This window comes from Alosa pseudoharengus, unplaced genomic scaffold (assembly GCF_046254945.1).
Source record: "Alosa pseudoharengus isolate Yale_2024_CS ecotype anadromous, Long Island Sound unplaced genomic scaffold, YU_APseudo_1.1 YU_APseudo_1.1_scf_7, whole genome shotgun sequence".
Classification (NCBI taxonomy): domain Eukaryota; kingdom Metazoa; phylum Chordata; class Actinopteri; order Clupeiformes; family Clupeidae; genus Alosa; species Alosa pseudoharengus.
In genome coordinates this window covers 11,647,818-11,719,906 of record NW_027468859.1, presented here as the reverse complement: position 1 = coordinate 11,719,906, position 72,089 = coordinate 11,647,818, and the positions used below count along the sequence as shown (strand labels likewise).

At 40.5% G+C, this 72,089-nt stretch overlaps 3 protein-coding genes and 1 pseudogene across 3 annotated transcripts; 3 read left to right on the top strand and 1 right to left on the bottom strand.

Moving 5' to 3' along the window:
- Positions 1–10,417: 10,417 nt before the first annotated feature.
- On the top strand, positions 10,418–11,377 carry LOC143110341 (trace amine-associated receptor 7c-like). Its single transcript, XM_076273212.1, has one exon. It carries the CDS (start codon positions 10,418–10,420, stop codon positions 11,375–11,377), a length of 960 nt encoding a protein of 319 aa, XP_076129327.1.
- Positions 11,378–46,405: 35,028 nt separating this feature from the next.
- LOC143110008 (trace amine-associated receptor 13c-like) lies at positions 46,406–47,402 on the top strand (annotated as a pseudogene).
- Positions 47,403–52,054: 4,652 nt separating this feature from the next.
- LOC143109961 (trace amine-associated receptor 13c-like) lies at positions 52,055–53,059 on the top strand. The gene has a single exon (XM_076272762.1). It carries the CDS (start codon positions 52,055–52,057, stop codon positions 53,057–53,059), a length of 1,005 nt encoding a protein of 334 aa, XP_076128877.1.
- An 11,229-nt stretch (positions 53,060–64,288) lies between these two features.
- LOC143110338 (uncharacterized) lies at positions 64,289–65,629 on the bottom strand. The gene is made up of 5 exons (XM_076273209.1): positions 65,608–65,629; positions 65,402–65,550; positions 64,940–65,114; positions 64,660–64,841; positions 64,289–64,404 (listed from the first exon to the last, which is right to left on the bottom strand). The coding sequence occupies exons 1-5, from the start codon at positions 65,627–65,629 to the stop codon at positions 64,300–64,302; spliced, it is 633 nt and encodes a 210-aa protein (XP_076129324.1). The 3' UTR covers positions 64,289–64,299.
- Between the last annotated feature and the right edge of the window lie 6,460 nt (positions 65,630–72,089).

Sequence of the window (72,089 nt, the reverse complement as noted above, 5' to 3'; positions counted from 1 at the left end):
TGGCATATTATTTACAAATACACATTTAGATTTGTAAAAATCAATATAGAAGTTACAAATGGGATTTTTTTATTTGTGGATATAAAAACACGCATGCAACTCAAGAAATACTTGTGGATCACCCTTGAAACAAATTTAACCCCATAGTTAGCTAACTAGCTAACACTAGCTTAAAAAGCTATACAAGTGGTTGGCAGTAGCTAGGGCAATACATCTATGCAATAACTAGTGGCTAGCAGTTAAGGGACTTCAGTTAACTTAATATACTGTTGCAAGTTCACTTGAGTTTAAACATCCACTTAAACTAATGTCAGTAATGATATTCAGCTAGTTGTAATTTCAAAAGAAATACACTTCTCCATTTAAAATGTTACCTTAGCCAGCAGGCTAGATAACTTACTAGCAACTAAGCAGTAAGTGGTAGCCGCAATTTTCTGGGGGCGACACTGACAAGATACAATGTCCGCCCCCGCAGACTTTTGTGCTAGTGTCCCTGCTAGCATCACTGTAAGATCTAAAATTAGCAACACCAAGGGAGATATATGCAGCAAGAAATTGCCTTCCCTCTTAGTGAGGGAGAGATTGCTTTTCCATTACCTCCAATAATCCACAATCAGATCTCTCACAATAGCAATAGTTCAAAATGGACATGTAAATGTTATTCTGTCTAAGATTTATTTTTATTATTATTATTTTATGAAATGCATTTAATTCAGCAAAATGAATTTGATTGTTGTGAGTAAACTGAACATGACATTATACCCCAACAACACAAACAAAGATTTTCAGGTGTCACCTTCTACTCTCCTTTTCTATACCTGTGGAGCTACACTTGTCGTCATGACCGTCTGTGGAAACCTGCTTGTGATCATCTCTATCTCACACTTCAAGCAGCTCCACACACCAACAAACTTCTTAATTATTTCTCTCTCAACAGCTGATCTGATTGTTGGCACAGCTGATGTGCCATTTCAGTTGGTGTTCAAGAATCCAGGCTTGCACATTGATACAACCCTTTATTACGTAGCCTTCATGTGTTCTTCATATGTTACATTTCTGTCTATTTACAATGTGGCCTTGATTTCCCTGGATCGGTTTTATGCTTTGAGCAACCCATTTCAGTACACAAAGAAAGTCACAGTCAAAGTCATTTCTATTGTAATTTGCTCAATATGGTTTATTTCATTTATGTATAACCTGACTTTTGTTTATTTCACTGCAATAAGCACAGAGGACCAAGGTTTAGAAAGTCTTGGGATCTGGGCAAACATAGACTTTATAGTCTCTTTCCTCTTACCATGTTGTGCCATCATTATTTTGTACATCAAGATATTTGTTATTGCTAGAAAACATGCCATAAGCATTAGGTGCACCAGAGAACAACACATTTCAGGTACTACAAAGTATAGAGAGACTTTTCCAAGAGAACATTCAGAGAGGAAAGCTGCCATGAAACTTGGGATTCTTGTCATTGTGTTTGTCATGTGTTTATTGCCATATTTTATAATTAGTCAGTTAAGTACCATTGTTCCAGCTACAATGGTTGTTCACGTTAGAGATGCAACTGTGACTATATTACAACTGAACTCTGCAATTAATCCAATAATTTATGCTCTCCTCTACCCCTGGTTCAGAAGATGTGCAAAGCTCATCCTCACATTAAGGATTTTCCGTCGTGACTCCTCTCACAGCAATGTACTTGGGTCAGTGACAGATAAGGGTTGGTAAGATGAGAAAATTAAAAATATGTTTAAACCTTTAAAACAAAACATGCCTGTGGTTTGCTAAAGTGTATACTTTGTATTTCTGTTGTATTCATATTATTTAATATGACGTGTATGCTATTTTTTTAACAAAAGATAGAACTAACAGCCTGTTAAATTGTCAAATGGTGTAACCACAAAAATGACAAATATCTAATATTTCACACCTCTTAGAGTTCATGCAATTGCTCTCATGAAATTATTAGTTTATTTTGTAATATCCTATGAGAATATGTTTTATTATATTTATTTCTAAATTTAAATTATATGGGTTTTTCATTGTACTGAGCAAGGCCATATGCTGTAAACATCGTGTTTTTTGTCTATTCTTTGACCATTTGAGTAAAAAAATGTTTAAACAACCATTATTACAGTAAAGTAGAGTATTAAATCATTATTCATATTCATTTTTTTGTACATTATTAGTATTTTAGACAAAATACTGGTTACAGCAATTGACATAAATCGGCTACACCAATTGACCATGAAACATTTATAGCAATAGGACAAGAAATTGACACAGAAAATAGGCATCAAGGTAAACTGAATTGGATATTTTGATATGTATTCATGTCATTCATCATATTCCATATCAAATATCATTTCATAACATCAATGAAGAAACTTGTGTTCTATTTGATTTCAATTCAGTTCTCATACAATTGAGATAAAGGGCCCTATTTTCGCGATGCAAAACCTGGCGCAAAGCGTATTATTATTCTGACGCAGTTTTTTCCTATCTTACACTTCACTTTTATTAAATAATGCGCCAAGGGGTGTGGCAATTACCGATAAAAGGTGTGGTCTGGCACATGATCTAAAAATCGCTATCTTATACTGTCTAAAAAGCATTACGCCACTGACCAAGAAAAGCGCGGTCTATAGCGAAAGGCGCATATGAAGACAGCTGAAGACGCACTGTCACAAGATGTAAGCAGCAATTCCTCTGCAGAATAAATGTCCTTATTCAGTCATTCGAACATTATAGGGGGAAGTTTTGCATTTTTCAGGCTATGTTTTTGCTGGTAACCCATTGTCAGTCAATATTGAAAGTTATTAACTGTGTATAACTGTTTTGTCATTGACTATGACACCACAGTGAAGTTAGTTTCACTTTGCCTATATGTTCAATTAATAGACAAGTGCAGATGTGTGTAGCCTATACTCTACTCGGTTTTAGTAAAGAATGGCTTAGTGGAATACCTGTTCCATACGGTCTTGCGTACAAGCAGATTCCTTCAAATACACCGCTGACTATCAAAATACTGATGCGCTGTTTGAAGTTGCCCTGCTTGCTGTTAAAGGGAATGACATATGTTCTCCTCATTGGTTTAAAGGATGTTAAGCCCAAAACACACCCATGACTGATTAAGAAACATAAGAGCCACCTTTTTGTGCAGGCACCTGATGTTTGATAACAAAACCACCCCGAATGTGGACTGGACAAATTCCTAAATGTATTTACTCTATTTGCTAGTGACCATGCATTTTATATTGCTAAATTAGGGCCCAAAGTGTGTGTGAGAGAGAATAAGAGTGAGTGAAAGAGTGGGTATGATAATTTCTTAACAACCAACCAACAGCAGGATCTGCGTTCACATGCACTCTGTGGCGAGACAAATTTTTCTTGCTTGTAAGTGGCATCCATTGGGGGACAAGAGGTACATTTTATATATAATAAATGTATTTATATTATTTATTTATAATTTGAACATACTGTTTACATACATCATAATAAAATATAAAAAAATAATTATGGAAGTTTAAATTTAAAACGAAAAGCTTTGACATTTCAAAAATCGCTTAAATTGCAATCTAATTAAACCTTTTTAAAGCTATTGTTCATGCTAAACAGTTAGTCACTATTTAAATTACAAAAATAACATAATTGGACCTAAAATTACATACTCTTGGCCCTGAATCTGATCAAACTGGTCTCAAACAGAAAAGAGTCAAATGGTGTAACCGGTTACACCATTTGACATTTCTATTTAAAAGCAAAATTTGCAGGCATTATTATGGACAACTATGTACACACTTCACCTTTATGTGAATATTCAAATACAGTTTTTACATTAAATTGAATATTTTATGATTATTATGATTTATCAACATTTTTAATAGGTCGTACCATTTGACATGTAACCTAAGCTTGCCTGGCCATGGCCTAAAAACACTATTATGTTACTTTAAGAGAGTTGCTAACCTTGACTCATAGCAGTTGGGGTCTTGAAGGGTCCTTCTCTATGACATAATTTCCTGTCACATGATTCTCTGACATAATACGTACAAAATTGCTCCTTAAATGGTGATTACACCACTTGACATTTTAAGTGGTTGATGTGACAGACACGATTCCCCATATTAATTCAAACATTCAGAACAATGGGGTTTCATTACTTGTATTAAATACTGAAAAGTTCTTGTGCAAGATCATGCCAGATTATTTTAGAAGGGATTTTGGAGAGAATTTTACATTTATTTCAGCAAGTGTAATTATTTGGTTCATGTTTTTGTGGTTACACCGTGTTGACAATTTTACCCAAATTCAGTTAATACTCTTTCAAAATTAAATAAATCCAAAACTTTAAGATTAGGGTTTGATGAAAATGATATTTGGAAATAAATTTTAAATGTATGTAACCCATATGTACACAAAAAAATGAGCGTCACGTCATTGACCCACTTACAAAAACTGGGCCACAGTGAAATATCTGAAATATTCAGCTCCTCTCAATGTATGTCGTTTTGATTATATGTAATAATGCACATGAGTAACATTTCAGTAGGCCTAAGGCTGAAGGATATTTATTATCTTTTAATGCATAACAATAGTCAGAGAAAGAGAACATTAGTGAAAGTGACCGCCCCAACCTCAACTGTCAAAAACTCCCAAAGACTTCCATTATTTTTTATTATTCATAGAAACTCTCATGCATTGACTATGAAGCACAGCATGTTCTGGCCAACTCTGATTGTATGCCTCCTTGTAATCTATAAATAACTATGAATGTTATCTACTTATGTTAAATCTCGAATTGATCCGTACAGTAATGGGCAGCCGCCTGATTATAGTACATTCATGTCAATTTAAAGTATCTGCACAGCAGTGTTTTTGACTGAGGCCCACTTTAATGAAATGCGATTCGGTGAAATTGACAGCCTCAGCCTAACCAGCTTGCGAGTTGTTCATATGCTATTTTAAGAGCGCATGTCACCAGTCATATTGGCAGGTGCACGCACCATCCTTCTATCATTCATGAACGCACACCAGCGCACGTCTATGCAAAGCATTACAAATTGCACGATTACAATGGGAAACATAATTAGAACAAAGATATTACGAAATACTGTACATCTCATAATGAGTAGTTATTCAGCATCATTTGCAAATTGGTAATGACGGTTAAAAGTGATTAGGGGAGAGGCGAGAGACATAGAGCACAGCTGAAGACGTACTGTCACGAGATATAAGCAACTCCTCTGCAGGATAAATGTTGTTTTATTCAGTCATTTGAGCAATATAAGGGTAAGTGCTGCTTTTTCCAGCCTATGTTTTCGGTGGTAACCCATTGTCAGTCAGTAAAAGTAACTGCATATAACTGTCTTGTCGTTGACTGACTCCTTGGTGAAGTTGCCAATGAGTTCAAATAGATGAGTGCAAATGCGTGAAGGCTATGCTAGGTTTTAGTAAAGCATGGTTTAAGAATGACTATTCTATATGGTCTCGCAAGCAGCCTCCTTCAAATGCGCCTTTGAATGCCAAAATACCGATGCATTTATTTGACATATTGCGTGTTGCGCTGTTAAAGATGGTGAGGGTGGCGCAAAACAAGGTCAGGGAGGCCTTCATGCATTGTAGAATGTTTTGTGGTCGGAAAAAGTTTGAGAACTCATGCACAAGGCTATTGATTTGAAGGCCCGTTGAAACTACAATAAATAGGTCTAAAAATTAGGTTTACTCAGTACTGTTCATATTGACATTTTAAAAGCAGATTTAAAAGTAACTCAAAAGTTACTTTCTCTAGTAACTAATTACTTTTGATATACAGTAATTGGTAAGGTAATTCAATTACTTTTGAAAGAAGTAACTAGTAACTGTAACTAATTACTAATTTTCAGTAACTTGCCCAACACTGGCTATAGGTCACTGAAATAACACTGACTTGGCATGAAGCTTGTTCACTTTATTGGTTTATGTTAATTTTTTGTAAATTACAAAGTAGGTTCTGGTGTAATAAACTACTTTTGCAAAAAAAAAAGTAACTTGCTACATTTCGTCTTGAGGAAGCATTGTGTAGTTAAGCTTCATGAAGCGCACAAACTGCAAATGTATTAAGCTAGCTATGGGGTTAAATTTGTATGTTGATTTTAACAAATATAGATGTGTATTTGTAAATAATATGGGAGAGACATTTGAAAATTAGAAGAAAACAAGAAGAGATATCCGCACACTGTGTCTAAAGCTCCCAGTTTAATGGTGGATGGTGATACACAACGTTTCGACCACTCAGGTCTTCGTCAGGTGTTAAAAATTGCCTTTGAAAATTGCCTTTGGATTTTTTTTATTTGTGGATATCAAAACATGCATACAAATCAATAAATATTTGTGGACCATCGCTTCTAGGCCTTCTGGATTACAAAATCTTTGTACAGGTGAATTACGTGGCATTTGACACAAAGAATGTCTCAAAAATATGTAACTGTGGAAAGCAAGGAATGCGTGTGCTGGTACCCACAAATGTGGAATCAAATTTCACAAAGGCATTTTTCAGTTTTAAAAAGTGCATATTATTTACAAATACACATTTATATTAGTAAAAATCAATATCGAAGTTACACATGGGATTTTTTTGTTTGTGGATATCAAAAAACGCATGCAAATCAAGTAATACTTGTGGATCACCCTTGAAACAAATTTAACCCCATAGATAGCTAACTAGCTAACAATAGCTTAAAAAGCTATAGAAATGGTTGGCAGTAGCTAGGGCAATACATCTATGCAACTAGATGTACCGCAGAGCAGTACAAAATATGACCGCCGCCCAGTGCAGCACATTTTTTCCACAAAAATAAGGCCCTGTCCACACGTACGAAACCGATCTTTTTTTCCTCCGTCTTCACTGAAACCGCATCAAGAATATTTGCGTCCAAACAGATCCATCTCAACACGACTCAACACGTTACTTCATACCCCAGGCCTATAGGTGGCATTGTTTCTTTACAGAAATTGACCAAAATTTGCGCTTTACAAACAGACAGAATAGGCTACGACCAAATGGCTAGTGCAAGGTAACCAGAATTGTTTGTGTGGACTGATGGTGAACTGTCAACTGTAGTCAACTGTAAAACTAATAAACTTTATTTTACGGTTTGTGAAGGGTGCATTCCCGTCCTTTATTTGGCTAATGCAGGTAGGCCTACTAATCACCTTTACTTTCTTTGGTTGTAGGATAGTCCGTGATTCACATTAGTTTTGGCCATCACCGCAATTAGGCTACTAAACGCAAGGGTTACCCAAGTTCTAGGCTATTCTGTCGCCACATTTATACTATTGCTATAAAACCTTCGTTAGTAACAGTCAATACTTTTGCCTGCATCAAATCGCGCATTCGCATTCAGTGTGCTACCATCGGCTTAACGTGAGTTCTAAGCGTCTTTGTATGCTTATATCTGATTTCACTCGACTGTGAATGCATGTATATATGTTGTAAGACATGTAAAATAAATGAATGACACTGGCACTACGCACAAATTAATGTAGCCTAAACTTACACCGCACTTTCCTAATAACTTAAGTTCTCTCGCATCACTGACAGTAGCTAGAATGCATAAAAAAACACCGGGGAAAACAGTGTTCAGTCCACCAAGTCATAAGCTATCGGCGCTGCGCAGCACCAGTTGTGATATTTATCTTACGGAGTGTAATCGTAGGTAATGTCATGTATGAAAACTAGTATTGTTAGGCAATACTACAAGTGCAAGTCCAGGGCAGCTGAGGTGGGCAATGACATCATCGCAAGCAGGATGTGCGGTTTCGCTGTCTAAACGAATTCAAACGGGCTACGGTTTCAGATTTCTCCACTCTGGGACCAGGTTTCAGAAAGGTGCGGTTTCGGGCAGTGCGTTTACAGGATTCGTTTGGACGCTCGGCCAAGACGAAGCAAAACCTCTGCGTTTAACCTAAAAAGCGTCTCCGTGTGGACGGGCCCTAAGTCTACACTGAAAGGTATAAATGATTCTAACTGTTTCACTGAATTGCATTATGCACACTCAATTCTCACTGGTATCTGCTAGACCAGTGGTTCTCAACCTTTTTTGAGCAAACGCCCCCCCCCCCCCACACACACACACACAATTGAAAAAAATAAAAGAAAACTACACCCCTGGGTAGGCTATAGGCCACTCACACTCATGCTATATTGCTTAAATAAAAAAACGAGCCCATTTCTGTGCTGTTTTGGTTTCTTCTGGAATTATAAGAAAATGGCCCTATGAGCCTATTTTATTATTAAGCAGATTTAGCCCACTGTTAGAAGCAATAGGAGACTGGTTGGGTAAAAAAAAAAAACATGTAAAAATTGATGTAATTTGCATTGTACTGTCGGCACTTTTTCTTGCTATCCGCCATGTTCGTTTGTGTTGTTTTATTAAAGATGAAGACGTCACAGTGAATTGTGTACATTTTTATTGGTTATTGAACTGTTAAGCCGCAAACTTGGGTTATGTTTATCAACGTTACTATAGAGATGACGATAGCTGGGGCTGGGGGACATGAGTCCGGGCGTGTGCAGGCCCGAACTGCACTGTATGACCACTGAGCATAGATAAACAGTAAAATGTAGACGGTAGAGGGGTTAGAAACCCATGAATGAAAATAGCCTATTTATTTCAGGTAGCCTATTTTTGCACCAAAAATATGTGAAAACCATGAAAGTTTAAAATGAAAAATTATTTTAAAAAAAACTCACGTTCCCAGCGCCTCCCTAGGTTGTACGAACGCCCCCCAGGGGGCGGTACCGCCCCCGTTGAGAAACCCTATGCTAGACAAAGTACCAAAACATGATTAGTTCATAGATTTCACATGTAAAATAAATTTTATACAACCCCACCCCCATCTTGCATCTTGCCTGTTCATAATTCTAAGAAATTCCTGAATTGTGTGCATGTACATGTTTATGTTTATGTGTGAGTGGATGTGTGTGTGCCTATATATGTGCCTGTGTGTGTGCATGTGCATGCATGCGTACATATGTCTTCTGTGTGAGTATGTGTCATACGTATGATTACTGTGAATGTATGTGTGTGCGTGTGTATCTGTTTATGCACATGTGTGCATATGGAATGGGTTTACATGACCCCTGGAGGCAAACATACACAAAAAATTGGTCATCCTAGGCCCTACGGTTCTCAAGATATTCACAGAAAACTGTTGGTGTACGGTCACTAAATGTACACATAAATTAATTTATTGTATGGCCCCTCCATGAACGAAAGTCCACGAAACTTGGCGTGCATTCGGAGGGTGTCATAATAATCCTACACTTTCAATTTCGTGCAGTTTTGACCATGTCAGGCAGAGATATTGTGATTAAAACACCTATTTTTTTGCTTTTTAATTTTTAACTACATGTAGGTGGTGCTATACATGAAATAAGTGGTAATGGGATGGGTTGACATGGCCCCTTAAGACCAACATACAAAAAAAAGGTGGTCCTCCTAGGCCCTACGGTTCTCGAGATATACACAGAAACTGTGTCCAGCCACCTACAGGCCAGTTGGTGTACAGTAACATAAATTAATTTATTGTATGGCCCCCATGAACAGAATTCCACAAAACTTGGCGTGCATTCAGAGGGTGTCCTAATGATCCTGTACTTCCAATTTCATGCAGATTTGACCATGTTAGGTCACAGATACCTGCGATTACAACACCTCATTTTTACTTTTTTGTTTTTAACTAGGTGCCGCTATATGAATGGTTATGGAATGGGTTGACATGGCCCCTTAAGATCAACATACAAAAAAAGGTGGTCCTCCTAAACCCTACGGAAAAAAAAAATGCGAAAAAAAAAAAATCTGACTAAGACATCCGCTTCGCTGAGGTCATAATAACTAGTGGCTAGCAGTTAAGGGACATCAGTTAACTTAATATACTGCTGCGAGTTTAAACATCCACTTAAACTAATGTCAGTAATGATATTCAGCTAGTTGTAATAAAAAAAAAAATACACTTCTCCATTTAAAATGTTACCTTAGCCAGCAGGCTAGTTAACTTACTAGCAATTAAGCAGTAAGTGGTAGCCGCAATTTTCATGGGGCGACACTGACAAGATACAATGTCCGCCCCCACAGACTTTTGTCCTAGTGTCCCTGCTAGCATCACTGTAAGATCTAAAATTAGCAACACCATAGGAGATATATGCAGCAAGAAATTACCTTCCCTCTTAGTGAGTGAGAGCTTGCTTTTCCATTACCTCCAACACTCCACAATCAGATCTCTCACAATAGCAATAGTTCAAAATGGACATGTAAATGTTAATCTGTCAAAGATTTATTATTATTATTATTATTATTATTATTATTATTATTATTATTTCATGAAATGCATTTAATTCAGCAACATTTATTTGATTGTTGTGAGTAAACTGAACATGACATTATATCCCAACAACACAAACAAAGATTTTCAGGTGTCACCTTCTACTCTCCTTTTCTATACCTGTGGAGCTACACTTGTCGTCTTGAACGTCTGTGGAAACCTGCTTGTGATCATCTCTATCTCACACTTCAAGCAACTCCACACACCAACAAACTTCTTAATTATTTCTCTCTCAACAGCTGATCTGATTGTCGGCACAACTGATGTGCCATTTCTGTTGGTGCTCAAGAATCCAGACTTGCACATTGATACAACCCTTTATTACGTAGCCTTCATGTGTTCTGGATATGTTACATTTCTGTCTATTTACAATGTGGCCTTAATTTCCCTGGATCGGTTTTATGCTTTGAGCAACCCATTTCAGTACTCAAAGAAAGTCACAGTCAAAGTCATTTCTATTATAATTTTCTCAATGTGGTTTATTTCATTTATGTATAACCTGGCTTTTGTTTATTTCTCTGTAATAAGCACAGATGAGCTTGGGATCTGGGCAAACATAGACTTTATAGTCTCTTTCCTCTTACCATGTTGTGCCATCATTATTTTGTACACCAAGATATTTGTTATTGCTAGAAAACATGCCATAAGCATTAGGTGCACCAGAGAACAACACATTTCAGGTACTACAAAGTATAGAGAGACTTCTTTTCCTAGAGAACATTTAGAGAGGAAAGCTGCCATGAAACTTGGGATTCTTGTCATTGTGTTTGTCATGTGTTTATTGCCATATTTTATAATTAGTCAGTTAAGTACCATTGTTCCAGCTACAATGTTTGTTCACGTTAGAGATGCAACTGTGACTATATTACAACTGAACTCTGCAATTAATCCAATAATTTATGCTCTCCTCTACCCCTGGTTCAGAAGATGTGCAAAGCTCATCCTCACATTAAGGATTTTCCGTCGTGACTCCTCTCTCAGCAATGTACTTACAAAAACTGGGCCACAGTGAAATATCTGAAATATTCAGCTCCTCTCAATGTATGTCGTTTTGATTATATGTAATAATGCACATGAGTAACATTTCAGCAGGCCTAAGGCTGAAGGATATTTATTATCTTTTAATGCATAACAATGGTCAGAGAACATTAGTGAAAGTGACCGCCCCAACCTCAACTGTCAAAAACGTACACTCCCAAAGACTTCCATTATTTTTTTTTATCATTCATAGAAACTTTCATGCATTGACTATGAAGCACAGCATGTTCTGGCCAACTCGGATTTTATGCCTCCTTGTAATCTATAAATAACTATGAATGTTATCTACTTATGTTAAATCTCGAATTGATCCATACAGTAATGGGCAGCCGTCTGATTATAGTACATTCATGTCAATTTTGTGCATAGCAGTGTTTTTGACTGAGGCCCACTTTAATGAAATGCAATTAGGTGAAATTGACCCCCTCAGCCTAACCAGCTTTGTCGTGCCAGTCAGGTCTAGTTCTCTGTTCCCACGCCTGTGCCCTTTGGTTCTTTGTCTCTTTTCTCTCCCTCAAGTGCTATCGCATTTACTTCCATTTGGGCTGGTTAATAGAGTTTACAGTTTATTAATTGTATGTTTTAACAGGTTTATTTGGACATACAAATGTATTTTGTTTAATTTACATTCAACCTTTTTATATTTTAGTTATTCTAGTGTTATTTACCGTCTTGTTAGGGCCCGAGCAGCAGGTGCGAAAGCGCCATTGTTTCTGTAAGTTTTATTATCATTAGAGCCTGAGCACCAGAGGTGAGAAGCCCTATTGTTTGTGGAAGGATTGTTGGGGGCCTAGCAACGAAGGTATATAATTAATAAATTAATATATGTGTACATTTAGTGACTGTACGAAATTTGAAGTGTAGGATCATTATGACACCTTCTAAGTGTCAAGTTTGTGCATGCCAAGTTTCATGGAATTTCGTTCACGGGGGAGGGGGCATACAATAAATTAATATATGTGTACATTTAGTGACTGTACACTACGCACGCATGCACGCACGCACACATAAATACATGCACACACACACATAGAGACACACACATGCACACACACACATAAACACACAAGCACATGCTGTGAGGGGGAAATGACAAAGATGGAATAATGATAGAAATGTTCTTAACCCAGTTTTAATGTCCTTGGTTCTTAATTAACTCATTGTATTGACTAAGTCATGTGTGTGTGCAGGGAGGTGTAATAATACAATGATACAGTGATATTACGATATGATGCAAGGTATAAATGTGTGTATGAGAAATAACTAATTGTCTCTTTGGTGCACAGACTTTGTCTCTGTATCCTGATTGCAGGATGCATATGATACCTCTCTGCAGAGATTAATAAACTACTAACAAGAAAGACAAAACATACACAACTAAAACCTCTCATACACTGGTGAAACCATTTACATAAACTATTGAAACGCTCTCACACTCATAGTAAAATGCATTCATATACACTACTGAAAAACATCCTCTCACACACACATACTGTATGAAACCATTCACACACTATGAAAGCCTCACATGCACAAGTGAAACCTTTACATACACTGCTGAAACGCTTTCAAACATAGGCCTACTAATGAAATTGGCCTACTAGTGAAAACCTCACACATACAGTAGGCTACACAACTGAAATGCTCTCACACAAACAAATGAAATATTAGCTTCTCAAATACACAACGAAAAAGCTCTCATTGAAACTAGTGAAACCTGAGAGAGGAGGAAAAGGGCGCGCGCGGGTAGGCCCAAAACGTTAGGAAATCGATTAAAAATAGGATTTCGGTCCCTTCCAGTAAAAAAAGTAAAATTAGGTAAATAATGCAACCTTAATGAAACGGAACTCTGGGATTTATTTGAACGTTTATTTTGAAGTGTTTCAGTTGATTTGATGTCAGATTTACATGATTCAAACGTCCCTACAAAGGCAGGCTACTTGCTGTAGGGTTTTTTTTTTTTTTTGCTTCCTAAGCCCAAGTAATGTATCCATAGCCTACCATTCAAATTTGTGTTTCGAAAACCCAAACTGACTTTTTTATATCCTTTTTGGTGACACTTTACTTGATGGGTGAGTTCATAACACATTCATAGCAGCTATCATAAACTGCACATAAAGCCAAGTTGTCATAATTCTGTCTTCCACATTCATGAAAGGTCTGGTATGAATGTTGAGTCATGTCTCGTGAAACAGTCATGAATGCTTTATGTACAGTTTATGACAGCTGTTATGAATGTGTTATGAACTCACCCGTCAAGTAAAGTGTTACCTTATTTTTTAATCATTAGTAAAACAAAAGCAAACAGTTTATGTCTATGAACACAGTTTGTAATGATCAATTCTGAGCTGTGTGACATCTGCTGCAGCTCTAATTATGAAAAGCCAAGTGTGTGACTTGTCTGTTCTGAAAACCTATATAACCCTTATGAAAAACATTTCAAAGACCTGTTATTTTCATTTTTGGATTAGACTAGCCAGTCTCTATGCTGTTTTCATGGACAGCAAGACCTGCTTCATTCATTGTTTTAAATAACGTTGTTTGTTGCACACGCCATCTCCAGTGGTTCACTTTTACTTGTGTAGCAGACGCGATTGGTTGAGCGCTGACACCACTACCCCCTAATTGCATGTCTCTTTATTTGATAACACTAAATTAAGAAATATTTTCTAATCAGGAATATGTTTAGTTTATTTTTCTTTCGGTCCGCAGTTCCATGGGCTACCATTTAAATGCAGCACATTATCCGCAGACTAGCAATATCCTCGTCGAGGAGGCCCTATAAGCCTACAGATCATTGACAGAGAAAGCATGCTCTGGGAACAGAGCACAGTTGCCTGCCTAGTGCAATCATGGGTATGTCTACAAGGAAAATGTCTTAGTGCGCTTCAGGGGTGGCCGCACCCCCACTTCCAACGTCACTGGCTGCCTGATAGGTGAAGAGAATGTGTTGGAAAAAAGCCTCTACCAGAACCTCCGATTAAAACACTCTGAAACAATGTAATCCACGGAGAACAGTCTAAGATGAGAAGTAGCCGCTAAAGGCCTTTATTTCACAAATCCTCCAGTATACAGCTCCGAACACGCAGAGACTAAGTACAACCAGGCAAGAGATGTGAATGGATGAATATCCTCTGCAGCGGAATCCAGAAACCAGGAGCCTCAGGTGAGAAGATGCGCAAATTCTGAAGTTCACTCCCTTGGGAGCCAACTTTTATACCCACTAAAAGCTGGTGTTAGAACACTTCTCAGTAATTTTGGCCAATCCTTGACCAGGTGTCTGCCCCATATGCAAATGGCAGACACCTCTTTAGCCAATCAGCGTTTACCCAATTATTCATATTGGTAGATAAGTTTACCGTATTGTCCATAAAAATAAAGTGCACCATTTATTTGGTACCAGACGAGTCTATTAGATTACATACAGCAGGCCTGTTTCCTGTCTTGGCTCATGCATGACATCATCCCTTGGTGCCTGCCTGGCCATACATTCGTCTCCAGAAATTCACCACAAGAACAAGAAATGGAGAAACATCAACGCAGTGCCTTGTAGTGCTGGGCGGTATGACCAAAAATGTATATCACAGTATTTTTCAAAATTCTTACGGTTTCACGGTATATGACGGTATTTTTTTCCCCCATGCATAATCAGATGTTCACAGCATTTTCTACAGGTTGAAAGAGGAATTGCTGCAGTACACTGACTAAGGATGGTCTATTTTACTTTAATGATGTAGAATAACTCCACACTAGTGGTAATGAAGTTTTGCATGGCCCCAGAAAATGATGCTGTTTACAAAGAGCCACTCATGATTCTAATGAAGAATCTACAGTAATCAGAATGCAAAGACAATTGCAGTCAAAATACAGAACTTTTACTGTGCAAATTTCACAAACATCTTGTATAAAACCAATACAAAAAGTGGTGCAACTTGCAATAATTATACTTTTTTGAAAATTATACAATTTAAAATAAAACCTCTCTGCTATATGCTTACTCTGTCAAATAGGCCTATCAGAAACATGCCGTATTGTTATTGTGTGGTTTACATGACGTTAGGCTAACGTTAACTTGTGGATGTGGATGTCTTGTTAGCCTGCCATGAGCTTCGGTTCGGTTCGCTAGGCAAAACATTAACAAAAAAGTTTGTTTTGGTGCACTGATGACAAGTCAGGATCATTTCTAACTAGCCAGCTAGTATTGCTCAGTGCATGTCTATAACATGCTTTACTTGCTACCTGGATAATTTCAGCGAATATTCTAAAGGTGAGATGAATGATAAGAACATTAAACTTCACTGTGTTCGGTGGATTACTAACTAACAACATCACCTACTAGCTAGCTAGTTACAGCTGTTGAACAATCTCAATAGAATTTCCGTGACGGTCCAGAGAGGGTTACAGCGGAGCTAGTAATCAAGGATCTTTGGTAAATCCCTTTCAATGCAGTATCCCTTAACGTTTTTCCTTAACTAAAGAAACAATTTAAGGTGTTCTGTGCAACACCCTTAAATAAACCCCTTACCTAAGGAGAAATTAAGCCTTAAGGGTCATACTTCAGGGGAAAAACTTATGGTGTTTTGTGTTTAGGCCTACCCTCACTATGCCTCGCAGTGGCACCATGCGTGCGTGTGAAAAAAGTCCCGTCTGAAACACTGTCGCGCGGCGCAGCGTTCCAAACGTCGTGTAATCAAATACACCGGTATGGCGGTATATTAAAAAATCATATCATAACGAAAATATACACCGGTATACGGTGTGAACCGGTATACCGCCCAGCACTAGTGCCTTGTTAGGCCTAATGTTATTAGGTTGGATTTTGTAGTTAGGCTACTGCAAATGTAACATCCTCGTTTCTATGAAACTGGAAACAACTGAACCAGGAGACTTTGTCACAAGACAAAACAGATGTCTCAAAGCCCATTAGATTAACGTGAGCCTGTGGTTTAGATTTGTAAGACAAATATTTGGTTAGACTAGGCTAGCTAACTTTACACTGACACAACGTAACCAGGGTTTCCGTTGTCCGGCAAAGACCGGACATTGACCGAAAACAAAATTAAATGTCCGACATAATTAAATCTCTCCTGTCAAATTGTCCGATTGAAATTGGCTAATAATCCCGTCCCCTAACGCAATCTGAATTTGAGAATAAGCCTTAATATGTAAACCTATATTATACGTCCTCTGGCTATGTTTTTAAATGAACAGGCTCTACCTTTTGAAAAGTAGGCTATTAAACAACACGCATAGCCTATGCTGCGTTTCAAATAGGAAGCGCACGCTTAAAACGTCCATGTTAAACAATGAACAAATGAGTGAGGCGGTTCAAACATGGCCAGGCCCAGGCAGACTAGCCTTAAAAGTTTTTTCAGAGGCCAGACGCGATGGATGATGATAAATTGGTAACGTCTGAAGCCTCAGATGTCCGGTCAACTCCACCACCACCAGATAAAAAGCAGAAGTGTCGGGCGTATCTGTTGGAATCAGTCACATTGGAAGTCGAGTTGCGGGGGGTGCGGCCGCTCCAAGACACTGTCATTCTCCGAGTCCGTGTACACTGAACATGCAAAGTGTTCTTTACCCAAAGCATACAGTAGGCCTATGCGTTCTCTGTCTATGATCTGCAGGGTTAGGGCCTCCTCGACAAGGAGATTACTGGTCCGCGGATAATTTCTGGCACAATTAAACGGTATCATTGAACCGCGGCCGAAAGAAAAAGAAACTAAACATTTCCCAAAATAGGAAACATTTCTTAATTTATTGTTATCAAATAAAGAGGTATAGCATTAGGGGGTAGTGGTGTGAGCGCTCATTCTTGTGTGTGCGCATCTGTGTAAGTTAAATAGTCACCACTGGAGATAACGTGTGTAGCAGCAACAAACAACGTAGCCTTTTTAAATCAACGAACGAAGCGGACTCTTGCTGTCCATGAAAAGATACTGGCTAGATCTTGTTAGGCATGTTTAAGTTAGGCTAATGAACATGTTGCATTCTATACAGCTTGATTATGTCATTCTTTAAGCTACATAGCCTGTCTCCAGTTCTCCTCAATTTGACTGATTAAGAAGGGATAATAGGATATTTGACCGGCATCAAAATGTCCGGAAAACGAAACCTCTGCCGGTCACTTTGACCGGCACCATTTTTTTCTAGCGGAAACTCTAAACGTAACAATGCTCTGAAGTCAACATGAAATCCAAAACTTTTTGATCACCAAGTTGAAATTTCCAGCTCAACGACAAATAATTCCGATTCCTTTTAATCAGGGTATCTGCACATTTTCCAAGTGCAAATTTAAAGACTTTTAAGACCTTTTCAAGACATCTAAATAAAAAAAATGAAGACTATACCACGGCAAAAAGATACATACGACAACTTAAAACTGTTTTATGCAATAGTTTTTTTTTCTACTAATTTTAACGCCCACCCCATTTTGGATGTCTACAGAAGTTACCAAATATATTTTGGCGAAAGAAAAATAATTGTGTGAATTACCTTCACAGCTATAAATGCCCAATTTTAGGGTCTGGACTGCTTGCTTTTGAAGCTGGCTGTACATATCTGATTGTGCTTACTGGCTGAAACTGACTGTTCTTCACCTGTGTCTGTAGTAGCCTAGGCTACTTGCCAAAGACATGTGCACTAGACTGGATTCCCTTCAATATTTTTTTCAAAGTTAGACTAAGCTATTTAAATATTTGAATAGGCCTACTTTATATAATTTACTATGTGCATCTATTGTCCCATATGCAGCACAGCAAATTTAAGTTAATCCACTACTTTACATTTTGCATACCAGTTGTATCTAAACCAATCAAAGCTTGACTGAAACATTGTAAAACCATTGACTTGTTTTAAATTAAGAGGTCCCCCTGGCATGATCCTGCTGAAAACTGCTGGTTTCATCTCAAACACGCATGTATTATGAACACACGGTTTTTTTTTTGTAGCCAGTCGCCGACATTCAAAAAATATGCGGTTATATTTCACAACTTTTGCGAAGTAGGCTAGGCCAACTGGGAAACGCTGGCAAGAAAGCTGCTGACAGATATTACAGGTATTATAACTTAGTGAGATATTTTCTTCCCTAGGCTAGGCCAGCAACACACGCTGGAAAGATCAACTTAACATGTACAGTATTTCCTCCTGACTGCAAAAACGTTTGTCTTCTTTTTATGTCAGTCCGTGGTTCCTTCATAAATTGCGCAGCAAATTATAAGACGAGTGACAGAAGCACTGCGCATAATTTGACCAGCAGTCTTCGTGTCCAGTTTGTGAAACGTTGCTGCGTCCGAGCAAAGATTCTTGATGCCCAGCGCAACTCCAAAAAGGAGGACAAATGAGCGTCCGGCTTGAGGCTGCGCCGGATGCCGGACAGGGCTTTTAAAATCCAAATGTCCGGCCTAAATTCGAACGTATGGCCAACCTATCGGTAACTGGCTTACCAACTCTTTCTCCCGCTCACGTAGGTTACCTGCGTATCTCTCAGGCCTCTGCACGAAAACTGTTGGAGCCATTATATGTAATAATTTATGGTAAAAAATATGAAATAGTAATTTGTTGTATATATTTATGATTGCATGGAAATCCTGAAAGAAAAATTATTATTTAATTATGTTTTTCCGATCTGAGCAGTATGGAAATGCGTGAGTCACACCCACTTGAAGCAGGTGACTGCAGCAAACAACCCCCCTCACGCATCTCCATACTGCACGGTAGGAACAATCATATTGGAAGCAGCTTCATCATAGACTACAATAAAATACTAACAAGTATAAACTCACCTCCGCTGTTTGATTAAGAAAAAGACACGAGAGCGCGTCAACCAAGGCTGGACTTAAGAACGTACTTTACAAATGTCAAAAACCTGCCTTACAGCGCTTGATCAATGTTTAAAGCGTTACTGGATTTGATCGCTGGAAAATACTTAAAGGTTGATTGCTTTGAGGCCGATTCTCGGCACTACAAACAGCTGTGCAGGCCTACCTTTCAGTTTGAATTTAACAAGTTTGCGCTGCTAATTGGATGCGCTTTTTTGTGTAACACTGACATCATTTCATTGAGAGTTTTTGAGTTCTCCGATGTCCGACATCGCAAGTTTTCTGTTCTAATTCTGATGATATAAAACCAATACGAAGTTTAAGTTGGACATGATTTATAATACCTTAAACAAGTGAATTGTTTGTTTGTTGTTGCCAAGAAGTCAAATAAAGATGGATGTGCAAAATTTGGAGGGTGATATTGACACTGCATTACAAGACAGGCTGAAACAGTTAAAAGGATCAGTGTGTTGACCCGAAAGAAACACGAAATTACAGAGCTAATGAAGGATGCATGTAATGTTGAAATGGTTCAAACAAAAATGGAAAATTAGTTCAGCAAAGCATATAAAGAATTGAATGAATTAAATGACTCTGTGAAATCTTTACTGTCTGAAGATAATGTTACGAAGGATCAAAGCGAATGGTATGCTCCTTGAATCACATCTTTAAATTAATTCATACAGAATGTATCACAATGGATTGATCAAAACATAAAGGTGACTGACAGCGACACTACAATGGGTGGTACAGTGGTTGATGATGTTGCGCCTAAAGATAGTATTTCCAATGTGCTGTCACAACGCTCATCAAGGTCTTCTAGAGCATCTCTTAAAATTCAATTGGAAAGTGAACAGGCTGAATTAACAGCAAAGGCTGAAAGGCTCCAAAGGAAGCAACAGCTTGAGAGGCAAGAAGCTGAACTTAGAGCTGAGAGAGAGGAGCTTGAGCTGGAATCTCAGATGGCTGCAAATGCAGCTAAATTAAGCATTTTGAAGGAGTTTGAAATGTCACAGATTGTGCCTGAAAGAATGGATCAAATGAATGAATACTTGGAAGCTGGATTGGCTCAACATGCATTTCAACCGAAAGAGAATGATGAACAGTGTGAATTTGAAGAGAACGAGTCGACCCAGGTTTACACACAGCCTGTGGTCATTTTGGACAGTACCACTATGAACAAAGTTCCTCATGTGATGACCGCTCAAAAGAAAATGGAGGAAAAAGGCAACACCCAGAACATTGAGAGCTGCAGCTCCAGCTGTGCGCAGAAAGACTATATTACCTTATCAGATTCATTATGCTCCTTTGGACACAAAGTATGTCATGCATTCAATTAAACCTCCTGAAGGTGTCACTAAAGATCACGGACCTCCGTCTATGCCATTTCAAAAGACCTCAACCATCAGACCCTCTGACCACTTTGCTTCCTCGGTCAAACATCTTGAACACATTCCACAGTAGGCACATCAGCACGCTTACAAAACAAAGAACCAGCAATTACCCAGCAGAGAAATGAAAATCATGAACTTGCCAATCTCGTGAATATAATGGAGAATCAAAACAGAATCACTGAATGTCTAATCAAACAACAAGGCCAGTTTACATTGCCACCAGTCACAATTCCCATCTTTAGAGGAGATCCTCTGGACTATCAGTTCTTCATAAGAGCTTTCGAACATGGCATTGAAAGGAAAACTGAAAGCAGCCAGGATAGGCTGTATTTTTTAGAGCAATTCACATTGGGACAACCTAGAGAACTGGTGCGAAGCTGCCAGTACATGCACCCAGATAGAGGCTATACCGAAGCAAAGAAGCTTTTGAGAAAACACTTTGGCGATGATCACAAAATTGCTACCTCATACTTAGACAAAGCTGTGAGTTGGCCATTTATTAAAACAGAAGATGCAGAGGCCTTACAAGCCTTCCTCTGTTTTTCTCAACGGATGCCTTAACACCATGAACTCTGTGGAGTATTTGGAGGAGTTAAATCATCCGACCAACATGAAAGCCATTCTAAGCAAGCTACCGTATAAGATACAAGAAAGGTGGCGAGTTAAGGCATGTGACATACAAGATCGCAATGGTGCTAGGGCAACATTCTCAAATTTGGTGGAATTTGTGAGCAACCAATCTAGAATCCTGTCACATCCCTTGTTTGGAAACCTAAATCCCACACATGTGAGAAAGTCTGGCTTTTTACCACCAAGCAGGCCCATTCTCCTTAAAGACAGAAGACCTAAAGGCGGATTCAGTGGATTCGCTACCAGTGTGGCGCCAATGAAAAATAACATCCCTGTCATTGAATATACCAATAAAATGAAACCAAACAAAGAGTGTTTGCTTTGCAAGGGAGACCACAGTCTTAATTGTTGTACACAAAAAGAAAAACCATGAACAAAAACTGGATTTTTTGAGAAGGAGTGTGCTTTGGGTGTTTAGAAGTAGGTCACATGAGCAAAGGTTGCCAAAAAAGACTTACCTGTCAAGTGTGTTCTCTCAGACATCCCACAATCCTGCACATTAACAAAAAAGAGATCACTGCATGGAAAGGTGAAGACACAAAAGATACGGCTGTTACAAGTGCTCTAGTAGACATGAATCAAACAGATGTATGGAGTGATACTGGGGCCGGTGTATCAGAATGCCATAATTCCCGTAAAAGTCAAAATGAAAAAGAGTGAAAAAGTGATCCATACATATGCCTTTATGGACCCAGGAAGTTCTGCAACTTTTTGTACAGAGTCCCTGCTTAGACAATTGCAGACAACAGGAAGCAGAACAAATATTCTATTAAGAACCATGAACCAAGAAAAGGTGGTTAAAACATTTATGGTGTCTGGAATGGAAATAAGTGGCCTTGAAAGCAGTGATTATCTGGACCTCCCTGAAGTTTACTCCCAGTCTTTAATTCCTGTGAAAACCGAAAATATCCCCAATCAAGGAGACGTGGATCAATGGCCATATCTTCGTCCAGTGAAAATACCTAAAATAAAGGCGGATATTGGACTACTAATTGGAAACAATGTTCCAAAGGCTTTGGAACCGTGGATCATTATAAACAGCCAGGGAAACGGCCCTTATGCCGTAAAAACTACTCTTGGATGGACTGTAAATGGACCTCTTAGGAAAGGCACCGAAAAGGTCATTATGGCAAACAGGATCTCTCTTGTGAAGCTTGAAGGGTTGCTGCAGCAGCAGATGAAATATGACTTCCCAGAGCGCCAGCAGGAAGAGTGGTTGGAGATGTCACAAGAAGATCTTGCATTCCTGGAAAAAGTCTCCAAATCAGTTACGCTGCATGAGGGGCACTTGGACTGCCTTTGAGGGATGACAAAGTTGAATTCTCTAATAATCGTTGTCTTGCCGAACAAAGAGCCATAGGCTTAAGAAGAAAGCTGTCAAAAAACACAAAATTCCATGAGGAATATAAAGTATTTATGGCAGACATTCTAGGAAAGGGTTTTGCAGTCCCAATAACACCTGAGGAAAAGCAGGGAAAGGAAGACAAAGCTGGAAAGGTGTGGTATATTCCCCACCATGGGGGGTACCACCCAAAAAAGCACAAGCTTAGGGTAGTCTTTGACTGTGGAGCTACCTATCAAGGCATGTCACTCAATTCCCAGCTGCTACCAGGCCCAGACCTCACCAACAGCCTCACTGGTGTCCTAACAAGATTTCGTCAGGAGGCTGTAGCCTTCATTGCAGATGTGGAGGCCATGTTTCATCAGGTCAAGTGCCAGAAGAGAACTCAGATCTTCTGAGATTTTTGTGGTGGCCTGATGGAAAACTGGACCAATGCCTTGAAGAATACAAAATGGTGGTACATATCTTTGGAGCAACTTCTTCCCCAAGCTGTGCCATGTTTGCTCTACAGCAGTGTGCCAAGGACAACATAGGTAACTTTGACACAGAAGTCACACAAACTGTGCTTAAGAACTTTTATGTTGACGATTGTCTGAAGTCCATAAGGTTTGAGAAAGATGCAATAAAGCTTGCTAAAGACCTCATCAGTTTGTGTGCCACAGGGGGTTTCAAGTTAAACAAGTGGATCAGCAACAGCAGGTCACTGCTTCACTCTATCCCAGAGCAAATCCGAGCACAAGAGATGAAAGACCTAGATTTGGATCAGGACATAATACCCATTGAAAGAGCTCTTGGAGTACAGTGGTGTATAGAGACAGATTCCTTTGTCTTCAAGATCCAGCTTCAGGACAAGCCACGTACTAGAAGAGGGATCTTATCTATGGTGAGCTCTATCTACGATCCTTTGGGTATGTTGGCACCTCTTATCCTCTCTGCGAAGCAGGTATTACAAGAGCTGTGTGGTCTAAAGCTTGCTTGGGATGAACGAATTCCTGAACACTTGGAAAAGAAGTGGGCAACCTGGTTGGCCGAATTGTCTCAACTGAACAACTTCCGAGTTAGAAGATGCTTTGTGCCTGAGGATTTTGGAAGCCTCATCTCCGCTGAACTCCACCACTTTTCCGACGCGAGTGAGAGCGGATATGGCACGGTCACCTACCTAAGACTGCTGAACAATGAGCAGAAAGTTCACTGTGCATTTGTTATGGGCAAAGCCAGGGTTGTACCATTGAAACCCATTACTATCCCAAGGCTTGAGCTCACAGCATCTATGGTGGCTGTGCGAATGGATAGAATTCTGCAGGCAGAGCTTGATCTTACATTAAAACCATCAGTCTTTTGGACAGACAGCACATCTGTGCTTAAATATCTCCGAAATGAAACCTCTAGATTTTACACCTTTGTGGCCAATAGAGTGACCAGCATCCGTGCAGCATCAGATGTTTCACAGTGGAAGTATGTTAGCAGCTCTTTGAACCCTGCAGACTGTGCGTCAAGAGGTGTGTCTGTGGCACGTTTTCTCAGTTCTGAATGGATCCAAGGTCCTGAATTCTTACAACAGCCAGAATCAGAGTGGCCCAAGTCTCCAGAATTCACTTTGACACAGAATGACCCTGAAGTGAAGGTTTTCACTACAAGCGTTACCTGTGTGGATGAAGCTATAAATACAGTAACCAAGTTCATCGCTCATTATTCAGATTGGCATCGTCTCAGAAAGGCTGTCGCATGGATTCTAAGGATTAAAGCAGTACTGAAGGAAGAGAAAGATACTTTTGGGAAAAGAAACTTCAAAACTCTGCTATCTATGGATGATCTGCAGAAAGCTGAAATGGCCATAATTCAGTTCTCAGATAAAGTATATGGTAGGAGCAGGCTTCACTCAGTCTCTTATGTTACTTTTTTGAGAGTGCTTGGCCAAACTTAAATGTTAACTCAGAAAGAAAAAAGGCCGCACTTTGCATATATGTGTTTTATTGCACAGTGTGCAATAAAACACATATATGCAAAGTGCGGCCATAATTCAGTTCTGCCAGTCAACGGAATACAAGGATGAACTAGCATCTCTGAGAAAAGGAATGGTTGTAAGAAAGAAGACAGTCACATCCATAAATCCATTTCAAGCTAAGCACCCATCCATTCTGCCAAGAGACCATCACGTGACAACCCTAATCATTAGGAATGTCCATCTGTCGGTCACAGTGGCCGAAACCATACACTCTCAAGCCTAAGGCAGAAATATTGGATACCAAGAGCCCACTCTGCAATCAGGAAAGTGATTACAAAATGTGTTCATTGTAGGAGACTAGGTGGTGCTAAAGGTACGCAGTTCATGTCTGACTTACCTGAAGATAGGCTGTTACCGGATGAACCTCCCTTCACAAATGTGGGGATAGACTTTTTTGGCCCATTTGAAATCAAGAGGGGAAGGACAACTTTGAAGCGGTACGGTGTAATTTTCACATGCTTGAACATTAGAGCAGTGCACTTGGAAGTCGCACATACACTTAATACAGACTCATGTATTAACGCAATCAGGAGGTTTGTAGTAAGACGAGGCACAGTCAAGGTCATGAGGTCGGATAATGGAACCAATCTCATAAGAGCAGAACGGGAGCTGCGAGAGTCTATTCAAGATCTGGACAATCTCCAGATTCATTCCACCTTGCTAGAGAAAGGCATAACGTGGAAATTCAACCCACCTGCTGGATCCCATCACAGCGGAATATGGGAGAGGCAAATCCGAACAGTCAGACGCATTCTTGGAGCTTTAGTGCTGGAACAGACTTTGGACGAGGAAGGATTGACCACATTGTTATGTCCACATTGTGAGGTCGAAGCCATTATCAACGACAGGCCCATCATTAAAGCCTCCAATGACCCTCTGGACTTAGAGCCTCTCACACCAAATCATCTCCTCCTCCTTAAAGGAAAGCCCTTCTTGCCACCTGGGGTATTCACCCTTGACGATTGTTACGCCAAAAGAAGATGGCGTCAAGTAGGGCTGAACGATTTATTGCATTTGCGATAATATCGCGATATGATGAAACGCGATTTTCAAACCGCAAAGGCTGCGATTACGCTTTGTAATATGTGACGTCCCCAAAACGCATTTATTGCGCTTGCCAATGCGCCACTGACTCTTCAGTGTCAAGAAAGGTCTGATCAGTAGAGCTACTTTGGTTAAAAATAAACCTCTTCATTACCTTTTGCTCGAATCTGCCATGTCCCTGGTTCTAGTTCATAATTCCCCTGTGCTGCTACTCTGGCTGGTAACTTCGTTCAGTTTTTCAATTTTTAAGCTCTTTATCTTCTGTCTTATTCAACAAAGACAAACAATATATTACTCTATAGTATGACCAACACAAAATTAGATAAGTTAATCATAAACTGTTCTTTCCTGGAGCCCAGGCCTATGTTATGATGGCATTAGGTCATTGAATAGGATTGATGAATGAAATATTTTTTATTTAACTATTTTAATCACATTAGTAGACCTATATTTGTTTAACTTCCAGCCTTGTAAACATTTAATGATTCTTATACGTTTCTATTTCATGTAGATATGATCTTTCGTTAGTTAACAGTTAGGTCTAAATGCAGTGGCACTGACACAGCTTCTCCTTGTCCTGTGCTCTCCGCACGTACGCACACACACACACACACACACACACACACACAACCGCTCCTCTCCTCTGTTGGCTACTTGCACGTGAATCGGAACAAACTACTGTAGATTGTTGCAGCACAAATAAATGCGGCCAAATGACCGGTCCGCTCTGTGTTAACTAAAGGTTAGCATCATCAACACCGCAGCGCAATACGCATGCATGCAAATTAACTAGTTTGTTTATATCACAACAAAGCCAATCGCGGAGACAAAACTCTTTAAACAGGCAAAGTTAGCAGCAGTTAGCAGCATGTATGTAGCCTAGAGCCTTAGCAGGTAAGCTAATGTTGGAACAGCTGGGTTTTTGGTGGTTAGCTGTGTCAACTACTTGCGGATAACATTATGCATCAATTCATTACCTGTGAGATTAAATGTTTGCGCAGCCAACCCCCTTGGATATCGCAAATGCCCCCACTGTCACTGTACTCCAGTAAACAAAGTCCCCAGTGCACAGGTGAATGGCTGCTGTGCAGCCTAAACACTCGTGGAGTTTTAATCATCAGCTGGAGTGAACGAAGTTACCAGCCAGAGTAGCAGCACAGGGGAATTATGAACTAGAACCAGGGACATGGCAGGTTCGAGCAAAAGGTAATGAAGAGGTTTAGTTTTAACCAAAGTAGCTCTACTGATCTTGACACTGTTAGCTGGTCCTCTTGTTTACGTTTTTTGCTTCTTCAGTGGTCGGTGTGAAGAATCGTGGTGCGTCGGCAAGCGCAAGTATAAATGCGTTTTGGTGACGTCACATATTACGAAGCGTAATCGCAGCCTTTGCGGTTTGAAAATCGCGTTTTTTATCATATCGCGATATTATCGCAAATGCAATAAATCGTTCAGCCCTACTGCACGGTAGGAACAATCATATTGGAAGCAGCTTCATCATAGACTACAATAAAATACCAACAAGTATAAACTCACCTCCGCTGTTTGATTAAGAAAAAGACGCGAGAGCGCGTCAACCAAGGCTGGACTTAAGAACGTACTTTACAAAAACGTCAGGCATATTTGTTCATAGCCTACAGCAGTGACGGACTGGACGGTCTGGCATTTGGGCAGATGCCAGAAGGGCCGCGGCCCCTCGTGGGCCGTTTGGGCCGGCCAATCACGGAGCGGCATGCTTGTCGGGTTTGCGCGGCCCATTTATCGTAAAGACGGTTTTACAATATCTCTCGGCCCACTATCAAGCATAAATAGTGTTAAATGGCTTCGAATAAGCCATTCATCTCTAACTCCCTTTTCCTCCTTCATAGTAGGAACCTGATCAGTATTTAGAGTCTCTACACTACAGTCATGGTGACCCTCAATATTTACATCAGTCTACATTCTTTTGTAACCTTATTCAATCAAATGATTTAAAAGTGCATTGTTTGAAATTGGAATACAATAAATATGCTGCCTGCATCTTTTATTTTATTATTGGTTTACAAAAGTTAGGCTACATGAAGCAATGACTTCTGGGAATTTCAAAACCGAATGCGTCTACTTCCTTCAGCACGGGGAATTGCCGATCTAGCATGCCTTGATCCTCGGAATTTTCCCCTTATAAAAGCTAATAAACTGCCCCCAAATGCACTTCGAAACATAAGAGAATGTCTGCTTAAATTCAGTGAAGGTGCTACGGTTGAAAATCTACAGTCGGAATTGACACATCTCGCCACGCACTGGGACAGCCTGAAAAAGTCTCCTCTAAACGAGTATACAGTCAAAGCGTCGGACTTTGATGATGCCGCGGAGATATTAGTCCAGTGGACAGAAAGGTGAACCCGGAAATGTTGAGTACACCAAAGTTTTATGATGGAAATATATAGTATGGGTTCCCAGCATGCAGAAACTGCCGGATGCTAATTTGCATATGTTGGGCAATTTGTGTAATTGAGCTAATTAGCATAAATTAGCATAATCACCTATATTGATCATATTATAAGAGCTGCTTGGCCAAAATGGACCATGTTAGTATGTTTTTAGGGGTTACTGGAGATGCTGAGTCCATATCTGACATTTTCAAGATTCAAAATCATTGGTTTGGTCACGTTTTTACTCTCATTAAGCTGATTTTGCTGAGTTTTTGGGGGCGATTTAGACGGATTTTTGGAGGATAAAAATTTTCAATGTTGAGGAATAATTTGGATTCTCAAGTTATTTCTGAATTCCACAATCATTTTGGAAATAGCTATTCACTGGCCCTCTGCTGTGACTCACAATTGAGTAACAAAGGGAAGAACTAGCCTCTACTACTCCTCACTGTCCTCATCCGTTGTCCTGTCGCCATCTTCTCCAGACTCTTCATCCCTGTCCTTCTGCTGTTTTTGCTGTGTAAATATATTGCCACATGTAACATCGCTGCCTTTGCAGAAACAATAATTAGTACAGGCCAGGCATGCAGTTACACTTTCCAGATACATGTATACACAGTTTTAACCCAGCTTTGCAGTTACAGCTGATAACATCTAACAAATCAGGAGGAGCAACAGGACAGGACAGAATCAAGGGTGGGCAAGTTCCTCTCCTTTCTTCATACCTGTCTTCTAACTCCCTCCAAGCGCGGTTATATCCACAGCCGGTGGATCAGGACGGTCTGCTGCTTTCCAAAGCAGCACCTGTAGATGGGCACGTTTTCCATGGAGGAGCAAGACCTCACCGCCAGGGATGAATTACTGCACCGGCCTACCGGGCCAGGTCCGGGGGCCCAAGGGGTCAGGGGACCCTGAAGCCCAAGCCTTTGCATGAAATCATTGCCTCAATATCAACACATCAGGATGTAGGCTATGAATCTGATTGAATTTAGAATTGGCCATCCCCAAAATGCACCAGAATACAGGAAATCACATCAAACAAATTAAAACATTTCTGAGGAAGGACCCCCAAACCCCCCTTCCACATACGCGACAATTAATGGGGGGCCCTTAATACATCTGGGCCCAGGGGCCAGAAAGATCATAATCCATCCATGCTCACCGCTAGGTGGAGGCCCAAGCAAAAGGATCCGAAGAGAACCCTCGTAAGGGGTACTGAAAAGCTTACAGAGGCCTTCAGACCTTGAGCCCCTGCCCCCGCCGGACAGCTTTAGGCTGGAGTTAGCGGTGGCCCTGGCTGCGGAGCAGAGCAGAGGTGGAGCGGCAAGGAGGTGGTGCCTTGAGGACGGACGGTTGGCGGAGCCTGTTCGAGTCGGCCTGTTCGCCGGTGCTCTTTAGAAAAATAAGGGGGAAAAAAAGTTTGTTGTGTGGCACGAGCCAGAGAGAGGTCTAGGCCTTGGCGCGATCGTGGCGGTGTGGAGCGGCCGGAACAGCGGAGGACAGCTCTGCGACAAGGCAGCAGAGGAGGGACGCCAACGTCGGTAGCTGTAGCCTGATTGCGCAGCGTGGTCCGGCTGCGATGGAACTGGAGTCTGCTGCCCCGACTGGCGAGACGACGGAGTGGAGCATCGGAGGTGCAGTGCCAGTTACGGTGCTCAGCGCCGGGGAGTCTGTGGCAGTGGAGGCTAGGCCCCGCCAGGTGTTGGAGGAACGTTGCGGTGGTGCACACTGCGAAAGTGTGACCTGAGGGCGTTTTCTGAAGGAAGCTGGGGATGAGAGGCGACAGACCAGGTGACTGCTAGCACGCCCCGCATTGGGCCTCTGGTGGTTGTGGTTCCCCAGGGTGAGTAGGGCTCTTGCGGTGTGTGCACCCCACCTGCTGTATGGCAGTGCCAGAGACTAATTGCTGGGCTGAATGTGGGAACGCCCGCGCCGAGGATGGCAATGGCTTGCTGGGGGAGCTGTGCAACGCCAGCAGGCTGGACTGTGCTTGAGATTCCCACGATGTTTCGCGCTGGGGATTCTGGGAGAACTGAATGATCATCTCAATACCAATGTTTCCCAAAAGGCTTGTCCCAAGGAGAACAGTATTACCTTAAACACACATGAGGAAAGTGAACAGTCCAATCAGTAGACTAGGATAAGCTAGCCAACTATGCTACTTTGTTTACAATATTTCCAGGCTTCAACCAGACAGCTGAATGTGGTAGAGTTGTAATAGAAATAGTAGGCCTAAGCTATAGGCTAATCTGCTAATGTGCTGTCATAAATATCAGACATTCAGTATTCTCTCTTTTTATATCAGGATATAAAATAATACAGACATATTACATTGTAATCCTCTGGTATTCTAAGGTAGGCTATTGAAATGTCTAGCCCCCCCCCCCCCCCCCCCTCCAAAAAAAGAAAAATCGAGGTTTGTATCAAACCGTGGGTCAACAAATCGTGATACGAATCGAATTGTTAGGTTGGTGTATCGTTACAGCCCTACTGTATATCGCTACAGCCCTATCCTCCAAAAATCTGTCTAAATTGTACCAAAAAACTCTGCAAAATCAAGTGACCAAACCAAGTTTAAATAGTGATTTTGAATCTTGAAAATGTCAGATATGGACTCAGCATCTCCAGTAACCCCTAAAAACATACTAACATTGTCCATTTTGGCCAAGCAGCTCTTATAATATGATCAATATAGGCTATTATGCTAATTAGCTCAATTACACAAATTGCCCAACATATGCAAATTAGCATCCGGCAGTTTCTGCATGCTGGGAACCCATACTATACAGCGGGGAAAATAAGTATTGAACACGTCAACATTTCTTTCAGTAAGTATACTTCCAGTGAGGCTATTTGCATGAAATTTATGATGGAAATACTGTATATTTCCATCATAAAACTTTGGTGTACTCAACATTTCCGGGTCCACAATGGGGCTCTATGGGCTGTCCACCGGACTATATAGGAAGATACAGAAATAAACCTGGTGAGCAAGAAATGTGCTACCTGCAAGAATTGTGCAATCTGTTGCTATTTCCTTCTCCAGCAGTTAAACCTCTTTACCTGTGCCTACAACTATATATGGTTAGCAAATGAATTCCTACTAACACTGTCATGTACTCAAGTGGCATGCAAACAGAGTTTTTCCACTCCTAAATTCATCAAGAATCGCCTAAGGACACGATTGTCACAGGATAATTTGGAGGCCTTTATGCTGATGGCGACAGAGAAAGAGATCCTATAATGAACTTGGATGCTGATGAGCAAGCTCCTTCGCACCTTGTTAACTGCATGACGTTAATTAAGACACGTTTGTGGAGCGGCTGCTCTGATGGGTTTCCCGTTTACCAACAAAACTAGGCCTACATTCGCGCGCAGCCGTGGGGCAGAAGACGCTTGGTGCCACAGTGTTATAAACTTGACTTAAATAGTCGGCTGCTGTAAACTACAATCGGAATTTTTTATATACCCCTGGTCCCCTGTTGTCTCAATGATAATAACATCTCATTTCAGGCTATATTTCAGAGTTTGCCGTTCATTTGCATAACATCGTATTTTGTCATTTTTGGCGAAGACATGCATTCCTTTAGGGATATTGAACATATTGAACATTCTCTAACCCAGTGTTTTTCAACCACTGTGCCGGGGCACACTAGTGTGCCGTGAGAGATCATCAGGTGTGCCGCAGAAAATTACCCAAATGTCACTCACTGGTCCAGAAAAGCAACTGTTGCATCAAAGAATTTATAACCACATGCTCTCATTGATTGTATGATTGCACTATTTGTGGTATGCAGGCATTGTACAATGGGGGCCTCATATCCAGTTCATAACAACAATTAAATTAGATATAGTCACCTACAAATGAAACAGAGGGCGCTTGTTTTATTGAGCAGGTCTTGCATAGAAGCCATATCTGTGTATTATTTGAAATTTTAGGCTATGGTATGTTTATTTTTTCTTCACACAGGATGTTAGTGTGCCGTGGGACATTTTAAGTGTCAAAAGTGTGCCATGGCACAAAAAAGGTTGAAAAACACTGCTCTAACCATTGTGATTTCGAATTGGTGCAGTTTTCAGCACAAACATGGAGAGCACTACTCTATGCTCTTTGGTGCTATGGTGCTTTCTGCCTCTTGCGCACGCATGTTTTCGTGACGTTGCATTGAAATCCATGTAGCCTATTCTAGGCTATTCTTTTTTAATTTTCGTATTTTTGGAGTTGTGCATTGATATATCCATGTTCTGGGTTCAGTCTTTATGCATATTAAAGTCAGAGTTCATCACCAATGGGGCTACAAACGTGTTATGTCCGTGCATGCGAAGCAAAGAGTATAGAATTACTTCTATACTCTTTGTGTGAAGTTATATCTGTGTGTTGCGTGCATGCGCGTCCCCGTGTGGGCCGCTGTTTGGTGAAAATGCCAGGGCCGTTTTTTAATCCCAGTCCGTCACTGGCCTACAGTACCGTTTTCACACCTTTAACCACACCGTGAAAAACATCTTCACTCTGCAACCACTACACTTCCTACCGTAGCCTCATAGTCACTTATACAATTGCTTTTTAAATACACGAAACCTGATGAAGACATTTCACTCGCTCTCTTGCACTCGCTCACTCGCTGGCGGTCCCATACGCAAATGTAATACCTCCCATTCATGACTGTTTCATGAGACATGACTCAACATTCATATCAAACCTTTCATGAATGTGGAAGACAGAATGACAAAAATGTGTCAAAATAAAAGTCCAACAATTGCAAAACAGCATTGCCGTTTTTGTTCCGAAACTCTTACCTGATCACGTCACATCTGAGTCAATGGGCTACTCCAGTGCCAAAAAGACAGAACATGGTCAAGCAAATAATTTTTGTTGATAATTAATAATTTTATGATACCTTTGCAGATGATTTCTCATCTTTTGCTACTGGGAATGTCCAACCATTCCAGGTTACACAAATACGGGTCAGCTGAATGTAGGCTAGTTTACCTCCCAGTGTTAAATTCAGTGATTATGAATACTTCACAACTTGTATAGTAAATACGATGTAGACTTCATAAGATATTCATGAAATATTTACAAAATATTGGCTCTAAACGGCAATGCTGCTTTGCGATTGTTAGACTTTTATTTTGACAAGTTGTCATCGTTCTGTCCTCCACATTCATAAAAGGTTTGGTATGAATGTTGAGTCATGTCTCATGAAACAGTCATGAATGCTTTATGTGCAGTTTATGACAGCTGCTATGAATGTGTTATGAACTCACCCATGAAGTAAAGTGTTACCAAATATTTTAGCTAGGAGTTTCTCTTATTAAGTTATTCACAAAGCCTTTCAGACCTAGCCTACTCTTAGTAAGGAAAAATGACAACTCCTAAACTAAGAGCAAAGATTCTGGAGCGGAGCGCTCTAGAATCTTTGATTAAGGCCACATAGCCAGGTATTTAGAGAAACAAATATTCCCCCCCCTCCGTTTTCAATAATAACATCGTGCACACAACATTGTTTTCAAAAAACTTGTCATTTACATCAACCCGCATAAATACGCTGTCGAGCGCCATAATAACTATGCCAAACCTATGGGTGGCAGTGTAGGGAGAGGAATAAAGCCATGCTGGCCAATCAAAATCCTCAGAATCGACACCAACGACTAACACGAGCAGTAAAAATGCTGACCTCCGTGCGATCAGAGAATGTCTAATAAGACGGGCTCTGGTGCGATCCTTCGCCTCTGCTCCTCCATGTAGAGCAGTTGTTGCAAATGCAAACAGGCCAGAAGCGTTTGCACAAAAGTAAAAATTAGTAGCACCTTAACAGCATCCATGATAATCCTCATCAATAGCCAAAGAATCTGTAAACATCAGGCGCTCACATGACGTTAAGGATTTTCTGGCGCATAATGTGACGTTTAAGAAGCTAAAACGCCGTTTATCCCTGTTGACACGGCAGCACATAACCGGCGTTATCAGAAATCTCCACTTTGGCCGGAGGTTTTAGAAATAATCGTTTTCTGTGATAAAAACGGGGTTTTAGTGTAAACGAGAGGCCAAACCGCAGGGGAATATCTGCGTTTTCCGTTCGTGTAAACGGGGTCTAAGAGTGAGTGAGTCTTCGTTGCTATGGATGACATTATTACTCATGCATGAGCTTGACTGAAGTGACCACCTTGATTGGCTGATGATTGTAACGCGGGAATGATTCCAAACACCTCCCTTACGATGATGAGTGACAGGTGACAGGTCTGAGAATGCGTGCGCTACACAAGGAAGGAAGATGATAAATAAATGAATAAAAAGGCCTAGCCTAAATGAATCAAGAGTAAGGCAAAACAAATAGCCTAGTAGCCTAATGAAACATACGGATTGATGTAGTATCTTTGTAACATTATTAAATTAATCTGTTACTATGCCTATGCCTACGTTTGCAAAAGAGAACATTTTAATTTGATTCACAATAATGTTACATTTAATTTACATGTTGACAATGAGTAGCCTAGTTTTGGTTGTTGTTGGTGGCGTTATTGCATGTTAGTTATGCCTACAATGCAAAATTGCTTGTTGGGGGCAGGGTCGGATTAACTGGGCACAAATGTCTGATGGCCCCCCCTGCCCACCAGCCAACGCGAATCGGGCGGTCAGTTAATAGGCCTATGTCGTGAAGATTTTTCTTGCTTCATCTAAGGCACGAGCGCATCTGTGAGGCCAAGCCTAGCCTGTTTGTTTACAACTAACATTACATTTAATTAAACTGCTTATAGGCTATGCCGGAATAGTTTTCCACATTTTGAATATTAGTGTCGGGTGAATTAGGAAATGTTCTCAAAGTACAGTAAATTCACCAGTGTCAAATATGCAGTGTAAAAGTACATTCACTCTTTCCGAGCAATTACAACAACAGATAGAGTAAGATGCTTTACAGTGTCAGTGAAAAATCACATAGTTGAAAGACGTAGTGTCAGAAGTGCTCTGGAGTAGCCTGGCGGGCCATCCTATATCATTGAAATGTATAGTCTGGAATCGACCCATTCACCTCGCTTAATCCAAGGGGCGGGCAGAGAATTGTCTTTCAAACTGCCTAGGCATGCAATAGGCCAGCGATACGACCAATCAGAACAAAGAGCAGGATGACGTGGCCAGAGCGACGAAAACAGTGAACGGGGAATGACTTAAGTGCATTGTGTTGCTCAACTTTCAAAGAAAAGCACAAGTCGAACTCCTCCAAAGTTGCCAATGCCGATTCAAACAACCGCTCTTCGTTCGCCATAGCCACCTTGTTGTTCACCATCGCAGGACTGTCGTCATGCTGTTAAGCCCACCTTAAGACTCTCTAACAAAATAGAGTGCTGTGATTGGATGACGTCCACGGCGTCAGCCAATAGAAATCCCTATGGTTTGTTACTAGACGTACAGGCTGAGCAAATTAATTTGCGGCCGCTAGGGTGTGTCTAGATTTCTAGGCTAGCTCTGGAGTGCTCCGCCTACTTTTTTCTCAGTTTTCAAATAAAGCAGAAGTTTTCCAGCGCCATTTTTTCCACCTTCGAGGATTTCGGTAAGTGTCTCCTAATCACATATTAAACGAAAAAATTACGTTTAGTCGTATTATATAATGACTTTGCATTATTGTTATGTTAATCTTATACTCCGGCTTTGTCTTTGGTCTTAAAATAGCAGATTTTGAAGTGCTTAACGTTAACAATGCGACTTGATGGCTAACATTTGTTGAACGGTGCAACAGTCCACAGGAACAAATTCGGGACGATCGGGAGTTTTCAATGAGTCTGCGCGGTGCGGGCCGGCCCATAGAGCTTTTATCGCGGCCGTGAGTCATACGCGGCCATCAACCTGATAGATGCATTAAGAATTTTCCATGAGCGGCCCCTTGTCTAATGGCATGACCCTACAAGCGATCAAGTTCGAGGAAAACTGTTACTGAAAACTACAAGATTTTTGACAGTCGACGGATTTGCGTGGTTGCTTGCTTGCTGTTTTACACATGGATGGAAGGCAGAGAGAAAGGTTACAAGCACAAGCTAGTCTTATGTTTATATGTAGCCTATAGCCTAGCCTGTAACTAATTAATGAGCCACTCAGGCTGATAAATGGTTTGTGGAACTCGTTGGAACTGTTTATATGTAAGCCTTTATAGGCCTACTTTAATCTACCTATTCAAAGTGCCTGGTTTTTCAATTATTTAATTACCTGTGTTATTAGGTTGACATTGTCTGTAGGCTAGGCCTTTTTTAAATTTATAAAGTCAACTATTGGAGTGCTATGATACCCAGATACATGTATGTCCTTGCATGATGCTTGAAATTTCCATCCACCCACAAAGCTGTTTTTATACTGCACTTAAACACATTACACATTTATTGAAAGTACCTGGTTTGTGATTGATAGGCTTGTTGTATTGCATTAGCACTACAGTTCCTTTCTCCAAATGTAGCCTATACGTAGCCTATTAGTATTTTAAATTGACATATATTTTGTTTGTGCTATTGATGTGTGCGTGTTTGAAGGGGGGGGGGGGGGGGGGGGTGCCGTCAGAATTTTTCCAGTGGATTTTAGTGTCCCACTCCGCCCCTGTAATGTTGTAATATGAGGCAAGGTAGTTGCTAACGTTTAACTAGACCAGTGGTTCCCAAACAGAGACATTATGATCTTCCGGAGTACCCCCAACACCACCAATTGTTAACAAATTTTTTTTAAATTGTTTTATTAATATTTATTTTTATCAATTTTGTCGAGAATAGTGAATAGGATCATAAACATATGAAACAAATCTCATCAATAGTCAACATATGATAGGCCTACAAATGTGCTGAATACCATGATTTTAAATAGATCTGCACCTAATCTCACACACAATTGTCTTGTTGAATGCAGTGATCTTATCTGCTAGGTGCTATCTGCGCCCCACCTGGCATGTCTCCGCGACCCACAGTTTGAGAAATGCTGTTTTACCCTCTCTGTCTCCACTCTCGAATATTTTGTTAATGCGGAGAAAATACGTTTTTAATGTGCAGTGCAAATGCGGAAGTTAAGTTACCAACGTGGGATAGAGAAAACATTTGAAAAGGCATATTATTTAGATATTTTTTCGCGTACCCCCTGAAATCAGTCCATGTACCCCTGGGGGTACGCGTACCCCAGTTTGACAACCGTGGCTCTAAACGATGCTGGATAACGTCACTTCTGTTGACGTTCAAAGAAAACAGAAAGCTAGCTCGCTACTTCCTCCCCCTCCCTCTCATGCAATTGAAACTCTCCTAAACGCGCATCTCGTCTGTGATTTGCTGGAACAGTTTGTTATGTTTTTATGGGCTAGGTTTGCTCAGGTTGTTTTTGGTGCCGCTTTTGGAGCCTGGGCTGTCCACAGAGATGGCGTTTTTTACAGTGTATTCAGGACACAGGCAGCTAGCGGATGGTGAGGTGATGTTTGCTGTAAGTGACAAAATGTTTTAGCCTAAAAAATGTGTGGCATCCCTTAGAGCACCTTTAAACACCACAGAGACCTATTTTAACAAATAGTGGTGATTTTCATTGACATTGCGTGGTGTTCATAAGAGCAGGGTTTAAACTGCAGGAATGATCAAAAACAGAGTAAAACGATCACTTAAAGTGTTAAATGCACAACAATGCAGTGTTATTGAACATATGAATTAAACTCATATGTTCAATGGTTTGATGTAAAGCTGGTTTGACATTATAACAGAGTAAATTATCAACACTCTTAAGAATGATATTTACTCTCCATAGAGTTATTTAACATGTGTTAACTTTAAATAACACTATATAGTGTACACAAGTGTTAATTCTTAACTCTATTTAGAGTACATTTTACTCTAATATTTTAACACTTGAGTTTAACACCAGTTTGGAGTAGGACCAAATACACTCTGAAATAGTGTTAAATTCAACTTTATGGCTGAAAGCTGCTTAGGATCCCCCCCTGTCAAGCAATATAACCTTACAAACGCGCGGCCTGCACTCATTGTTTCAAAAGGAGTAATTTCGGCTTTGTCGGAACTGAATAGCTGTGGACGGCACGGCAGGGCATGCCCAATGAAAATAAATTAACGCAACACAACACAGACCCCGCTTCTCTCGCATCAGTCACTGAAATGAACGCAACACAGAACCCACTTCTCTCCCGGCAGTCACTGACAGAATAAATGCATGGGGAAAAACACTTCCCCATGACAAAGACATTGTATTATGTAAACTTCCCACGACTTCAATATTTGACAACATATCATCAATGGTACTTCAAGTATGTGTTATTTTAAGATAGGGGACCGGGGGGGGGGGGGGGGGGGTCACCCAAATTTTGTAATCATGAAAACAGCAACATTTCAAAGTGGCCAAGGTGCATATTTTTCCATGTAGCTCTCAGTCTTCACACTTCGGGAACCCCTCTCTGCACACCACGTTTACCCCTCATTTCCTTCTTTCTTGCCGAGTAGCAAGATAAAGGCCTCGCGCTTCGGCTTTCGTAAGGACTCAATGGAGACTGAGGGACATAGGCACTAGCAAAGGTTCTAGAGGGAATGTGATATCTGGAGCCATATTACGTTCTCTTTCGTTCCATAGTTGTCAACATTGAACATTGAAAATAAGGGAGATGCCCCGGGTTTCTCACCCAAAATACAGGAAAATGTCAACATCATCCCCATTAACGTCAGAAGGGTTGTAGCAACAAAGTAGCCTACTTTATTCACGCCTAACAGCCTTTATTACAGTAATTTGGTCAACTTTACACAGCCCTAAAAAGGCTACATTTACCTTTGGCTTACTTTTAGTATACCGTGTAACGTTAAACAGTGTGCATGCTTAACATTAGTAAAGCATACTTGTGCTTCATTCATCCACATCCAGCTCCTAACGTTTTGACAAGCATATCTACCAATTGACCTTGTTCCTGCCCAATCTCTAGCTTTGCTGTCTCCATCCTTTCTGTTTTTGTTGTTTGCAAAAATATATAGTTATTGGTAAACAGCAACAAGTGCAATTTGTTAATCGCTGTCATTCTCTCCTGCGCAAACAAAAATATGTTACGTTCCAAGTAGCCTAATGCGTAATTCTACTCCATAAAGTTGAACAAATACATTTGCTTATTTCACAGAAAAATATAAATAGCCAGTTTAGGGTCTACAGTGCAGAAATGGTAAGTTATGGTAGGCCAACTTGGAGTGAACATACAAACAGGGGAAATTCTTTCTCTAGTAGCTGAGTAGCCTGATGGTAGGCAGGTGCGCACGTAGACATACGGCCGAACATGCAAGCGCCAATGAATCGTGCTCTCACGACAATCACGCCGTTAAACTTAAATAGGTTATCACTCTAAGTTCGCCTTCAAGCAAGGAAAACGATGATTTGAAGACATCTGTTTCGTTGTAAGGGCAAGGGGGTAGCAACAGGGCAACACAGAGACAGGCCCAATGGCAGGGCTAATGTTATGAGAGTATTAAAATATGGGATATTCTACGGGAAAATATGAAAACGGCAAGACAGCGGGGGGAAAGTTAAAATATGTGATAAACACGGAAAAAGTTGGCATGCATTGTTTCGGTCCCCGTGCACAGGGATTATTTGTCACATTATTAATCACATATGATTATTTGTGAAATTGTGCAAACAGGTGCAACACATTTGAAAAGGAAGGACTGGTAGCATGCAAGCTCCCGGGAAAGATTGATTTAAGAATGTTATCACAGTGTGTGGCTGTGGCGCAAAGCAGCGCGGGCGGTGACAGCGACAATTGGCAGGGGAGGGTCATGTCTTTTTTGACAATTCTGTCGGAGGGTCAGTGAACAATTTCTAGCAGGCAAGAGAGGGTCATGCAAGCACTCAAAATCCCTCCGGTGGCCCCTTCAATAAATAACCAACAGTCCCTAGATTGCTGCTGGGCTATATGTCTTGGTTCATGTCTGTTAACAACTCATTGCCGTCAAGCGCGTCGTGGTTGCATCCATTACAAACAAACATGCAATGTGAACGTCTGGGATTGGGGAGAGCACTAAATGCTCTACTGAATAAGCACGAAGTCAAACCTTTAAATGAAAAACACTCTTTAATAATCAAAAAAATAAACCGCTAATGAAGTAAACTTGTGACCATCAAAAATCGTTTATCGCCTGTAACTCCGTGATAACAGGACGTAACAGGAAGGCATTTGGCTGAGCAACGGAGGTTAATATGCTCTATATTTTGTCCAAATGATGTCTGTCTATCATCGTTGCACTCGGAGAAAACCGGAATGTTTAATTTGTCCTGCGTTTCTTCTACGGCTGCAAACGGGATTCACTCGCAGTTAACAAATATTTCTTTATTAGTGCAGGGCAGACATATTTCTGGCTATTAAATTATTTCTAAACCAGTCTGCTAAAGTTTGTAGTGAAGTCTGTGTAGGGTTTTCCAGGCCCATTTCTTTTTACGAGACACCCTGCTCACAAGAGACATCTGCCGGTTGTTTGGGTTGTTGCAGCGTCACTGGAAAAATACAAATTAAAGTCGCGAGGGAAGCTGGACAAATCGAAGAAATGCCCACTGTATAGCGACACATGGGTCAATTACCTCCAACATCTGAAACACGTCCTAGGTCAAATCCATGATGCCGGGTTGAGTTTGAACCAGCGGAAGTGTGACTGGGCTAGGAGTGAGGCGCAGTACCTGGGATACCATCTAGGCCAGTGGTTCTCAACCTTTTTTCAGTGATGTACCCCCTGTGAAATATTTTTTCAGCCAAGTACCCCCTAACCAGCGCAACGCATTTTTAGTTCAGAAAAAAAGACTTAAAACAGAGCACTGTGACATCAGTGTCTAATTTATTAAACTTTGGAACCACGACTCCATCCATAAACTTCAACCACGACTTCATTGTTTGAGTTTTTACAGTGATTGACAGGTGATGGCGGGTGGCATGTGACAGGTTAGGTCGAACCATCCTGGTATGGGTGGGACTCTGGGTTTTTTGGATAATGAAATTGAATAGCCTACTGAAATATAAAATTAATTTTATGAACTTATATTTTCCTGAAATATTTATTAAATAATTGTTTTTAAAGTATTTTTTGCATGGATTCTACTTTTTAAATCTATGTATATTTTAACCGTAAGCTGTTTTTAGGGCATTTTCACTACCTTTATTCATAAGGATTTATTCTAGTCATTGTAAGTGCCACACACATATTATATATTGCTTTTTTCAGCAGAGTCTATGCTATCCAGATCATTTCATGTATTAGTACTAGCATTGATTTTATTTAGATTTTTAAAGAATTAAAATATAAAAAGCGTATTATAAAAAATCTTATATTTTGACATGTATCTCACCACAGCAAGCTCATAGCTCTACATGCATTTCATGTGTGTGTAGGGCAGACTGTCCTGAATCTGGCAATATCATTGCCATGGTGGACGAATTCTCTGGGGCTGAGCAATTTACAGGCATATGTGGTGTGTGCCTTACAGAAATAAATGCCATTTTTTTTATCTAGTGATTTAATGACCTTTCTGCGCTCCATATCTGTGACACGAACTGACCTGACTTGACCCGAGTTTACGTGTTATAGCCTGTGTGTATCTGGTGTCTACACTCATGATTCTCTACAACTTTTTACTGCATTGCCATGAACAAAGTAAAGGCAAAAAGGGTGTTTCTTTGCCGAACAAATTGGGATGCAATATGAGCCTTGAATTGGATGCCATGCAGGAATTTGGTAGGATCTCAAAACCGGATTATGAACATTCTTTGCCATAGAGAAACACACAATAGCGTTGGATTATAAACATGCTTTGCTACAAAAACGTGAGGTAAGTCGAGCTATATGAAATTATTATTTTGCTGTCACTTCGTCTGTTTTATAACCCAGAAGGATGTACTTGGTATAAAATGATAGCTCCATGTCTCCTCTTTCATTGCGTGGCATATCTATCCGATCACAGGTCCGCGAGTAATTCAAACGAGAGTAATGGGTGTGCAGCATTGGTTTTTGTACATGACGTTATTATTATGACCGATAGTCAGATTGTTTTTTTTTTTTTTCGCATGTCCAAATTTCCGTCAAGGATTCCCGGGACACTGTAAGACCGGGGTACACGAAACTTGGTGGGCATGTAACCCCACATGGATAGCATGGAACCTCCTGTTTTCGTTTTTATCTGTAGCCCCCCCGCTGGACTGGACCCCCCGAAAGGAGGGTAGGGCAGACACAGTTTTCTGTGAATATCTCGAGAACCGTAGGGTTTAGGAGGACCATTTTTTGTTGTATGTTGATCTCAAAGGGCCATGTCAACCCATTCCATAACCACTCATTTCATGTATAGCGCCACCTAGTTAAACACAAAAAAGTAAAAATGAGGTGTTGTAATTGCAGGTATCTGTGACCTAACAGTCAAAACTGCACGAAATTGGAAGTGTAGGATCATTATGACACCCTCTGAATGCACGCCAAGTTTCGTGGAATTCCGTTCATGGGGGGCCACACAATAAATTAATTTATATTACTATACACCAACTGGCCTGTAGGTGGCCGGAGACAGTTTTCTGTGAATATCTCGAGAACATTTGGGCACACATGCACACAATTCAAGAATTTCTCAGAATTATGAACAGGCAAGATGGGGGTGGGGTTGTATAAAATGTATATTACATGTGAAATCTATTAACTAATCATGTTTTGGTACTTGTTGTCTAGCAGATACCAGTGAGAATTGAGTGTGCATAATGCAATTCAGTGAGTCAGTTAGAATCATATATGCCTTTCAGCGTGACTTATTTTTGTGGAAAACATGTGCTGGACTGGGCGGCGGTCATATTTTGTACCGCTCTGCGGTACATCTAGTTTTGTAGTCACTTCGTCTGATTTCATAAGCCAGAAGGATCAACATACTTGCAATCAATGGATAGCCCTGTGTCTCCTCTTTCATCTGATATGCTTGCCATATCTATGCGTTCACGGGTTCGCGAGTAATTCAAACGAGAGTAATGGGTGCGTCAGTCGTAGCCTGACGTAGTTCTGACGTAATTCTAGTCAGAATATGAGTCTGATGGTGCATTCAGAGCACCTCGGTATGACAAGGACCGCCCCCATGGCTACTTTGTTTTTCCGACAGCAAGTGTTCATGTGCTTCGCCATCGGAATGTGTGACAAACACGGATGCCACAACAAAGGTTAAAACATACACTCACTAATCCTAAACAAACAACTGTATTTGCTTAAAATATAGTGTAAGATGCTCGTGAAAGAAAGATATGCAGCTTTCAAGTGATAAAAAGGGCAAATTCCCAAGTTCACATTAAAACTGTTGGACATGAAAGGCCACATGGACTACAAACGAACTACAATGTGACGACAAAAGTGATGACGAGCCCCTAACTGGGCAACTCTGCAAAATCTAGCCCCAGTTTCCGAACTCTGACTCACACATTAAGTGACGTGAATGACGCGGAATGATGATGTTTTCACTCGGAGAAAGGTTTTTCCGAAGCCCATGAACGCTAGGTGATACTGCTCCATTGGGACGTAATTATGGGGCGTGTTTCAACCGATACAGGGGGGGAATGCCTCTGCACTCAATTGGATAGACCTAACCAATCAGAGCAACAAAATAGCTTACCGTGAGGTGTAGGAAGAAAACACACAAACCATCCTTCTTCTCCTACATCCCCTCCGTTTTTAAAAATAATTCTGTTGAACAGTGATATGCTACAAACATGTTAAACAGCTGGGAAAGGCTGTCGCAAATCCCTCAAACAGGTGGTTAATCAGAGATTTCAAATGAACGAGGGAACATGTCACAATGCAACAGCGCTGTTTTCCCTTGATGAAAGTGAAACCATGAGTTTTCCCACATCTCAACTTTGGCCAAAGTTTTCAGAAATAATCGTTTTCAGTGATAAAACCTCATTAAATAATATGAATTTTCAATATGGGGTCTTAAAAGCCATGTATCCTTCTAGCCACAGCGTTTTTGTTTCAAACATAAGCCTATCTAAGCGTGCTCAGATGACGTGATAGACCAGGCGCTGTTGCTCACCTGTCCATCATCGTAAAGCCTGATTTGATTGGTCCGCCCGATATAGGGCGAGCATACTTCCACCACAATGAAGCAATGCCAGACCGAACTTCTAAGGGTTAAAATCTCACGTACCCCCTGGAGTGCCTTCACGTACCCCCATTTGAGAACCACTGATCTAGGCGGAGGCCAGATCCGACCACAGGTAGACAAGCTGGAGGCCATCCGCAACAGTCCTCGGCCTCACACGAAGAAACAGGTCAGATCCTTCCTAGGCCTGGTAGGCTGGTATAGACGATTTATTCCGGAGTTTGCAACCATAGCAGCCCCCCTCACCACAGATCTCACGACCAAGGTAGCCAAAAATCCAGTGCAATGGACTAAGGACTGTGACCAAGCATTTGCCACGCTGAAGACTCGCTTGTGCTCTTCACTTGTCTTGTATTCACTAGTCCGGATTTCACCAAACGCTTCCTGGTCCAGGTAGAAAGGCCCAGGTAGCTTCCTGGTCCAGGTCCTGCCTCTGCTGTCGGCCTCGGAGCTGTGTTGGCACAAGGAGAGCCTGGAGAGGAGAGACCTGGGGCCTATTGCACAAAACTAGGATAAGGGATTAAGCCGGGATATCTTGGTTATCCTGGCTCAATTTATCTGTGATCCAGTTGATAGGGGGCAGCAGGATATGTTATGGTATAAGTTACCATGGCGATTTATTCTGTGGAGCTAGCCTGCTCCAGACCAGGCTAAGTTCCAGGATCTATTTAATCTCATCCCTTATCTCAGTCAGCAGTCACCACAAACGGAAACCAATAGTTATTCCACTGCCCACTACACATTGTCATCACATATACCTAGACCCACTGTCATTATTTAAACGTTTGTGATCATTAATTAACTTTTACATACTCGCCATTCCTGATCTGTCATGCGACAATGTGACGTCATAGGAGTGCCTAACCATTTTACGGGTGGTGGTCGCGGAACTAGTTGCAATATTCTCCCAAACAGAGCTGTTTGTTGCTGTTGTGAAAAGGCTATCGCTACCTACTTCACACCGTAGAAGAAGCAATGAAGCCGCTCTAGTTGCCATGGCGAATCAGTGAGTCTGTGATCGGTGGCGGGGTCTATTTGAGGGAGCCGTGAACGCGCACTTATCCAGGATAAGTTTCACCTGGCTTGATGAATCCGTGTCTGCTCATCCTGGCTTGCTCGTTGTGCAACCAATTAAGCCTGTACGCTCTTGTTTTGGATTCCTTGAGCGCCGCTCAGTAATCCCGGATGTCTTAATTCTGCTTTTGTGCAACGAGCCCCTGTGCTGTACCTGACTCGGAAGATGCTGCCACAGGAAACCAGATATTCGACAATAGAAAAGGAGTGTTTTGCCATGAAATGGGTCCTGGACAGCCTGCGCTATTATCTGCTTGGAAGGGAGTTTGATCTAGACACAGATCATCGGGCCTTGACCTGGTTCCAGATATCCATTCACGCATTACCCATTTGAAGTTGAAGTTCAAGTAGTTTATTGTCATGTACGGGATGTATGTTGTGTGTGTGTATGTGGGTGGGTGGGGGGGGGGGTGGGGGGGCGCATTCATAGCAGTGATTATGCAAACTTTGTTTTTCAACTGATTAAATGTTCATGAACTAAAAGTTTGCTTTCTTATGTTCTTTTTAATAGGTTCTTCATCTTCAAGATACAGTGAATGTGCAATATTACGTTTGAATGCTGTTTGTTCATGTTTTATCAATAATAAAAGGCATTCCTACATTGTGATGAATTACTTCCCTTCAACTTTTAATGAAACAATGGAATAATCACAATCAAAATAAAACACCAAATACAACAAAACAAAACTTAGATTAGTTTATATTTTAATTAGCTTGTATAAATTGTATCCTTAACCTATAATACACATTTTATACAACTGCGAAACAGGTATAAAAAAAATAATCTTTTGCCAATTTATTATAATCTCACGCTGAAAACAAAGAGGAAAATTCCACCCTTGAAGGAAAGCAAATTTATTTTGAGAAAAAGGAAAATCTCATAAAGAAATATACCAAAATAAAATACCAACCAAAGGTCACAGACACATCACGTGAACAAAGGACCTGGATCTGGTCTCTATAAAAGGTCACGCTGGTTCAACATTTCAAGGAAATCTCTTTAACTCCATTCTGTGGATAAGACAGATCATAGCCCCACTGCTACTGTATAAGACTCTGGTTCAACATTTCAAGGACATCTTTTTAACTCCATTCTGTGGATAAGACAGATCATAGCCCCACTGATATAAGACCCCATTTTTGTTACATTTTCTGCAAGAAATCCTTGAGATCAATGACCTTTCATGACATCAACTACACAGGTGATTGCCTGCAGTCCAACTCAACCTGTTGAATACTCTTCTATGGCAGCTTATGTTTCAATGTATGTGTTTGCTGCAGCTGTGGTGATATTTACTGTGTGTGGGAACCTTCTGGTTATAACTGCTGTCTATCATTTCAAGCAACTCCATACACCAACAAATATCCTTATTGTCTCACTGGCCATTTCTGACTGTTTTGTAAGTTTATTTGTAATGCCACTGCATTCAATGATTTTGATTGAGTCGTGTTCACTGTTTGGGTCAACATTTTGTGCCTTGTACAATATGATTAATTTCCAGTTGACATTTGTCTCTGTATACAATATTTCTTTCATTGCTGTTGACCGTTACTTTGCCTTAAGCAATCCTTTCCTCTATTCCAAAAAGGTATCGCTGTCTGTAGCATTCATTATAACAATACACATTTGGATTGTGTCACTGTTTTACAACTGTGCACTTCTTTACTTTAATGGAAACTTCAGAAACAAATGTCCAGATAAATGCCTTCCATTTGTGGATGAAGTGTGGTCTACTGTTGATCTTGTTGTTGTTTTTATTTTACCGTGTGCCACTATCATAATTCTGTACCTAAAAGTATTTTTCATTGCAAGAAGGCACGCAGTCTTAATTAGAGCTGCACTCAAGGACCGAAAACAACTGGATGTCCAGAACAATGGCAACTCAATGAGATTGGAGAGGAAAGCTGCCAAAGTCCTTGGAATCCTTGTATCAGTGTTTTTGATATGTTTAATACCATATTATATTTGTATGTTACTATTTGATGTGTTAGCCCAATCATATGACCGTGTGGTAAATACCATGTTAACACTATTTTTCCTTAATTCTACTATCAACCCCATCATTTATGCCTTGTTCTATTCTTGGTTTCAAAAAAGTATGAAATTAATTCTCACATTTAGAATATGTAGGACTGACTCCTCACTGATAAATGTTCTCTCAAGTAACTGAGTCCCTTGACAAGAGTTGTGTCTCTTCAGACATTTGTAGATTTATCTTTTTTCTCCATATACTTTCTCCATCATTTCTTTCATTGCTTTTGACCCCGATTTTTTGACCCCTATTTGGGGCAGCTGTGGCCCACTGGTTAGCACTCTGGACTTGTAACCGGAGGGTTGCCGGTTTGAGCCCCGACCAGTGGGCCGCGGCTGAAGTGCCCTTGAGCAAGGCACCTAACCCCTCACTGCTCCCCGAGCGCCGCCGTTGTAGCAGGCAGCTCACTGCGCCGGGATTAGTGTGTGCTTCACCTCACTGTGTGTTCACTGTGTGCTGTTTGTGTTTCACTAATTCACCGATTGGGTTAAAATGCAGAGACCATGCAATTTCCCTCAAGGGATCAAAAAAGTATATATACTTACTTATAGTTATTTTGTGTGAATTGAGCCTTTGCCACATGGATTGTCATTCTATTTTAATGTGCGTATTACACTGTGATGCCTTAAGTGTGTAAAATCACCTCCAATTGGTGTTTTATTTCTTTAAATTTGGTTTGGCCAGACTTATTCCTTTCTTTCCTTTGTCAGCCAGGGCTGCAAGAATCAAGAGGGGGCAGTGTCAGCACAACACCATTGATCCACAGTTCTAAATTCTCTTGTTAACTGGTGAGAGTGAATAGCCCAATAAACAGCTACATGTTAACTTGGGGAAGTGGATAAAAAAAAACATTAAAGTCCATAAGTAGAGTTATGAGTAAAAAAGTGGAATGGTAGTGGCACAGGAAAAAAGTATTCAACACGCTAAGAAAAAGCAGTACACAAAGGCAAGGAATGGCAAGGAACGAGCTGGAATGTATAAGTAGTTACGGAGTAATTATCCCTTCTATCTGTGCAAATTAATATAAGCTGAGTACATATTGATGGGCTATAAAAAGGTTTTTTGTTACCAAAGTGTCACACAAGAAACATTTCATGATGGGTAAAAGCAAAAAGCTCTCCCAAGACCTTTGCAACATTATTGTTGCAAAGCATATCATTGGATTCTGGTTACAGATGCATTTCAAAACTTTAAAATCATCCATTAAGCAGTATTGGAGCCATTATCTGCACGTGGAAGGAACATCACTGCATCATCAACCGGCCATGCACAGGATCTCCTCGCAAGATTTCTGACCGGGAAGGATAGTCAGAAGAGTAGCCCAAGAGCCAAGGACCACTGGGAGAAAGCTCCAGAAAGACTTGGAGGCAGCAGGTACAATCGTTACCGCTCACCCCGCATGACTCTATTACTAAAGAAAATCATGGCAAAGCTCGTTGAAAGTTTGCTACACAACATTTGAAGAAGCCTATGAAATACTGAGAGAATATCTTCTGGTCAGGCGAGAGCAAAATTTAACTTTTTGGATGTCATACTACACACCACCTTTGGAGGAGAAATGACATTGTGCATCACCCTAAAAATACCATACCAACAGTGAGGTTTGGAGGTGGAGGCATCATGGTGTGGGGCTGTTTTTCATCTCATGGTAATGACAGACTTCATACAGTTGAAGGAATGATGTATGGAGTAATTTTGTTCCGGGAGAATTTTGCCACCCACCAGGAATATGAGGATGAGACATGGCTAAACCTTCCAGCAGGACAATGATCCAAAGCATTCAGCAAGGGGAACTCTCAATTGGTTTCAGAGAAAGGAAATCAAGGCCCTGACTTGAACAGTTTTGGAAGTTAACTAAAGATCAGGATTCTTAAGAGGGACCCCTGGAATCTTCAATATTAAAATACTATCTGTTTAAAGAATGGGCCAAAATCACATATGAATACTGCGACTGATTAGTTTTGTCATACAGGAAATGCCTTGAAGCTGTCATTACAAATGAAGGCTTTTCCACAAAGTTTCAGTAGGCGTGTTTAATACTTTTTTTCTGTGTCATTCCACTTACACATAACTCTACTTATGGACATTAATGTTTGGATTTTTTTATGTGTGTGGATTGCCTAGGTTAATTAGCCTGGTCCTACCAGACTCTCGTACAAGCATTTCATTTGTACAGAGAGTCTGGCCACTTTCCATTGCCAAGTGTTAACTTCCTTGAAAGTGAGTACTCTGAAGTTTAAAACTATTGGATCTGTCCAGAGCCACGCTGGATCTGCCATAACCAATCGCTAACGTTTGGTCGTGACGTATGTCATGCTCAAACTAGCGCACAACCTCAACCTCATCGTTCTCAGCCACCCCCTCTGTTCGGTGATTGGACAGGTAAAATGTGGCCTGAGAAAACTTGCGAATATACCGAAAACCCAGATGACGTACTGAAGGAAAATTAAAATATAGCGGAAGTACGTAGGAGGGCAGAGCCAGGCTATAAGTTAATACTAATGTCTGGTGAAAATGTCATGTGTATAGCCTCACTGGAAGTATACTTACTGAAAAAAAACTTATTTCCCCCACTGTATAGCCTATGCTTGCTTGCGTAGGCTTATACTTATTATTTTGAATGATTGCTTTGGAGGTATGCTGTTAAGGAAGAATTTAAATTAAAGCCTACTGAAAAAAAACATAGTTCAAAACCACCAGGAATTGAACCAATGTCATAGCCTGGCGGGCCATTCTATATCATTGACATGTATAGTCTGGCATCAAATCATTCACCTCGCTTAATCCAAGGGGCGGGCAGAGAATTGTCTTTCAAACTGCCTAGGCATGCAATAGGCCAGCGCTACGACCATATCCGTATCCGGTCGGCAAAACGGCAAATACATCCTTCTTCGAAAGGAATGACTTAAGTGCATTGTGTTGATCTACTTTCAAAGAAAAGCACAAGTCCAACTCCTCCAAAGTTGACTACAACGCCGATTCAAACAACCGCTCTTCGTTTGCCATAGCCACCTTCCTTGTTGTTCACCGTCGCAGGATGTCGTTATCCTGTTAAGCCCGCCTTAAGACTCTCTAACGAAATAGAGCGCTGTGATTGGCCGTCATCCACGGTGTTAAGCCAATAGAAAGGATGGACATAGATATATACACTAGATGTCGCCTTCTGCTTCTCAGCATGCGTCAACACCGCCGCCATCTTTGTACAGGGATCTGAAGCGCTAAACTAGTTCTCCTGTATTGTCAGCGTTACCTATTTAGCGACGTTTGGCCATCCCCAGCGATAGAAAACCTTTTTAGCGATTAGCGACAAATTTGGGAACTTCTCACAATGATGGCAGATCGGCTTCTTTGTTGTTGAAACGTAAGAAAATCACCTTTCTCATGGCTTTGTCATTTATGAATTCAGCTACATCTCGTTTGCCCATGGCACTGACCCATGATTATAAAAGTAACGACTGGCATAGCCTATATAGTAGCAGAGGTACAGAGGTAGAAACCCCGTAAAACCCATGAAAAAAAATCAGTTACGGGGCGGAATCTCTTGGAATTTTCGTTTATGTTTTGAACGATTAATTCTAGAATAGCGTATTAATAATGGGCTAGCCGTCCTCCTATTTGGGTTGCCAAATTAGCAAAGGCCAACTGTCAACAGCTGTCAGTTGTAGTCATGAACGCCTACAAGTGCACAAATTTCCAAAATTAAAACAAGAAACAAATTAAGTGGACATCGGAGGAGCTTCCTGAGATGGTGACGTCTTCGTCAAACTAAGAATATCAAGTCTGACGCAGACCTGGCCATATTTCTCCACAACAGGTAGCTAGCTAAACTTCATCTGCATCGCTAACTTCAGCTAAATATGTTACGTTGGTTAGAGAGGTATTTTTTGTTTTCACTGTTTCCGTAATGTGTATCTGGGTCATGGTTGGAGAAACGTTAAAGCAGCTGCAGGTCAACTAACGTTAGCTAAGTCTTCATTACATCTGGCAACCCAGAAGAGGCTCGCGTCTGGTAGTCTTGAGAACGTTCACCAGTTTTTTTATTTTGGCCTACAGAACGTTCGTTAACAATCCTACAAATCGCACCTTTAAGCTTAGTTTTCTCTAGACTCAACCATAAATACATGCCTGTCAGTTGGAACAACCCAAAAAACTAGATAATTGCTTGAGATTTTGACGATTTATGGTGATTTTATTTTCGCTAGATCTTTGCCCAGATTGACACTAATGCATTATAGAGGAGTGGATCACTGAAGCAAGATGGCGTCTCGATTGACGCATTCGTTCCAATGAACAGCAGTAGTCAAGGCGACATCTAGTGTATATGTCTATGGAGGATGGATATGAGTGTGTTTGCATGCATGTGTGTATGTGTGCGCGTGTGTGTTTATGTGTGTGTGTGTGCATATTTTTTCCGTAAAAGTCTAGAGGGGCTACAAAAAAGTCAAGACACTGGCAACATCTTGTGCATCTATAGATGTCATTGCAATTCCAAAATTATCTGGCTACGTGCCCCACTTCATTTAAGGATGATGTAAGAATGTTCTTCAATTCCATGTTGACTTCTTGGCACAGTTCCGTGTAGCTTGAAATGACACACAAATACCAACCAAAGGTTACAGACACATCACGTGAACAAAAGATGTTGATCTGGTGGTCTCTATAAAAGCTCACGCTGGTTCAACACTTCAAGGAAATCTCTTCAACTCCTTTCTATGGATAAGACTGATCATAGCCCCACTGCTATAAGACATCATTTTTGTTACATTTTCCGGAAAAAATCCTTGGGATCAATGACTCTTCACAACATCAACTACACAGGTGATTGCCTGCAGTCCATTAACTTAACTTGTTCAAAATTATACTCTTCTATGGCAGCTTATGTTTCGATGTATGTGTTTGCTGCAGCTGTGGTGATATGTACTGTGTGTGGGAACCTTCTGGTTATAACTGCTGTCTATCATTTTAAACAACTCCATACACCAACAAATATCCTTATTGTCTCACTGGCCATTTCTGACTGTTTTGTAGGTGTATTTGTAATGCCAGTGCATTCAATAATTTTGATTGAGTCGTGTTCACTGTTTGGGTCAACATTTTGTGCCTTGTACAATATGATTAAATTCCATTTAACATTTGTTTCTGTATACAATATTTCTTTCATTGCTGTTGACCGTTACTTTGCCTTAAGCAATCCTTTCCTCTATTCCAAAAAGGTAACGCTGTCTGTAGCATTCATTATATCACTTGACATTTGGATTGTGTCACTGTTTTACAACTGTGCACTTCTTTACTTTAATGGAAACTTTAGAAACAAATGTCCAGATAAATGCCTTACATTTGTGGATGAAGTGTGGTCTACTGTTGATCTTGTTGTTGTTTTTATTTTACCGTGTGCCACTATCATAACTCTGTACCTAAAAGTATTTTTCATTGCAAGAAGGCACGCAGTCTTAATTAGAGCTGCACTCAAGGACCGAAAACAACTGGATGTCCAGAACAATGGCGACTCAATGAGATTGGAGAGGAAAGCTGCCAAAGTCCTTGGAATTCTTGTATCAGTGTTTTTGATATGTTTAATACCATATTATATTTGTATGTTACTATTTGATGTGTTAGCCCAATCATATGACCGTGTGGTAAATACCATGTTAACACTATTTTTCCTTAATTCTACTATCAACCCCATCATTTATGCCTTGTTCTATTCTTGGTTTCAAAAAAGTATGAAATTAATTCTCACATTTAGAATATGTAGGACTGACTCCTCACTGATAAATGTTCTCTCAAGTAACTGAGTCCCTTGACAAGAGTTGTGTCTCTTCAGACATTTGCAAAAAGATCTTTTTTCTCCATATACTTTCTCCATTATTTCTTTCATTGCTGTTGGCCCTTATTTTGTGTGAATTGAGCTTTTGCTCCACATGGATTGTCATTCTATCTTAGTATGCGGTACTACACTGTGAAGTGTGTGTGAAACCACCTCCAATTGGTGTTTGCTATCTTTAAATTTGGTTTGGCAGGCTTATTCTTTTCTTTCCTTTGTTAGCCGGGGCTGCAAGAATCAAGAGGGGGCCGTGTTAACCACCTCACATTGATTCCAGAGGGTGGGTTGTTGGCCTTGATAGTGTCATATTGGGTAGCAGGGGCGCAGGAGATATTTTTAAGGGGGACCAAATTGTGAACACAAGCCCATAGTAACATCAAATTTCCAGTTATCAGTAACGGAGTCCCTTGACAAGAGTTGTGTCTCTTCATACATTTGTAGATTTATCTTTTTTCTCCATATACTTTCTCATATGCTCCATATACTTTCTTTCATTGCTTTTGACCCCTATTTTGTGTGAATTGAGCCTTTGCTCCACATGGATTTCCATTCTATTTTTTTTTGTTTATTTTCTTTATTATCATTATTTCAGTTCAACATGGATATGGCAAGTTGTTCATTTCAAGAAGACATTCTTACATTGAACATTCACAACACTAACAAATACTGACATAATAAAAAATGAGAAACTAAAAAATAAAATAAAATAAAATGTAAAATCACAATAAGGAAGACAATAAGGAAGACAAGGATACAAAAAAAATCACACAAAAAGGAGAGGGGAAGGGAGTGACCACTGTCTACAGAACCATCACTGCAGTAAGGTTAACACTGCTGCCTTATACATTACGGAGCTTGTATACACCTCCACAAATGAAAAAAATAAAATAAAATATAAAGCATGTCTCTGCTCATTTTACTGGGAGTCAGGCAATGTGATTTGTTTCCTAACATAGTCTAAGAAAGGTCCCCATATTTTATTGTACTTATTTGCTGATCCTTTCAAAGAGTATCTAATTCTTTCAAGTTTAAGAAAATAAAGGGTATCTTGGATCCAGTGTGTAAATGTTGGGGGTTTGCTGTCTTTTCATTTGATCAAAATCAGCCTTCTAGCGACGAGGGTGAGGAAGGCAACGCTGACTGTGCCTTAGTTAGCTTACTGGACTCGAGCATAATACCAAATAACCCAGTAACAGAACATGGTGAGACCGATTGACCCAGGAAGCCTGAAATAGTGTTAAAGATAGAAGTCCAGTAGTAGTCCAGCTTTGAGCAAGACCAGAACATGTGGGTATATAATGCCGGGTGGCATTTACATCGATCACATAGTGGATCTACATCCGAGAACCTTTTGGATAATCTGAGTTTAGTCCAATGTATGCGATGTACAATCTTAAATTGTAATAGTCCATGCCTTGCACAAATTGATGAGTTATGTACTCTGCTTAAGGTGGCCTCCCAAGATGCCTCGGGGATAGGCTCCCCCAGCTCCCCTTCCCACTGAGATTTTACATCAGAAAGAGTAGTGTTAGAGTGCCATCAGTTTGCTATATATGGCTGATATAATACCCTTAAATGATGGAGGTTGATCAAGTATATGATCATAGGGGGTGCATTGGGGTTGATTTGGAAATGCTGAGGAGATATTCCTAGTGAAGTCACGAATTTGAAGAAAGCGAAAAAATTGGCTTTTTGGGATATTGAAGTTATCGCACAAATGTTGAAAGGAGACAAAAGTTCCATTATGATAGAGATTATAGAATTGTTTAATACCTGCATTGCTCCAAATAAGAAAGGCCTTATCCATTACGGATGGTTTAAAGTAATGATTAGCATGGACAGGAGACTTAAATTACAACAACCAGACAGACATAGAGGAGTATACAGACACTGTAACCTCTTACATCACCAAGTGCATCGATGATGTGACCCACACAAAAGACATCATCACTCGGGCTAACTGGAAGCCATGGCTGACAGGGGATGTCCTCAGGCTGCTGAGGGCCAGAGACAAAGCCTACAGAGCTGGGGATGAAACTGGCATGAGAACAGCGAGAGCCAACCTGTCCCGTGGCATCAAGGAAGCAAAAAAGGAATACACTCACAAGATAACCACCCACTTCAAAGACAGCAGGAACGCACAAAGCCTATGGCAGGGCATTCAGGCCCTCACGGACTACAAGCCCGCGCCACAGAGCTGCGAGAGCAACATCCCTCTGCTCAACAACCTGAACCGCTTCTTTGCTCGCTTTGAAGCACAAAACAGCACCTGCCCACAGAAGACCCATCCCCCTCTACATGAGCAGCCCCTGTGCCTCTCTGCCGACAGCGTGAAGAGGACACTTGCTGCTATCAACACCCGTAAGGCAACAGGTCCAGACAACATCCCTGGTCGTGCGCTGAAGGACTGCGCAGGGGAGCTTAAGGATGTCTTCACAGACATCTTTAACACTTCCCTGAAGCAAGCCATCGTCCCATCTTGTTTCAAAGCTGCCACCATCATACCTGTGCCGAAGAAAACTGCTCCATCCTGCTTCAATGACTACCGCCCTGTGGCACTGACACCCATCATCATGAAGTGCTTTGAGCGGCTTGTCATGTCACATATCAAATCCATTCTCCCCCCCACCCTGGACCCCTTCCAGTTTGCATACCGAGCCAAACGGTCTACAGAGGATGCAATCTGCTCTGCCCTCCACCCAGCCCTCACCCACCTGGAAAAAAGAGACTCATATGTGAGATTGCTGTTTATAGACTTCAGTTCTGCATTCAACACCATAATACCACAACAACTCATCTGCAAACTTGACAAACTGGGACTCAGTACCTACCTCTGCAACTGGCTACTGGACTTCCTCTGTCAGAGGCCTCAAGTAGTACGTGTTGGCAACAATACCTCAAGCAGCATCACACTGAGCACAGGGGCCCCCCAAGGCTGCGTGCTCAGTCCGCTGCTCTTCACCCTGCTGACGCATGACTGCACTGCAACCTACAGCAACAATCACATAGTGAAATTTGCTGACGACACAACTCTGGTGGGTCTCATCACCAAGGGCGACGAGACTCAATACAGGTTGGAGGTCGACCATCTGACCACGTGGTGCAGGGACAACAACCTCCTGCTGAACGTCAGCAAGACCAAAGAGATTGTTGTTGACTTCCGGAGAGGTCACACCCAACACCTGCCACTGACCATCGACGGTGCTGTGGTGGAGAGAGCGAGCAGCACCAAATTCCTGGGGGTGCACATCAGTGAAGACCTCTCCTGGACCACCAACACAGCATCACTGGCGAAGAGAGCTCAGCGCCGCCTGTACTTCCTGCGGAAACTCAGGCGAGCAAGTGCTCCACCAGCCATCATGACCACATTCTACCGAGGCACCATTGAGAGCATCCTCTCCAGCTGTATCGCTGTGTGGGGCGGAAGCTGCACTGAATACAACAGGAAAGCCCTGCAGCGCATAGTGAACACAGCTGGAAGGATTATTGGTGCTTCACTCCCCTCCCTGAAGGACATTTACACCACCCACCTCACCCGCAAGGCGACCAAAATTGTGAGTGATGCAAGTCACCCCGCTCACAATCTGTTTGATCTACTGCCCTCTGGGAAGAGGTACAGAAGCCTGCGCTCCCGCACTACCAGACTCACCAACAGCTTCATACACCAAGCTGTTAGGATGCTGAACTCTCTCCCTCCTCTCCCCCCTCCACCCTCAGCTACATAACATCCTGGACATTGGACCCACAAATGGCCGCCTGCACCACTCCACTTGCACACTTGTACACTTTGCAACTTGTTGTTGTTGTCCTGGAAACACAACACTTCTGCTGCTCTTACATAACTTGCACCACTATGCCACTTTATTTCTTACTTAGGTCAAACAGAACTACCTCAGCCTCTTATTGGCCTGACTTTGCACTAGTATTTTATTTTATTGACTGTCTATGCACAATTTCAACCAAATTTTGCTGCTCTTATTTTTTCATTATATGTGCCCTCTTATTTACTTATTTACTTACTTTTTTGTTTACTTGAATGTTATGTTTGTCTGTGGACTTAAAAATTGTTAAAATATGTCTTGTCTCCACCGTGGGATAGTGAGAAACGTAATTTCGATCTCTTTGTATGTCTGGAACATGTGAAGAAATTGACAATAAAGCTGACTTTGACTTTGACTTTGACTTTGACTTTAAATGAAAAAGACTGCCATCCAAAGTGCTTTCTTAGCTGATTCCATATTTTCAGGGTGGATCTAACTAATACGTTTGTTGTGTGAGCCACAAAGGGCGAGGAGAGAGGGGCATAAACAAGAGCAGCCAGTGAAGATGATTGACAAGAATGGGATTCAATAGATTGCCAAGACAGAGCATCTGCTCCAGGGTCCTCAAATAACCAGTGTATTATGGAGCGAGTGTTACAGGCCCAGTAAAATTAGAAATCAGGGAGAGCCATGCCACCGGAGCACTTGGGTCGCGTTAAGAAACTCTTCCGAGCTCTGGCAGGTTTATGATTCCAGATAAATGATGAAATAGTTCCATCCAGTTTACGAAAATAGAACTTTGGGATGAAGACGGGAATATTTTGAAAAAGATATGTGAATTTTGGGAGTATAGACATTTTAATTGAGTTAATTCGGCCCGCAACAGACAATGGAAGTTGTCCCCAGCGTTCTAAGAGCTGCTCAACCCTTGTCATGAGAGGAGGAAAGTTCTCTTTAAAGCAACACCAAATAACTTTTCCTCTGTCGCACGCACTATTTGTTTATCCAGCACTGGCTTTGGAAATAACAATGTCCACAGACAAGGTAGAATATGTTGCATGATTTTATGAAAGTACGATGTATTGCGACATCAGATGCAAGTCACATTTGTAGTTTCTTATGTGTCATTCCATTGAACTACAGATCCGCTACCCGATCTGGCAAACTTACATAGTGCAGTTATAGCCGATAGAGGGCCGCGAAGCGAATGCAGAAGTGCCGTTCACCCTGTTACGAGTTGATGAACCACTGAAACGATTTTGGAAACATTATTTTAAGGTAGAAAAAACTCTTTGGTGTTGCTTTAAGACCCCGTTTACACGAGCATGTGTATTTTTATAAACAAAGACATTTCCCTACGTTTGAGCCTTTCATTTAGACGCAAACGGAGAATTCGCCCCGTAAAACGGTTATCCAAAAAAACTCCTCCCAAAGTGATTTTTTTTTAAAACTTCGTTTATGCGTTTGGTTGTAAACTGTGGTAAACAGAGTTTTGGGCAGCCAACGTCACAGTATGCGATAGAAGTACACCAAATGTTCTCACGTGCGACTTTTCAGGGTTCTGATTGGTTAATGTGAGCTTGAGCTTATCGTTAGACTGCCACTGTGGCGTGCTCATGACAGCATGTATGTACACGGGTTCGTGTAAACACATTAAAAAAAAAAAACGGTCTCGTGTAAATGCAGTTTTATTTGCAAACGTAGATGGCCAGATATTCGTTTAGGAAAATACCCTGCTTTGTGTAAACGTAGTATAAAACAGGGCTCCAGACTAACTTTTTGCACTGGTTGCACTGGTGCGCCTAACTTTTTTTCTTAGGTGCACCAGCACAAAAGTTAGGTGCACCCAAATTTTCAACCATCTCGCATTTAACACCGCAGCAGGTTCACTTTTTTTCCTTAATTACTGTCCTATATAGGTTGTCCTATGACTTATGATTTACAATTCTACAAGAAAAGTAACTTAATGAAGTGTTGGTGCTTTAAGTGCTTCACTGAGCTGAAATTTAAACTTAAAACATCTCAAGATGAATTAAATAAAAATAACAGTGAATAAATTAACAGTGCACGTCTTTTAAGGGCTTCAAACTGCACATCTCATGGCTCAATGTCTTACATACTATCCTTCATGATCTTTAGGCCTTGGCTAAACCAGCTCGCCATGCTAGCATCTTCCATAGAAATGTATTTGAGCACAATTTAAAGAGATGTTCCAAGTAGCCTGGGGGATTTTTATGTGATTTTGCAATGATGATTGCAATAATCATTTGACAGTCCCACAATGCAATTTACTTTTTAATTTTAGTATTTTTACATTTTCAATAAGAACATCACTATGGTTAATGCAGTAACGAAATGGTAGGCCTATTATTATAGGCTATTGCAATGACTTGCCATGCTCGATCTAAATGTGTCCATTCAATTCACCGTACACAATGACCACAGTTATACATGCAGGGAATATTCAGGCTTTAAATGTAGCAGCGATATTCGATTTGCGCCAAATACCGGATTAAATTGATTGATGCCATCAGAATGAGTTTACACAACTCGCACACAAAACAAATATTGCTGTTGAAAACCGGGTTACTCCCTGCATGTAACTGCGGTCAATGACGCACTCCTTTTCGGCGATATCTGTATCTCTGTCGTTCGGGAAGGCCTTGTATGCATTGTTCGCAATTTTGAGACGTCTTTTCATCTGCAATGACTCCTATAAATTTGGCGCAAGTGCCATTCCTGTACGTCGGGTTTACGTTCAAACTATTTTTCTGGTGAATAATTATTTCGGACTGAACTTGGTGAAGGGAAGTTTCACTAGGCCTATCGTAGGCAACGATAAACTTGATCATCATCTCGGGCTCGTCTGATCGGTTTGCTGCTGCCAGCCGCCGAAAGGCAGTGGGGAGAGGGTACATTTATCTCGGCCTATATGACCACACTGTAATGCAACTACATCCACTCTGTTTATCTGACGGGTCTCTGACCTCTCTCTTTCTCTCTGCAGCACACGCATTTTCAAATTTACACACAGGCACTGGGCCATGGCCAATCAGAGGGGAGGTCCCGCCCTTCACTATCTGTGATTTTTTTAAACCACGATATTGGCCAAATATGTGTCTGTTATTGAACCAAAGGTAGAGTTTCAATGTGGACACTTTTTCCTCTCTCGAATAGCTGGTCGCACCGGTGCGACCTCCGATTTTTTTTAGTCGCAATTTTGAAAAATTAGGTCGCATATGCGACCAAATTGGTCGCACTCTGGAGCCCTGTAAAAAGTTTCGAAAAATCTTCCGGCACAGTAATTCCCAGGTAGATAAATTTACGAGTTACTTTGAAGGGGAAGGTATTAAATGAGAGTGTACAAGCTGTTTACTGGGAATATCTCACTCTTAGACAGGTTAATTTTGTACCCAGAGATCTTACCAAATGACAAATATATTAAGGGCTGATGGCAGGGAGAGGAGGGGGTCAGAAATGTAAAGCAGGAGATCGTCCGCATATAGGGAAACCCTGTGTTCTTGACCACCTCTGAAGATCCCAGTCAGTTGCGGCGTCTGGCGCAAGGCTAATGCTAATGGCTCAATTACAAGCGCAAACAACAAAGGCGACAAAGGACAACCCTGACGCGTGCCGCGGGAGAGTTCGGAGGAAATGTTGTTTGTGCGTACTGAAGAAGCAGGATCTGTATATAATAGCTTAACCCAGGAGATAAATGTATCCCCAAAGCCAAACTTTTTTAACGCATAAAACAAGTAGTTCCACTCCACCCTATCAAATGCCTTTTTGGCATCTAAAGTGAGTACAATTTCAGGTATTGGAGACTGTGAGGGGTGGTAAATTATATTTAGAAGTTGACGTACGTTAGAGAAAGAGAATCTATTTTTAATAAATCCAGTTTGGTCTGTAGAAACAATGTGTGGTAGTACAGATTCTAGACGTGTGGCCAGATCCTTAGCTAAGATCTTGAAATCAACTGATCGAAATGAGCCACATGACTGGGGGTCTTTACCTTTCTTTAGTATTAATGAGATGGAGGCTTCACATAGTGTTTTGGGCAGATGGCCTGATTCAAATGATTCATTGTACATGTTTAATAATAAAGGTACCAATTCCGTAGAGAATTTTTTATAAAATTCAACCGGAAATCCGTCGGGGCCTGGGCTTTTGTTACTTTGCAAGACAAATATTGCATGTGTTACCTCAGCAGGAGATATGGGGCTGTCTAGAGACTGTAATGTGGCTGGGTTAACCTGGGGGAGAGAGATATCGGCAAAGAACTGTTCCATCTCATGGAGGGTGCAGGTTTGTTCAGAGGTATATAAAGATATATAATAGTCCCTAAATGCCATATTAATTTCTAGATGGTCCCGGGTTAGACCGTCCTGTGTTGTAATTTCAGGTATGACATTACAAGCAGAGGACAGTCTGAGCTGATGAGCCAGGATTCGATGTGCTTTTTCGCCAAACTCATAGTGAGAGTGCTTGGATTTAAGCAATAGTTTTTCTATGTCTTGAGATGTGAATGAGTCGAATTCTGTCTGTAGAAGAAGGCGTTCTTTCAGAAGGTCGGATGATGGGGCATTGGCGAGCTGACTATCAATTTGAGAGATTTTATTAGTAGGCTGATTTAATGTTTGTGCACGATGCTTCTTAGCAAAGGATGACGAAGATATTAACTGACCCCTCATGTATGCTTTGAAAGCTTCCCAGACTGTCCTGTGGGATACACCAGGAAGAGAGTTAGTCTTGATATAAACATCAATGTTGGTGGCAATAAACTGGACCATATCCTCAGCAGAGAGCATATTGGTATTAAACCTCCACCGTGGACGAATAAGGGGCATATGTTTAAATTCCAATGTGAGAGAAAGTGGCGAGTGATCAGAGATGACAATTGCTTTGTATGAACAATCCCTAACTAATGGCAGAAGCCTTTTGTCTAACAAAATATAGTCTATACGAGAAAAGGTTTGGTGAACATTAGAGAAGAAAGAATAGGACCTTGTATATGGGTTGAGGGTACGCCATACATCAGTCATTCCATAGTCTTTGAGGAAGTTGTTAATCACCTTGGCAGATCTAGATGTAGCTATTTGTCTCTGGGATGACCTGTCCAGCGTTGGGTTTAGGCAAATGTTAAAGTCCCCTCCAATGATCAGATAATGAGAGTCAAGATTTGGGATAGATGAGAGAAATCTAACAAAAAAACCTTCATCATCATAGTTAGGAGCATAGAGGTTGGCCAACACCACCAGGAGTATTAAACAGGGTTCCAGTCACAATAACATATCTCCCGTTTCTATTCGAAATGACATCTGAGGCAGTAAAAGCAACACTTCAATGCATGAGGATAGCAGTCCCTCTGGCTCTAGTATTAAAAAGTTAATGGAAACTTTGGGAAACCCACTTCCTTCTAAGTTTTGCATGGTCACAAAGAGATAAATGCGTTTCTTGAAGGAAGGCAATTTGTATGTTCCAAATGAGCTAAAACCTTATTGATCTTATTGGGTCGGCCTAGTCCTTTGACATTCAAACTTGCAAAATTAAGACAGGCACCCATATTTGCAGAGAGGATATATAGTTATAATGGAGACAGCATATACAAAACCATACAAAGATTCACGTGGCCACAACACACAAGGGAGGTAAGAGACAAAACATACATAAAACACATAAAAGCATATTACTACATGTACCCCATAACGCCCACCCACCCCCCCAACATGGGTGTGAACTCACTTTATCCCATACGAAAAAGAAATACATAAAACTTCTAAAAGGATGAATACAAAAGTCTTATACAAAACCCTTACTGCCAGAAACACATATGGCTATGAAAATCTTATGTGGCACATATCACAAAAGTGGCCCATTTCATATTTCCCTCATGTATGAATAAAGCACACATCTACATGAACTGACTAAGTAAATTATACAGTGACATATACTTTCAGTACATGAGAGATGTACATTTTAGAATATTTTATATAACGTTTTAGTATTATTCCTATATGATAAAACACCATTACAACCAGATTTGTGCATGTAACACACATGCAATGTATATAAAAACAATGCAGTCTTCATATGGTTTTGATAAGATTTTGATATTAGAAATAAAAAGTATATATATGTTATACACATGTACACATTAAGTTTTGTATATGTTTGTCTGACATTTAATACATGCTTCTTATATGTGAAGTATATGTTTTTCATGAGTAATATTGTGTTGTTCCTATATGATAAACCACCATTACTGATAGATTTGTGTATGTAACACAGATAAAATGTATATAGAAACTGTGAAGTTTTTATATGGTTTTGATAAGATTTTGATATGTAAAAGGAAATGATATATGAGTAATACATATTTACACACTGATGTTTCCTATATGTGTTGCATATATGTACAATATATGCTTTGTATGAGTATCATTGTGTGATTAAAGAGCAATACACACAGGGATTTTAACCAAATTTATTTGAAACCTCTACTGACAAATAGTTCCCTTGCACTTCTACTAACTGTATCTACTATTACTGATCCTATCAAAAACATGATGGTTAGGCACGTTATTTTCAACATCAATGGCAGACATTGCAGCTTTCTGCCATTCCCACAATTTAGGAGATAAAGTGCCATTTTAAGTGGTATAATGAACTCATTCATACTGTCCATAACTGTACGTAATATTTATGAACTGAACTGTGATATTAAGAACAAAACGTACATTTCAATGTTCTCATTTCTGTTGCTTAACTTTATTCCGCATCTCTGTTATCTTCCTGTTGATGCTGCTCCCTATCAGGGACAGAGGGGTACCCGGCCATCTCTCCAGAGTTGCATCTTTAACAAACAAACCCAAAGAATGCAAAAGTTAGTAGGCTATACTTGACATTCACAGCAGAGATCAGTATCATAACAGCTATTGATAACACTGAACCTACTGTAGATGGCATCAACTTTGGTCTTCTCAAGGGGGAGACGAGCCTCTCCCTTCCCCTTGTTGGTTCCCCGAAGATTACTGGCTAGAAGCACTTCAGGGGGGAATACAGCTGTAAGCAGTTGTCTTACAAATGTTGTACATGAATTTGCATTAACTGCGTAAGCCCATGCAAGCTTATCCACCATGACACCGCTGCCTTTCAAGATCTCAACCTTTAAAGGAAGAAAAATGTGTTAAACAAAGAGCAGGTGTTAAACAAAGGGCTTAAAGATAAAATTTTAGGATATGAAAAAACCATATAACTTGGTAAATTACTGTATGATTTTGTATATAAAATCAGAATGTATTGGCCTTTAAAAAGGGCTTCCACTAACACAACCTGGTTGTCTTATATAATGTGTTAATACTGGGCACAGAAAGAAAACACATAAAGAAGTGCACACACACACACACACACACACACTATACATACAGTATAATCACGATTGCCCTACACATTACAAGCATGCCTGACCATCTATATAATATTCATTAAGACAAGTCACCTTTGATGGTGAAGAACTAGTTGTATCCATGTCTCCACTCCCAGCATCAATTGCCATCTGAGGAGGACATTAGTTAAACAGAAAACATCTGGTCAGTGCACATATTAATACATACTTTGGAGCCATAGACAAATGTATAAGCTTAGACTGTGTGCCAATGTGTCAATTATTCAATAAAATCTTCTGTAGTTCTTCTGTACAGCACAACAGATACTTACTGATATAGTTGGATAAATAAAGTATATCTGCCGAACTCATAACAAGCATCCCAAACAATTCTCTATCATGTATTAATTTCTAAAAAGAAATCACCTTTGATGACTGGGAGCTGGCTGAAGGTGAACTAGACTGTGTTGAAACAGTAGATGAGGGGCTGGAGGTGGGCTGAGTGAAATAGGGAAGACACTGTGAAGGACAGTCCTCTGATCCGGGCGTCCTGGGAGAGGCAGGCTGGCATATAATCTTCTTCATGCCAAAAATGAGTCCTGGCACATCTAGACACAATGACAGAAAAAATACAGGTAAACAGAATTAGCTATCACTGATCCTTAAGAAAAAAATTTCTACAACCAGTACATAATAAACAAGATACCTTGAAGAACCAAGTCTTTCCACTTTTGGCATTCTTTCTCCAAGTCTATGTTTTTCTGGGTCAAAGCAGAGACAGTTTTTTTCAGGTTGTTGATCTCATCTGATGAAGTTTGTGGTATCCCACCATACATCTTCAGAAACTCCTTTGCAGGATCAGTCTGGGAGACTTTTAACCTCTGGTCAAAAAAGAAGCTAGAATTAATTAAATAAATATTAATTGAAACATGCACAACGGAATCAATAACTAACATGTGAATCAAGAATGTACATCCGCATCAGCTTTGAAAAAATGACTGATAGTGAGTGTGCCACAAACACTCCACATGTATGTGCATAGCTTTAAAGTGCAAATGCGGTGTAAATCGATTCACTGGCCTGCTGGAGGTTCCCATTACTGGAATGATGCTGTCCCACATCACTGGAATGACATGATCAAAATAATCTGATGGCAAATTCACACTACCTTATCTGTTTGTTGAGGAACTTCCGTGTCTGTGTCGTCTGATTCTTCCCCATACTTCTTGGGGGGCACAGAGATCCTCTTTGTTTGTGGGGCTGGCTTATTGCTTTTTGTTAGCTCATTCAATTTTCGTGTGGCCTCATAACGAGAACCTACAGTAGAGAGGGAAAGACAGTCACATACAAAATGAGGATACAACATGATTTTACAATGACACCATGATAACGACATCTCTAAACTGTAAACTGCAAATCTATCTATGATGGCAGAATTTTATCATGGGTAGAATGACAAACGTCTATTAAAAATGTATATTAAAGAGAATAATGTGTATTTACACCTACTGATTAAACTAGATGTACCGCAGAGCGGTACAAAATATGACCGCCGCCCAGTCCAGCACATTTTTTCCACAAAAAGAAATCACGCTGAAAGGCCTATATGATTCTAACTGTCTCACTAAATTGCATTATCCACACTCAATTCTCACTGGTATCTGCTAGACAACAAGTACCAAAACATGATTAGTTCATAGATTTCACATGTAAAATTCATTTTATACAACCCCACCTCCATCTTGCCTGTTCATAATTATGAGAAATTCTTGATTGTTTGTGTTATGTTTATGTTATGTGTGTGGGTGTGTGTGTGTGTGTGAGTGTGTGTGTGTGTGTGTGTGTGTGTGTGTGTGTGTGTGTGTGTGCGTGCCTGCGTATGTGCCTGTGCATGGAAGCGTACATATGTCTACTGTGTGAGTATGTGTCATGATTACTGTGAATGTGTGTGTGTGTGTGTATCTGTTTGTGCACATGTGTGCACATGAACTGGGCTAACATGACCCCTGGAGGCAAATATACGGAAAAAATGGTCATCCTAGGCCCTACAGTTCTCAAGATATTCACAGAGAACTGTGTCTGGCCTACCCTCCTTTCGGGGGGTCCAGTCCAGCGGGGGGGCTACAGATCAAAACGAAAAATGACAGTTCCATGCTATCCATGTGGGGTTACATGCCCACCAAGTTTTGTGTACCCCGGTCTTTCAGTGTCCCGGGAATCCTTGTTGGTGTACGTCACTAAATGTACACATAAATTGTTTTATTGTAAGGCCCCCCATGAACAAAAGTACACAAAACTTGGCATGCATTCGGAGGGTGTCATAATGATCCTACACTTTCAATTTCGTGCAGTTTTGACCATGTCAGCCAGAGATATTGTGATGAAAACACCTAATTTTTTGCTTTTTAATTTTTAACTAGGTGGCGCTATACATGAAATAAGTGGTAATGGGATGGGTTGACATGGCCCCTTGAGATCAACATACAAAAAAAAGGTGGACCTCCTAGGCCAGGGGTTCCCAAAGTGGGGGTCGCGAGGGGGTCGCGGGACGGCGAGGGGTGGGTCGCGAAATGATTTCCATAAATCAAATAAATTTGGAAAAAAAAAAATTCTGAAAAATTCTGACTGGATAAGATCACCATTCACTGTAACCACCGCAAGTCATCTGTCAGCCGGCATGGAGGACGCACTGGTTGAGCTGTCATGTGACCGCACTTTAAAGACAGATTTTAATTCCAAGACGCTTGCTGATTTCTGGATTTCAGTCGAGAGGGAATATCCACAGCTATCCAAGGCCGCGATGGACGTACTGACGCCGTTCTTTGCACTGACATATATTAAAAACAAATACAGATCGCGTCTAAATGTGGAGGATGATCTCCGTGTGGCCATCTCCACAATTAAACCAAGAATGGACTTTCTGTGTTCCGCGCATAGCGCGCATCCATCTCATTAGATGAGATTAACGCTGAAACGTAGTTGCCAAAATTTAAATTTGCGCAGCAACAATGTACATATGTTTACAACAGTTTGTGGATATTACCCTGACTGAGATATTCTTCTGTTAAAGCAACACCAAATAATTTTTTGTACATTAAAATACTGTTTCCAAAATCATCAACTCGTAACAGGGTGAACGGGACTTCTGCATTCTCTTCGCGACCCTCTATCGGCTATAACCGCACTATTGCCAGATCGGGTAGCGGATCTTTAGTTCGATGGAATGAGACATAAGAAACTACAAATTTGACTTGCTTCTGATGTCGCAATACATTATACTTTCATAAAATCATGCAACGTACTCTACCTTGTCTGTAGACATCGTTATTTCCAAAGCCAGTGCTGTATAAACAAGCGTGCGTGCGACAGGAAAAGTGCTTTGGTGTTGCTTTAAAATGGAAATTAAAGTAAAGTTTGCACATGACAGCAATAATGTGCACTCATGGATATTATTTTTTGACTAAGGTATTCTGCTTTTATCATATAGTAAAGTTCTATATGTAAAATCATAACAGGCTGCTCTGTTCTTTTGTGTTGTCGTTAAGCCCGTGTTTGGATAAGCCTAGTGCGTATGGCCGGTGCGCACATTTTATTTTATTTTTTGAGTCACATCCAGGGATAGTGGGGGTCGCCAATCTCTGGCACGGTTATTTTGGGGGTCGCGGGTTGAAAAGTTTGGGAACCCCTGTCCTAGGCCCTACGGTTCTCGAGATATTCACAGAAAACTGTCTCCGGCCACCTACAGGCCAGTTGGTGTATAGTAACATAAATTAATTTATTGTGTGGCCCCCCATGAACGGAATTCCACGAAACTTGGCGTGCATTCAGAGGGTGTCATAATGATCCTACACTTCCAATTTCGTGCAGTTTTGACTATGTTAGGTCACAGATACCTGCGATTACAACACCTCATTTTTACTTTTTTGTGTTTAACTAGGTGGCGCTATACATGAAATGAGGTTATGGAATGGGTTGACATGGCCCCTTGAGATCAACATACAAAAAAAAAATGGTCCTCCTAAACCTTACGGTTCAACAAACAAACTTCACATTAGCTGCATAATGAGGATAACCTCCTTGTGGCCTCTTCCCACGTCGCCACTCAACTGAAGCCAGATACAGGCTTAAAGGAAGCCCATCAGGGCCCATTTTTGTGTCATCATAGCCAATGATGGCATCAGTTTTGACATCACTTAACTTGCCCTTGTCATCTCCTTCTGACCATTGTACCACAGCAAACTTCCTGGCTGGTGTTTCTGCCACTAAAAGAATGGAGGAAAAATGAAGAAAGGATGTATGAATACGGTAGTACATATTTTATCACCATGTAACACTGCATTCACACCAATACCTGTAGTGCACAGGTAGTGCATGGTTTTGGTCTGTTTTCGTCTACTTGTTATCAGATTAGGCCATTTACACCATGTAGTGTTCTGCACAGCAGAACAGCAGAGACCCCTTGAAATAGAAGAGTTCTATTTTTCTCTGCGTGTCCGCATGGGCTTTATAGACTTTAAACACATTTTTTTTTTTTTTTTTTTTTAAAGTGGTTGATTTTCAGGGCACACAGACCTTTCAGTTGCCATTTCCTAAAACTAGATAAGAAATACTTGCCTACTGCAAGGCCACTTGCTGTTACCAGTACTACTAAGAAATTGGACTGTCGCTTAATGTGCCCCAAATAGCCTATCAACAAACTTTTCTTTTATGAAGCGCTAGTAGGTGAATCTCTGTGCACAGAGGATGAAAAGTCCCAGAATGTCGTTTGTCTCAGGATAGAACTTACGAGTTCTAAAGAAAATATCACCAAGGAAAGGGCATTTCTCAGATTTCGGGCCTATTTGGGTTACTGAAATTTTGAAAAATAAAATTCAAAATTTTACTAATTGGTATGCATCAAGTTATCAGTCATTTTGATAGGAGTAACCTTGTGAGCTTGGTTGAGACCACAATATAAGGGAATTTATGATTTTTTGTCATTTTTCAGGTAAATGTCATTACCATCACATCATCTAATATGTACATTTTAAAGATGAAATAGTCAATCAATGATCAATCAATGATCAATTATGGTTTCACATGAAGTATAGTTTATCTTGAACTTATTAGAATTGTTGAACTTTACTTACAACATGAATTAAGGTCGTTTAAGTATCTTATTTTTTGATTTTTTCACTCGACCCTGGCTTGGAATTTCATTTATTTGAAATAAATGCCATATATCATATCTGTTTTCATCCAGTGGCAATTTAGACTGTCCAACATTGTCAAAAATATCTAATTAATGTGATTTATTGTAATTTATACACAATCTATTGGCAAAAATATGCATGGTGATGGTGATGACATTGCAGTTCTGGTAATGACATTTGTTGCGGTGATGACAAATCACTGATCGTAATCTATTGCAATTAAATGTTTATAATTTAGAAACCCAAGTTGAACTGACTTTGTGAAAAAAAAAAAACTTATTTCTTTTAAAAAGAGTACTTTAAATGTATCTGCAAAAATGTCATCACCAACACAGTTGTCATTACCACTACATTTAAAGCTATAATGTGCTGGTAATGACTGTGCTGGTGATGACATTTATACCGAAAAACTACCCTGAGAAGCAAAAATTATCACCATGCAAGTATAGCTAGCTTTCTACATGTAAACTACATCATTTAAACTATTAAAGTCATTTTAAAATTTCAGGAATATTCAAAAATACAGAAATACAATGCGTATGGTAATGACACATAATAAGTGTACATGCCCAAAACGAGGGATAAAGAGTAGATTTTCTTATGTTTCTGAACATCAAGGCATCAATCTTTCTGCTTGACACCCATGTATTCCACTGTGATATTAGGTGACCATGGTTACCAAATATTTTTTTGATGAAAAAACAGTAGCAAAGTGCCTTTATATGGAGTGTGCTGGTAATGACGGCTAAACCATGGGACAGGCAAACATTAAGCAAAATAAAGCAGGAAATGCATATATATGCATAATGTGTGCATGCAGTTCATTAGTTCAGATAACATTTAATTCATAAGCATGATTTTTTACATTTATTTTTGATAAACAATGTTTGAGATATGGCACAATATGTGAAAACTCTGGTTGCGGACAACACCAAAACACTGATATTGTACCATAAAATACCAATAAAATGTGTCTAAATCATGAGTAGGAGCAACCATTAAAAAAGTCTAGGCTTGTTTTTCTTTATACTAATTAGTGATGCTAAACATTATTAGAAATAATGTGTTTTTAATAGAATTACACCCTGTGGACAGAAATAGGCCCCAATTCTGGGAAATACCCGAAATGTGATACCTACTTCTGTTTTGACTAGGTTGTTTACAAGGTGTGACTGGTCAAGAAGACTGCATTAACAGCAAAACGGTGCAATTTGAGTGCAGCAGATTCTTAGCAGTGTTATACTTCGTTTTGTAAGTCCTACTTTGCGATCCCGTTGGGTTACACGTGTACCCAAGATATCATGTGAAAGTGCCATTTCTGCTTTTTCAACAGTTGTCTTCTGTTAGTTGCTAGCACGCACGGAGATACAGTATCAAATATCCTTAAGTTGTCTCTGGAGATATGCTAGCGGTTTTGAACATTACCCCCACACAAACCACCACCACCACCAACAACCAACGCTAGATCTTGCATGCTGCAGTGCTGTAATATTGGTCAAGTATCCAAAAACTGATTACACGGGAATGAATGCAAAAACAGTATTACGAAATGTTTATAACACTCCTTACCTCTTGTTTCTTCCATTATAAAAGTGATGTAAGGTCTTTTCCAACAGGCTCGTACGTTCTCGCTCACTCCTTGCTGCCTCTCCGGCCTCTCCTGACTACACACTTCGATTCAAACGTCGCAGCTGTCTCATTGGAAGATGGAGATCTCACGGTGTTTCGCGAGAGGCGGGGAGCAGGATTGAGCGCGCAGCGTCGCTCTAGTAGGCCTATCCTGAATCGCATTATTCACTGTTTTTAATTATGTTAAAAAGTAAACACTGCGAAAAAAATTAATGGCTGAAAGAAAATATTCCTCGTCGCACCTTATCACGATGGAAAAAAAGGTTTGTAGGCTATGCATACTTAGCCTACTTTGGGTTTATCTTTAGGCTACAGGCAACAATTTTCAGAATCCCTTGACTGTTATCACAGTTTGGAGTAGACTGGTAACTCAATATTTATTCATTCATTCATTTAAGAATATATTGGAGTAATTTATGTAGCCATACATTAGGCTACCATCTCTTAATGCAACTTTGCTTCGCAACAGTTCACAAATGAGGAAGGATAAATCTATCAAAACAGGCATAGAGCCTGCCGAATTTTGTTAGGCTGATGAGATTGCATGACATTTTTGCATAGTCTCCTATCTGGCGGAGTCAGGTTAATAGTCTCCTCCAATGAAAGTCAATCCAAAATGATTAAGGTCTGAGTTTAAAAAAATGATTGAGGTCTGAGTTTAAAAACTACATAAATTATGCCACATTTAATCTAAACATTAGGAATGGATATTAGTGTATTTTTTTATGACATCAAACATGTGGCCTAGGCCTAGGTAATTAGGCCTAACCCTGCTGGAAAAAAAACAGCTAAAAACCAGCCTAAGCTGGTGGCTGGTTTTGGCTGGTCTCAGCTGTTTTTTCATCAGTTTGTGCTGGTCTTTGCTGGTCTACTGGTTGGGCCACCACTTGGACTTGCTGGTGTGACCATCTTAGGAAGCTGGTCATGTTGGTCTGACAAGCTAGTCATATGTGAGTGTGCTGGTTTATGTTGGTCATGCTGGTGACCAGCATATCAAGCTTACATTGATGGTTTAAGATGGTGATGATGGTTTGA

What these genes read in the sequence shown, in the direction of transcription:
- LOC143110338 (XM_076273209.1), bottom strand. Translation starts at nt 65,629, where the DNA reads ATGTCGTTATCATGGTGTCATT. An exon ending in TTCCTCAACAAACAGATAAG is followed by an intron (nt 65,115 to 65,401) that starts GTAGTGTGAATT and finishes TTTTTTGACCAG; the next exon opens with AGGTTAAAAGTCTCCCAGAC. An exon ending in CCAGCTCCCAGTCATCAAAG is followed by an intron (nt 64,405 to 64,659) that starts GTGATTTCTTTT and finishes TGTCCTCCTCAG; the next exon opens with ATGGCAATTGATGCTGGGAG.
- LOC143109961 (XM_076272762.1), top strand. Translation starts at nt 52,055, where the DNA reads ATGACTCTTCACAACATCAACTACACAGGTGATTGCCTGCAGTCCATT.
- LOC143110341 (XM_076273212.1), top strand. Translation starts at nt 10,418, where the DNA reads ATGACATTATATCCCAACAACACAAACAAAGATTTTCAGGTGTCACCT.